The sequence below is a fragment of the Mucor mucedo genome, assembly GCF_025094135.1.
Source record: "Mucor mucedo strain NRRL 3635 chromosome Unknown EV154scaffold_191, whole genome shotgun sequence".
In the NCBI taxonomy this organism is placed as follows: domain Eukaryota; kingdom Fungi; phylum Mucoromycota; class Mucoromycetes; order Mucorales; family Mucoraceae; genus Mucor; species Mucor mucedo.
The window spans coordinates 5,239-76,464 of record NW_026252475.1 but is presented as its reverse complement, the minus strand read 5'-3'; the positions used below and the strand labels follow the sequence as shown (position 1 = coordinate 76,464).

General features: G+C 38.5%; 12 protein-coding genes across 12 annotated transcripts; 7 read left to right on the top strand and 5 right to left on the bottom strand.

The window, feature by feature from the left end:
• Positions 1-1,149: 1,149 nt before the first annotated feature.
• Positions 1,150-2,415, top strand: EV154DRAFT_473913 (uncharacterized protein; the record flags this gene model as incomplete). The annotated part of the gene is made up of 1 exon (XM_051597945.1): positions 1,150-2,415. One exon carries the CDS (start codon positions 1,150-1,152, stop codon positions 2,413-2,415), a length of 1,266 nt encoding a protein of 421 aa, XP_051451344.1.
• A 14,302-nt stretch (positions 2,416-16,717) lies between these two features.
• On the bottom strand, positions 16,718-18,274 carry EV154DRAFT_570543 (uncharacterized protein; the record flags this gene model as incomplete). The annotated part of the gene is made up of 1 exon (XM_051606202.1): positions 16,718-18,274. One exon carries the CDS (start codon positions 18,272-18,274, stop codon positions 16,718-16,720), a length of 1,557 nt encoding a protein of 518 aa, XP_051451343.1.
• Positions 18,275-26,880: 8,606 nt separating this feature from the next.
• EV154DRAFT_529336 (uncharacterized protein) lies at positions 26,881-28,452 on the top strand. The gene has a single exon (XM_051603658.1). It carries the CDS (start codon positions 27,116-27,118, stop codon positions 28,385-28,387), a length of 1,272 nt encoding a protein of 423 aa, XP_051451342.1. The 5' UTR covers positions 26,881-27,115; the 3' UTR covers positions 28,388-28,452.
• Positions 28,453-29,411: 959 nt separating this feature from the next.
• EV154DRAFT_580136 (uncharacterized protein) lies at positions 29,412-31,187 on the bottom strand (the record flags this gene model as incomplete). Its single annotated transcript, XM_051606608.1, has 2 exons — positions 29,412-29,707; positions 30,032-31,187. The coding sequence occupies 2 exons, from the start codon at positions 31,185-31,187 to the stop codon at positions 29,412-29,414; spliced, it is 1,452 nt and encodes a 483-aa protein (XP_051451341.1).
• Positions 31,188-37,341: 6,154 nt separating this feature from the next.
• EV154DRAFT_431389 (uncharacterized protein) lies at positions 37,342-37,764 on the bottom strand (the record flags this gene model as incomplete). The annotated part of the gene is made up of 1 exon (XM_051596606.1): positions 37,342-37,764. The coding sequence occupies one exon, from the start codon at positions 37,762-37,764 to the stop codon at positions 37,342-37,344; it is 423 nt and encodes a 140-aa protein (XP_051451340.1).
• Positions 37,765-38,561: 797 nt separating this feature from the next.
• EV154DRAFT_580130 (uncharacterized protein) lies at positions 38,562-39,767 on the top strand (the record flags this gene model as incomplete). Its single annotated transcript, XM_051606607.1, has 3 exons — positions 38,562-39,160; positions 39,212-39,371; positions 39,549-39,767. The coding sequence occupies 3 exons, from the start codon at positions 38,562-38,564 to the stop codon at positions 39,765-39,767; spliced, it is 978 nt and encodes a 325-aa protein (XP_051451339.1).
• A 4,263-nt stretch (positions 39,768-44,030) lies between these two features.
• Positions 44,031-44,800, bottom strand: EV154DRAFT_580126 (uncharacterized protein; the record flags this gene model as incomplete). The annotated part of the gene is made up of 2 exons (XM_051606606.1): positions 44,636-44,800; positions 44,031-44,429 (listed from the first exon to the last, which is right to left on the bottom strand). The coding sequence occupies exons 1-2, from the start codon at positions 44,747-44,749 to the stop codon at positions 44,031-44,033; spliced, it is 513 nt and encodes a 170-aa protein (XP_051451338.1). The 5' UTR covers positions 44,750-44,800.
• A 1,830-nt stretch (positions 44,801-46,630) lies between these two features.
• EV154DRAFT_529323 (uncharacterized protein) lies at positions 46,631-47,730 on the bottom strand (the record flags this gene model as incomplete). The annotated part of the gene is made up of 4 exons (XM_051603657.1): positions 46,631-46,652; positions 46,698-47,091; positions 47,125-47,424; positions 47,617-47,730. 3 exons carry the CDS (start codon positions 47,728-47,730, stop codon positions 46,777-46,779), a joined length of 729 nt encoding a protein of 242 aa, XP_051451337.1. The 3' UTR covers positions 46,631-46,652; positions 46,698-46,776.
• Positions 47,731-58,066: 10,336 nt separating this feature from the next.
• Positions 58,067-58,924, top strand: EV154DRAFT_570520 (uncharacterized protein; the record flags this gene model as incomplete). Its single annotated transcript, XM_051606201.1, has 2 exons — positions 58,067-58,355; positions 58,437-58,924. The coding sequence occupies 2 exons, from the start codon at positions 58,067-58,069 to the stop codon at positions 58,922-58,924; spliced, it is 777 nt and encodes a 258-aa protein (XP_051451336.1).
• A 2,031-nt stretch (positions 58,925-60,955) lies between these two features.
• Positions 60,956-61,681, top strand: EV154DRAFT_431394 (uncharacterized protein; the record flags this gene model as incomplete). The annotated part of the gene is made up of 1 exon (XM_051596607.1): positions 60,956-61,681. A coding segment is annotated over one exon (726 nt), but the record flags the coding sequence as incomplete, so codon positions are not given.
• Positions 61,682-66,679: 4,998 nt separating this feature from the next.
• Positions 66,680-68,006, top strand: EV154DRAFT_487571 (uncharacterized protein; the record flags this gene model as incomplete). The annotated part of the gene is made up of 5 exons (XM_051598991.1): positions 66,680-66,764; positions 66,839-67,231; positions 67,547-67,649; positions 67,683-67,692; positions 67,992-68,006. 5 exons carry the CDS (start codon positions 66,680-66,682, stop codon positions 68,004-68,006), a joined length of 606 nt encoding a protein of 201 aa, XP_051451334.1.
• Positions 68,007-69,818: 1,812 nt separating this feature from the next.
• On the top strand, positions 69,819-70,899 carry EV154DRAFT_529296 (uncharacterized protein). Its single transcript, XM_051603656.1, has 2 exons — positions 69,819-70,339; positions 70,391-70,899. Exons 1-2 carry the CDS (start codon positions 69,826-69,828, stop codon positions 70,480-70,482), a joined length of 606 nt encoding a protein of 201 aa, XP_051451333.1. The 5' UTR covers positions 69,819-69,825; the 3' UTR covers positions 70,483-70,899.
• The last annotated feature ends 327 nt before the right edge of the window (positions 70,900-71,226 follow it).

Below are 71,226 nucleotides of genomic sequence, written 5' to 3'. Positions count from 1 at the left end.
ATTTGGTGGTCAAATTTTAGATCCTAAATACGAAGAAAAAAAATTGTCATATGCGTGTCTTACAAAGTCATAAGTAAGAAGCGCTGATCGTCGTGCAGTTCGTCCTGACTATTTATTTTATATGGACAAAAAAAAATTGTTGTTGAATTTAGTTGGTGGGGTATCAACAATGATGCGCAAGAATAATTCCGGGAACAATTCTTTAAAGACCAATCAAGTACTGCAAGATGATGTGATTGCTTACAGTATAAAGAAGGATGAAGCATTCAATGTTTTTAGTCGTGTTAGAAGTTCGCCTGCTTATTAGAAAACTGAGAAGTGTCATGTGATAGCCATGATACGTCAGTTAGGTATCCAAACACTTTTTATCACATTATCAGCTGCTGAAACCAAATGGCTCGAATTGATTGTCATCCTGAAAAAACTCATTGACAAACAAGAAATAACAGAGGAAGAAGCCAGTAACCTCTCAAGTGACGAAATCGCTAGACTTATCCAATCTGATGCTCCCATTTGTGCTCGCTATTTTGACCAAAGATTTAGACATCTCAAATCAACTTGGCAGCCGCCCCATGGCTCATTTGAAAATCGGTCTGTCAAGGATTATTACTACCGGATTGAATTTCAGCATCGTGGTAGCCCACATGTTTATATGCTAGCCTGGATTTCAGATGCTCCTGTATTTGATGGAGAAAACGAACCGCTTGTAAAAGATTTTATCGATGAAATAATTTTCTGCAGCTTAACCCCCGTCGAGGAAAAGTATCCGGGTCTTAAGGAAATTGTTAAAGCACGACAGACACATAAACACACTCTTACTTGTTTTAAGAAATCCTTGAAACGAATTGGAAAAAAACTATGTCGATTTAATATACCATTCTTTCCGATGAAAGAAACTAAGATATTAAAAAGAATTTTTACAAAAGGTATTTGCATCCAGACTCTTGTTTCAACGATATCTCGGTGAATTCTATACATCCATCAGAAATTTTTATTGCATTCGATTCCTCTCTATCGGTTCTATCTTTTTTATTTATTACGCTCCCCTCCATCTCAGCGTTTATCGCGACATTTAACCAATCCGGCAAAGATTTCAACATTCTCAATTCTCAATCTCCAATTTTAATTTTCTTTCTGGATTATTAAACAATGCCAGAAAATCTTCACAATTCCTGGGCAACAATCGTGTCCCGTGGTAATTCCAAGAAAGTTGTTCGTCCTTTATCTGTCCCTAAAAATGGGGACTCTCAATTCAAGTTACAAAGTAAGGTCATCTACCAAAGTGAAGACCTTGAAGGCCTCATCAGAATGCAGAAGGCTACCGAAATAGTGAAACAGGCCCTGACACCTGACTCCGCTCTTTTCTCCATTCCTGCTTCGTTAATCCAACATCGTACCGAAGCATATAAGCTTATTGAAACGCAATGTGGTCCTGTCCATGGTTTCCGCCCAATCAGTAATTATGGTTCCAGCTTAGATGGTGATCATTTGATTGAAGCCAAATTTGTTGATGACTCAAGTTTTGACAAGGCAATTTCTTCTGGTGTTACAATCAAGAACACCGATATCAAAGGAACCCATTCAAATGATAGCGAAGTGAAGAAGCTTGCCCACGTGAAGATATCACTTTTATATATTCCTGATAAGGAGGATTTTCTTGAAAAGTTAATGAGGTCTCTTCTTGTTTACGGAGAAGTCTTGCAAGTCAAGGAGTACACTTGTGGTGGATATTTCGAAGGCGAATTATCACTGATACTCGATACGACTACCGGTTATTGTGATGATGATAATGGAGAGTATGCCAATGAGCCGCTGTCGAATAATTTATATTTGTTCGAATGGGATTGTTTTGCTTCGGCATCATTCAAAGGTGCCCCTATCGTTTGTCATTGGTGTCACCACGCCGGTCACATACGCTCCAAATGTCCGGAATTGGCAAAAACCAAGTGCTTCGCTTGTCAAGGTTATGGTCATACCGCGAAATTTTGTAAAAAGAAAACGTTTCAGCCAGTGCAAGTCCATACTCCTAAGGAGGAATCTAATATCGAGCTGCCTACGATTGTTGAACAGGTTATCTCCGATTCTGATACAGACCTGTCAGATGCGTACCAGCCTTCGAAGATTGCTGAAAGTGGTCCTTCAACGTCTAAGTACGCCACAACAATAGAAACGGTGTCCATGGAAATTGAAGAAGACGAGGGTACATTACCGGTGACAGTTCCGACTTCCCATTTGGCTGGTAAAATGTTTGATGGTGGAAGAAAAATGCTAGGACAGAAGCGTTCCATTTTGGGTAAACAGAAGGCTATCAAGCAAAACTCCAAAGGTCCTGCTCCTAAGTTAGTTGTCCAGACGCAACATGCTCTTAAAGGTCACAAAATGTTTACGAAGACAAAGGTTGCTAAACCGAAATAGTTTAGCTTTCCCTTTTTTACTTCTATATCTAACTTGCTAAATAAACTCACTGTTAATACAAAAAAAAAAAAAAAAAAAAAAAAAAAAAGAAACTAAGATATTAAATCCTTTGCCCGAATTAGCCGACTCTGCCACTGATGGTGCAAGGAAAGACGAAAACTTTGCAAAGCATTAGGCCATGACATAAAAACGTATCTCGCAGAAAACTCAGAATCGTTAACAAATATGAACAGTACTCTATCCTTTGATGATTTCTTGATGTTATTCGAAATTGATTATGATCAATATCTTCTGGCAATTAGATCTACTTTAATTTGTACCAAAGTCATGCTAAAATGGAATTTGAATGAAATTACAATTAACAACTACAATCCTATGATTCTTCACATGCACCAGGGAAATATAGATATACAATTTATTCTTGACCCTTATGCATGCTGTATGTATATTGTGGACTATATAAATAAATCCAACAAAGAAATTACAAAAATTCTCGAGATAGTTTTAGCAGAAACTGTACAAAAACCTGGTCCATTGAAAAACGTCCTGCAATCATTGACATCAAAATATTACAACCTTTGTGAAGTTTCTTCACAAGAAGCATCGTACATTTTACTTCAACTTCGTATGAGTGAAACGAGCCGTGCAACTGTTTTTATTCCTACTGGAAAAGAAGAAACAAGATGTCGTATGCTAAAGTCGAAAGCTGATCTACAAAAACTTAATCCAGAGTCTCCAGATATCTTTTTGGCAAGCTTGCTAGAGCACTATCGACACAGACCTGAATCTTTAATGGATTACAATCTCGCACAGTTCGCCGCTTATTTTACATTTTTAAAAAAAAAACCGAAAAAAACGAAAAAGCATACTATGATTGAAGAAGATTCCCAAAATGAGGGTCAAGATGATGATGATGACGGCGATGCAGCTCAAGAGTTGGGGGAGAACTATGACTGGATAGAGTTAGAAAAGGAAATGGGATATGTCAAAAGAAGAAGGTCATGCAGAATAATCAGATTTTACAAACCGGACTCGTTAAAAGACAAATATAAATTTGGTCACCATATGCTTATGTTATATCATCCCTGGAAAACTCAAAAAGATGATCTAGATGATATTGATATTCTGTCTTTGTATACTGAAAAATTTGATGCTCTACTAGTTAGTCACGCCGAGTTTAGTTTATTGGACGAGGACGCTTTAGAAAAAATTTGCTCAAGCTGCAATGAATCAAGATCATGAAGATGAAGAAGAAGGTGAAGATAATCAAGATTCTGAATATGTCAACAGCGGTAATGCAGATGACTTTAGAATGTATTCGCTTCCAGGAGATATCGCAGTTGATATCAATGATGAAATCAATGGATACCAAGAGACTGAAGCTGATAGCTGAGGCGTACCTGACCAATCCTTTTCAGCTAATGCTGGTGCTTCGTCCAGAACATCGTCTACGCAAAATAATGGTGTAACAGCAGCACGATATATCAGACCTGACAGAATTGATAAGTTGGCATATAAATCGCTACTTTCTAAGTTAAACATGGAACAAAGAGACTTTTTAACACACGTCATGAACCATATTCGACACGAAAATTGTGATGAATCACCTCTTCGTCTTTTTGTCACCGGTGGAGCAGGAACAGGCAAAAGCCTTCTTATCAAAACAATTTTCTAATCATTGATAAGACACTATGACGTCGATCGTAGTAAAGACTTAACGAGTAATTCTGTTATCTTGACCGCATTCACTTGAAAAGCAGCTTTTAGCATATATGGACAGACATTACATACGACATTTCATTTTCCAAAAACCAATCTGATATTCATAAATTATCTTCTGATATCTCCAATACAGTGACCGCAGCATTAGCAGAACTAAAATTTGTTATCATTAAGGAAGTTAGTCTCGTTAGTACCAGACATTTTCTTTGGATTGATAAACGTCTTCGTGATATATTCGGTCGCGACCAACCATTCGGTGGAAGACACATGCTTTTTTTCGGTGATTTCAACCAGCTACCTCCTGTACACGACTTTTCGTTTTATAAGGGATTTCCAAGTGATCCAATGAAACATTTGAAATTTCAAAATCTTTGGCACTCATTTAAAGTACATTACCTGACTCAAAGTATGAGACAAAAAGATGACGCTAAGTTTGCTATTGCTTTGAATAACATGGCTCTTGGTACTATGACTCCAGATGATATTAAACTCTTCTCGGATCGCACCTTCAAGTCAATTCCAGCTGAAGCTCTAGTAGAAGGAAAAGAAATTATTAGGTTGTATTCGATAAACGAAGAGGTTTATCAATGCAACGAGTGATAAATCGATGATAATTTAGAAAAAATGACAAGTCAGATTAACCAGATTGCAAAAATTAACTGAACTTTTATTAACATAAAATTTAGGGGTCCTTTATATACATATTGAATTCGACCTCCTTCTTAGACAAGGCTAGATGGCAGGCAAGATTATGACTCACACGCCATATCTTGAAAATAAGTAATCCAATGAGAATCATATAATAGAATAAAGAGTGGTACACGTTTCTGTAATAGGTCTGTAGTGTCACTTGACGCGTACATTTAAAAGTCATCAAAGTACATTCAAAAATTTATCGTGTTTGTACTTTTAAACCTCGCTTGTCATTGGCCTCCGCTAATCTGATTAGTACAATATATTAATAATGTCTTTTTAGAATAACTGTATAATAAATGTATACTTTTGTACTTGTATTTAGCTTGATGAATATCGTGCTAGTTTGTTAAGTCAATTGTGAATATTTAATATGCAACATTAAAAGAAGTGTTTATAAAATTATCGTAATGGCTAAAAATATGCTGTGTAGATCAAGTATACATGAATATATAAAGCTCGATCACAACAACGAGGCAATTCTAAGCGGTATGACTTCTGCAGTGTACGAATCAAAATGCTACGATAAAGTCACATTAGAAAAATCATCTGCTGCTGTGAAGGACTCATTGCTAGAGAAATTAAAAGGATTATCTCATAACAGGACAGCTGGTTTACCATATTTGATAAATTTGAGGATCGGTGCTTGCTACATGATTACAATTCACATTGATACATCTGATGCATTAGTTAACGGTACCTCAAGAATTTTAAAGCAAGTTGATTTTGGAACGTCGGCATCAAGTGTAGAAAAACCACTTCGTATCTGGCTTTCAATGGAAGATGAAATATCTAGAAAATACAAAAGAAAAAGGTAAAAACAAACTCAGTCATGCCTCCAGATTGGGTTCCAATCGACTACACCAATGGTACGTTTTCTGTGAAAGTTAAACGTGGTTCTCCTGTTATCAGGGTGCAAAAAACACACTTTGCAGTGGTTGTTGCTGAGGCATTAACAGTTCACAAAAGCAAGGGCGGTATATATCCTAATGTCTTACTGGATCTCAGTAAAACAAAATCACAAAAATTAGAAAGATCCAAAAGAGGACATTGCCATTGAATTAAAAAGATTAGAAACAGTTAAGTTAAAGCCTAAATTCTATGACCAACGCTTACCTTGTACAGCAATGAAGATCATATCTCACAACGTTCAGAGTTTAAATGCACATGTTGCTCATATTGTCAACAATCAAGTGTGTATATGACATCCGACGTTATTTTGTTATCAGAAACATGGACAACTGAAAATCAACAATTTGACATTCCCGGATTTACCGAAATTGCCACGGTAAATATGAACGAATCAACCTTCTCTCGAGCTTATGGCGGAATGTGTCTTATAAATGATAGATTAGATCAGTCCACACCATTCAGCAAAATACAGCTATTGAATGCATCCAGTGAAGGGAGTATATCTATAGCGGGATTTAGTTCTCCGACATTACTTGTTCTATCAGTTTACATATCCCCTAAATTCAAATTAGACGATGCTCTTTCAATTATAGAATCATGTATCACACACAATGAAAGAATAATATTATCTGGTGATTTTAATGTTAATTTTAATATCGAATCTTCATCAAGAACAAAATTATTACAACTTCTTGATAAATACAATATGCACACAGCCATGCCAGATGATATGAAATCTACAACAAATAATGGCACTTTCATCGATAACATATTTACTAATTTTACTGCTCAAGAAGGTGGTAGATACATATCGTTTACAAGCTACCATGATCCTCTTTATGTTACATTTTAACACTATGAAAAGTTCCGCTTATCAGCAATTATGCATTTATCAATTATTAAACACTTAAGTCTTATACGTAATACGTATGCTTATGTAATAAACAACTATGTCATAGGATTAGCTTAAAAGTGGTCACGTCGGATGGAAAAAATGCCCCCGCAAATGCTGATTAGGATTGTCCTTTCGGCGAGTCTTTTTTTTTTTTTTTGGTAAAATGAGTTCGTATACTTAAAAACGGCGTTTCGGTTTGAGTTATAGACAATTTTGTGTTTGTTAGAAAATGCATATGCACTTGTATCTGAATGATGATAACTGTACGATTAAGCTATAACTGCTTATTTTAGATGCAGTTACATTCGTCATTTGTTTTGCTAATTCAGTGCTTAATAACGTTGTGAGGCATGTGTTACTATCACTGTATGGTTAAGCTATGTAAATAGTGTTTGCTAAAGAAGTTCTGTAGGATAGCACTTGCTTTTAATCTTTTTGAAATGAAGATGCAGTGTCCATTTCAGTATAAGTCTGAAGAGAGTAGGATATTATTTATGGAAATAACTGTTTATATCACGCCTAAAAAGTAAGCATAAAATAATCCAGATTGACGCTCATAACGGGCCTAAAAAATGAGCATAAAATAATCAAGATGGACGCTTAAACATATATTTTGTATTTCTCGTCAGGATTCGTTGTGTGACTGCAAGATTTTTAATTCATTGGAACATTCAAGTCGTATTTATCAATGTCGTTAGGAGAGAAACAAGGTGACGTAGCTAAAGGAAGAAAAAAAAGAGCTGGAACTGGCCTCATCCCCCATGTCTTAAACGCCTTAGGATTGTCATTGAACATAAAAACGTGTGATACCGGACGATCTGCGCTATTTCTCAAGAGATACAAGAATTGCGTGCTTCAATTCCATTAAACAGCTCAAATAGATTAGAAATTAAACGTAGAAAAGGACCGAAAGAAAAAAGGGAATTAATAATCAAAGAGAGGAAAACAAAGGAGAGAAATTGAAATTAGAGAAGAAAAAAACAGATGAGAAAATAGAGGAAAAAAAAGATATGAAAAAAAGAGATATAAAAAAAAGGGATGAAAAAAAAAGGGATGAAAAAAAAAAGATGAAAATAAAAAGAGATGAAAAAAAAAGAGAAAAAAAAAGAGATGAAAAAAAGGATAAAAAAAGAGAAAAAAAAAGAATGAAAAAAAAAGAGAAAAAAAAAGACATAAAAAAAGAGATGAAAAAAAAAAAAAAAAAAAAGGGAAAAGAAAAAGAAAGGAAAAAAGTAGATTCTAATTTATTTGAATGAGCAAAAAAAAAAAAAAAGAAGAAAAAAGAAAGCTTAATTCTTTAAAGATGAGCTGAATAGCGACAATACAAATGAGTAAAAAAGATATACATTTATTAGGCCCAACTGTCTGTGCAGAAACAAGAATGAATGAGAAATTAAAATTAGGGTAAACAATAAGAAAAGGCATCGGTTGTTAAGCACAAATGATGTCAATGATGATCTATTTGTCCGTGCACGCAACAAGCGACTGCTGTCTTCAATTAATTTGATTCTTTCTCTTTTCTTTAAAAAAGGGTGAGTCACATCCCTTGTTGGTGTTATAACGTTTAAACTATTACCTTTGTCATGATCCATATAATTATCTACAAAGGTTTTGCTAAAAAAACGCGTCTGCATACCCAAAGCCGTATGCTTTAACAAAAAAAAAAAGGAAAGATTTCGAAAGGTCAAAAACTCCGAAGATGGAAGTAACAGCGCGTGCACGCCCAGTTTTGTCTTTTTCCCTTTTCTGTTTTATTTAAAATTAACACTATAATGAGTACTACTATGCAAAACTTACGCCGTTGCACCTGCAGTCGTTGTAAAACGGGTGTTAATGGGTTCAAATTAGTCAACCGAAAGACACTTGTTAATCATGAAGAAGCCGATGAGAGAGCATCCTTCTTAATGGAACGCATGCAACGTAAGACATGACTAGGATCTACTTAAACACTTACTGATCTTTATTTTTTCACGTTATTAGAAATCAACGAGAGTAATTGCAGCCTTTTTTTTTTATGAATAATGGAGCGATCTTATTTACAAATTATTATTTTTATTAGACGCTGCTACAGAAACAGCTGATGTACCTGAACATGCTGGAAACAATGCTGACGAGGAAAGTGACGATGAAGATGTACTCGACGAAATTTTGGATGAGGAGGAGGAGGATGAAGAAGAAGCTCCTGCAGAAGGTAACCTCAGCAGTACGAGTAGTAATTTAATAACTAACCTTTTATAAAAAGATCCCTTTGCTCGTTTTGGCAACAATGAGTATCTTCCCACCGAGCCTTTGGCATTCGTTTTGTTTTTGACCTTGTTTTTGCTCAACGGTAAGCACTTGACTGAAGAAGCTTGCGAGATCTTGATGATCATGTTCAATATTGCTTTGGAGATCACCCACCACCGCTACCGCTTTCCCGTACGCGCTAAAACTTTTGTAGCCTGGTGTCAGCTCGCATCAAGAGTACATCATGGTATGAAGGAATACGTTAGCTGTACCATTTGCCATGCTGTTCACCCATTCGAAACTGCCTGTGAGAAAATTGCTTTGCTTGGAAAGACCTGTTCATCAGTAGAGCCTTTTCCTCGATCCACTCGATGCGGTAACGATCTCTTTTTGGCCAATGCAAAAAACGAGTTGAAGCCCAAGAGATCATTCTTCTACAATTCGATTATCACCACTTTGAAGACTTTTTTTTTGCGTGAGGATTTTGTTGATGATGTCAAGCAATGGCAATCAAGAGAGGTTATTCCTGGTGTCATGTCCGACGTGTATGATGGAAGTATTTGGAGAGAGTTTAAGATGGATCCTGCGGATGAAGTACCTTATGTTCAACAATCCGACTTTAACTTGATGTTGACGATCAATGTGGATTGGTTCCAGCTGTACACAAACAGTGTGTACAGTTGTGGTGGAATTTACCTTACAATTCAAAACTTACCAAGGGAAATTAGAAACTTGAGAAAGAATGTGTTGCTTTGTGCTTTGTTGCCTGGTCCTGGAGAACCCAAGGACGTTCCAAATGAATCACTATTTGCGTCTTCTTGTGGATGAGTTGCTCTTGTTGGCAGGATGGTGTACAAATGCAGACAAAATATCATGGAATTGTCACCGTCAAAGCGGCCCTTACCATGGTAGCCTGTGACTTGCCTGCTGCAAGAAAGGTGATTGGAATGACATCCCATAACTCGATTAATGCGTGTGATCAATGCACGCATTTATTCAAATCTATTCCTGGACATCCCCACCAAAGAATTTTGCATCTGACCCTAGAGATGGTACTTTGATTATTCGTGATGCGGCTAGTCATCGGTTAAACGCTGATATCTGGAAGAACACTGCGACTGCAAGTGGACGTACAGAATTGGAGCAGAAAAATGGTGTAAGATATAGTGAGCTACTTCGCCTTTCATACTTCGATCCCATTGAATTTGTTGTGTTCGATATCTGCCACAACACTTTCATGGGTACGGCCAAAAGAATGATGCGTGTGATCTGAGAGAGGCAGATCAACATTGTCAATGATAGAACGGAGCCATTGATCAGCAAAGCACATTTGAAAGAAATGTCAAATGCCTGTTTGGAGAAACTTGGTTTACCTTTTGGCTATGACGGTCAATCACTTTGTAGAAAGATGAAGATCGGTGAAGTTGGCTTTGGACATGTAAAAAGCGAAGAATTCAAAGCTTGGGTTTTGGCCATGTCTCCATATTTGTTATCAATGAGACTCCCTAAACAGTACTATGATAATTGGATGGATTTCGTTGCTGCGAATGTGTACCTGTCGAGTCCGGTGATTTCTTTGGAACAGGTTGACAAGATGCATGCGCACATGATGACATTTTTGGATGATTTTGTTGATACTTACAAAGATCCTACATTGTTCGTTTCCAATATGCATTACCAAATTCTTTGAAGACGGCATTGACAAAATGGGGTCCAGGTCCTTCGTCGTGGATCTTTAACTTCGAACGTTACAATTGCGATTTCAAATCATTGAAGACAAACCGAAATGGGCCAGTCGAGAAAACGTACATGAAGAAGTATTTGCATGCCATTCACAGTGAAGATTACTTCAAAGGCTTGAACTCTTCCTTGGTACTGGGACCAAGACACCAAGTACAGGTCGAAGGATTGTTGGCGGGTGGTAACATCCATGGGTACGACAAGGTAAATGAAGGTCTTGAAGGGGAATACCGTAATTCAAAATTACATTTCTCTCTTTCTTGCTTCCTTGAGCTCAATCACGGCTACAAGATTGCGAATGGGTATGAGGAGCTACCACGAACCGCTTTGAAAGACATGAAGCTTAAACGCCCATGTAATATGGACTCGGTGATGTTTACACATCTTTTGCGTTACTACGTTGATTTGTATTACGTATGGTTTGATCCTTTTGCCGCTACCAGCAGGATCACCACAATTCATCACTCTGAATCTTTTTGGTGCTGTGTTCAAGTCGATGGAATCAGCTTGTGCCAATGCACGTGGATCTTACATCCGTGCATTTTATCGTCTGACAGATCACGAGGATATAGTCAGGGAAAAGGAGACTAGTGGTGAGCGTACGGCACGCCACTATGAATCTATTTCAGATTCTGGCGTGCTCAGACCTGCTCAAGTGGTCATGTTCTTTCGCCATTCCGTAGATGTAATGCAGAGTACTAGGAAAATAGCCAGTGGAACACACACTTTTGCCTTTGTTAGGTACAGTATAAACGTGAAACCATTTCTTCTTCACGCGTCTAACTTTTTTTTTAAGGTGGTTCAAGGAATCAGCGGTGCAGTTGGGTTCTTATAACCATCACAACATGCATGTTGTTGCCAATGAGTTTGAAGAGATGTCACGCATGTCCATATTGCCTGTTCATCTTATTCATTCACCCATTGTAGTCAAGATTAGTCACCTCGACAACATCAATGTAGTAACGAACATGGCTCAGAGGTTATTTTTTTAAATGGTAAAACGTTCTTTTTTTTTTCTCTCAGTATTATCTGGTTTTTTTTTATGGTTTTTAGGATCTATTTTTATGCAGATGAAATGGCCCATCTGGGCAAGCGTGCACGCTGTACTATAGTCAAGGGAGACTCGACTACTCTTGAGGTACGAGGTAATGAAATACCTCGAGATGAACCGGCAGGAGCATCCAAAAAGGCATAAACCTGTTCCAACTATTGGAATAAATGTTGTAAGTAAATTAGCATTGGCTTTGATGTTTAATTTATTAACTTGCCTTGGTAGATCTCCAAGAGGGACAGAGCTTTACCAACGACGTGGCCAATCCGTGCGCATTAACGGCGTCGTTTTCTCCTCTGACATATATTCCGGATGCACCACAGCGTGACAATCGCCAGACGAGATATGGAGGCGGTCCTCAATCATATGTTGAAAACGTTCAAAGTTTCTTAAACGTCTTCTCATTTTCTAATTCGAAGGTACATTTTAATATTTTGTGTGTTTTTGATTCTTATACTATACTTACAGTGGCCATTCTTGACCCCATGTTAGAAACAACAGCAGATTGTTGTACTTCTGCTGCTGTTTGAGTCTCATTGCGACGGACTCGTCTTCTCACATTCTCCTGGTGCGTTCTGATACGCCTGGCCAGAACAGAGGCTTGATTCTCTCCAAGCTGGTGAGTATCCGGAAGACCATACGTGCGGATTTCTTCCAGACGAAATTGGTTCAAGATATGGTTGTAAATATCGATATTTGTTCCCTCCAACAAAGTTGAATTAACATCGCAAGCAGGAAGAGTTACTTCCCTACATGCACGCCTGTAGAAAGCTCGAATCAGGGCCTACAGATGGTAATATTAAAATGATGTACTGATATGTTTTTAATAGATAGATAGGTATAATTCTTACACTCTGTTGAGGATCAGTTCCTATTCTTTCACCACCAACACGTCGATTTCCTCGCTCATATGCATCCATACGACTCTCGAGCACAGCAATGTGTTCGTTATTACCAGTACGTCTTCTAGCAGGGGCAATAAAGGCAGGTGCTGCAGGTTGAGCGGATTGCACCACGGGGGTACTGTTTGGGCTGTAAGTAATGTTATTTGTTGTGCTACTTGCCATATTATTTTGTAAAGAAGGGTGAAGAACAATATTATTACTGTTTGGATCTACGCTTATAATTAGACCCTTTTTTGCACACAATAAACTTGTCACAGTCAAAAAAAAAATGTAATTCCATCTCTTTCTTTCACTTTCTTTTTCTTTTCCTTTTTTTGTAAAAAAAAAAAAAAAAAAAAAAAAAATTCTGTAAGTACTATTCTTTTATTTTATAAGAGTTAACATGTCAGCCAACATTACTCTTGTATAGTGTTCAATTAAAAGAGGTAACCAGCCCAGGCCTACATATGACCCTATAGTAAGAACCTTAAAAAATGCCACGCCTCTCATTCGAAATTAATCGTCCTCCTGCCTTTTTTTTCTATGACAGCTCTTGTTTCCTCTACATTGGCATAACGCATTGTCTCCTTTCTCTTGGCTTTAATCCCCTTCGTTGGCTCTCTCTTAACAACATAACAGGCTTTCTTTTTACTTGCATCATTACTCGAGCATCCGTTTTTTTTTAAAAAAAAAAACTGATAAGATAAGGTCTCCTTCTGAAACGTGTCGAAGACTGACAATCATCTTTCATAGATGCCTACAAGACTCTAGTTACTACTGGCTTTTTGGCACGGCTGCCTTACGTACGGTTGCCTAATGCACCACGACAATAAGAGGTAACGTCAACATGAGAATGGGTAAAAATAAAAACCTAATTATGAACACAGGTTTCAGGCTGCCAAGACTTTATCTATAATGATTCCAACAATGCTCTTCCTTTTGCAACTTGATATCGGTAAATTATATATACCATGCTTTTTGACTATCATATTAATTGTTTGTTATTAGATTCCTACTTTTTACTAGTGCCATCTTAATCTTCGTCTACTTAATGACCGTAAAACTGCTTCTTATGACTTCTTTTTGACTTTCTTCAGGGTAAGATCTACACTATACTGTCTCGCTCAGCTAACTTATTGTCTTAAAAATAGATTTCCAAGCTATGCCCAAACTTCAAGCCCCCTTTTGCATTCTGCTCAAATATCATCGTTGTCAAAAACTATATACGCACTGGCTGACAAGAATAGTAAACGTACGCTCGCCTTAGGACTCCTCGTTTTTCAGTCGTCTTGCTAATTCTCTGTCTCGTTGTCTCGCTGTCTTGCTGTCTTGCTGTTTCGCTGTTTCGCTGTCTCACTGTGTAACTGTGTCACTGTCGCACTGAGCAAATAGCTCTCTTTATTAACCATAACTACAAAACGCTGCTTTCTACTTGTTTATTTTATTTGACGTGAACCCCATGGTTATAAAACGATATACTCTTTTACTTCCCTTGATGACTATAGGACCCCAAACAAGTACACGGTAAGGTAAGTTTTAAAATTTGGAATGTGTAAATAGATCTAGTGTGTATACGTGTTTTTTTTACAAAATAAAATTTTTTTCATCCCACAAATCCTATTATTAAGCCCATTTGAATACATCTTTTTCTGTAATTTAATCCAATGATTGTAAAGCATATCTGAACAGATGCTATAATGAATCCAGTAATAAAAAGGAATTAATCATCATCTTGATTATTAAAGCCAATGATGTACGATCATATGTAAGATATGACGAATACTAAGCCAGTAATACCAAAGCTATATTATGAATCATCAAAAAAGCAGCCAGTATCATGTCCCCATCTATAAAATTTAGTCCAATGAAACCATGCTATATATCCAGGTATTAAGATAATTAATCCATAAGGACGGTACAGTCTTTAAGATAATTAATGCAAAAGGATGGTACATTCTTTAAGATAATTAACGCAAAATGATGGTACAGTCTTTAGGATTATTATGCAAAAGGATGGTACAGGTACTACCATAATTAACCAGTCATAACAGTAGTTCCAGGTTTTTGTTTATTTAACGTAGTCCGGGTATGATCCATCAATTTGAATATTTAACCAGTCATAACTGGTCTTAACTGTATGTAAAAAACTACGAGTGACGTGATAATCACGTGTACCTATTCTTATTGGCCAGAAGTAGTACTCTTTAAAGTACAAGTAGAAAATAAAGTATGAGATAAAATATACTATTTTATTTAAAATAGGGTGGGGATATTTATACTAGGTGCTCTCAAGGTAAAATTCGGAATGGTGATCGAGCCTTTTTTGGGAGTGTACCCCATTTCTTAAATTAGACAATAAAATAAAATTCAATGATCAGGTGATGACGTGACAGCTTTTCACTTTCGAATCTACTAGAGGACCAACGTGATTTTATTGAATCAAAAAAAATAAAAAACAAAAAATTTCCTTTTCGCTTATCTTAATTTTTTTAAAGTACCTATTTAACATGAACCCAATGGACTAAACTTTCTTCGACATGATGCAAGAACAAGTTTCGATGGAAGATGACGCCGAACATTTCGAAGACGAAGATCAATATTTCGATGCCTTGGTGGACGAAATTAGTGCAATGGACGAAGAGTACGATTTGGAAGAGCAAATGCTTGAACAAGAGGTAGCCATTGCCGAAGAGCGCGTTGTTGCAGACTTCGCCCGCACCCAAGGCAACCATGATGTTTTTTCCTTGTTTCAACATTGGATCAGGGAAACAATTTTACATGAAACCGCTCTTGTCAACTATGACAAATTTTATTATATTTTTATAAGCAGCCCTTGGATGATGACCAGAGAAGTCCACAGAAGGGTTGTTCGAACCGAGCGTATGGACACGTATGAAACTTACTGGACAATCAAGCACCCTAACCTGTCAGATGATCGTAACAGCCGCCACAGTTATAGAGCCCATGATCGCGTTAACAAGCGTACCTTTGAGTGGCTCGTCAATCGTTTAAGTAGATGCTCTACTTATCTCGGATCGATTTTGCGAGGTGGATACTCTGTGGAAGTCCAAGTTGCGTGTGTGCTTTGGAGATTTGCCAACACTCATTTTGGTTATCGCATTGCTGAAACCCATCTTGGAGTAACTGCCGGATCGTTCAATAATTTCACAAACAGATTTATTGATGGCATGTTGGAGATTACTCCCGAAATTATAATGTGGCCTATCGACGACAGAGATAGAGCTTTAAACAATGCTCGTGAGTTTTCAGAACTTGGTGGACCTGATGCCACGAGACTTTCTGGTGTACTAGGTGCGATTGATGGCAAGCTGGTCGTCATTCAAAAGCCGGCAACTAATGGAAATGCATATGTCGATAGAAAGAGCCACGCATCTATGAACGTAGTGGCCATATGCGATGCCCGTACTCGGTTTATGTACGTAAAAACTGGGCATTCCGGTAGGTTCGTATGGAAGAATAAAAAAATGATATAGCAGCTTACCGTTTGTTATCATATTAAGGCAGAAAACATGATGCCCGAGTGTTTACTAGCAGTGTGATCTATCATAAACTTTTGTTTGATGCGACCAGATGGTGTCCCGCAAACACTTATATTTTGGGAGGTAAACTCATTAATCATACCATAGTGTACAAATTATTAATGATGTGGCCTAGATTCTGCTTACCCTTTGCTGCCAAACCTCATTGTTCCATTTCATGGCCGACGTGAAAACACTGCAGAAGAAAAGATTTTCAATGAAATCTTTTGTAGTGCTCGCATAAAAATAGAACATGCATTTGGTGGACTCACATCCCGGTGGAGAGTCCTTTGGAAGCATTTGTATATGCTTAGTGTTGATAGAATGGCCAAAACTATCACATCTTGCTGTGATTTACACAACATTTGCATAAATCAAAATGACCTTGAAGAGGCAGTGTTGGATGGAGGATTAGATTTCGAGGGTTTTGTGGAGTCAGATCGCCGAAACCAGTATGAAAACGAGGTGAATTTTGAACCCCCTCTTCCTTTTGATGGTACCAGCGCTATCATCGACGCAGCCGGGATACGCCGTCTTAAGGCAATGTCTATCATAAGAAGAAACAATATCATGAGGGGAACAGATAGACTTGCATAGTTTTCAAAAGGTTTTAATGAATTAAAAATTTTATTTTATTTAATTAATTATTGTTGTCAGTAGAAGATGAACCATTAAGATTGGTATCACTTTCATCTCTTCGAATGGCTGCGAATCTATTCAGGATAATCTCCACATCAGACATGCGTCTACGTCTATGCTCTTCCATGTCATCCTCTCGTCTACTTCTTGCTTCTTCGAACATAACGTATCTCTCTCTGGTCTCTTGTCGCCGTCTTGCTTGGATATTTTCTAATGCAATTTGTCGATTACGACTGATACGTTGCAACATGTTATCAACATCGAGAAGTCTTTGTTCTCGATCTTCTTTTTGCAATGCTGCCATGCGATCCATCATCTCTACACCCAGTTGGCGGGCACGTGGCATATGTTCGTCTGACAACTGACGAGCAGCTTCAATAGGATCAGGAGTTGATGAAGACTGCTCACCAGAAGTTCGACTATTTCTCGATGTACGGGTAGATCTTGGGGGAGGTGGTGCAGATGAAGGTGGCAGAGGAGGTGGTGCGGATGTACAGTATATGGAGGTGGAGGTGGTGCGGATGTACAGTATATGGAGGTGGAGGTGCGGATGATGGTGGAGGAGGTGTTGCGCCTGTCGATGTTGGTGGTGCTGCGGATGCTGATGTGGGTGTTGGTGTTGGTGTTGTTGGTTTGGTTGTTGGTGTTGAGGTTGGTGTGGGTGTGGGTGTGGGTGTGTTGCTGTTGCTGGTGTTGGTGTTGGTGTTGGTGCTGGTGCTGTTGTTGGTGGGGGAGGTGCGGATACTGATTCAAAAAATGATGGCACTGCAGGTCCTTCGTTGTTGGTAGAATCTCTAGTAGGATATCGGTCAGCAAATGCTTTCTGAATTACAAGTTGATCAACTTCTGTAGGTCCCAAGTATATTGTTTCAGGGCCATCAGATCCAATAGCATTCATCAAATTTACGTCGTTAAATCGTCTGTAAGACGGAAAACCACTCTCTTGCGTGTTAATGCTTTCGTAAATCACTTCAGGCTGGATGCTTGGATCATCCTGAGTAATCTTAGCAATTTCCTCGTAGTACGGCATGTTTCGAACAGTTCCACCAACTCCGGTTTCTCTTGCTGAATTTCTTACTCTGTTAAAACGCTGCTTCATATCTGCCCACTTTCTTTGCATACTTGTTTCGCTGATGTTTGCCAAAAAAGCCCTGAGTACATCGGTGCTAGCATTCTCAGCTAACTTTTCCTTCAGCAAAGCAGCCCAATGTACCCAGATAAGCTGCTTTAAGGCAGTATTGCTTCTTCTCAGCAAGTAGCTGTAGGTACCAGCCATAATTTCAAGGAGGATACAAATAGCGACATCAGGCCATACATTGTAGGACCGCGAAGATGGTTGTTCAGGCTCATCGTTATCATCGACATTGGCGTTACTGTCAGCTTCAGTGTTACCGTTGTTAACAGGAGTGGTGTTTTGCTGAACGGTAGGATCGACAACAAACACAAAGGTGCCAGCGCGTCTGCCACGTTCACGTCTGCCTCCACGTCCATTTCCACGACCGCGTCCAGGTCCATGTACGTTGTTGGGGGCGTTGTTATTAGCTTCGGTATTGTTCATAGTAGGGTAAGTGACAAAATGTACTTGACAAATTAAAAGGAAAAAAAAATAAAAATAAAAACCACTGGATTTAAAGACGTTTGTTATTTTATCATTTCCTTTTCAAGTAAACAGTTTTGAAAAGAAGATTACTTTGATCATGTTTTTATTTGATTCGTTATATGTGTATGTCTTATTTTGCCCAAATTTAGCTCTACATTTCAGACACTTTTTTTACTATTTTTGTATAATAAATGGGCTATTTATTTTCGGTTTCCGATCTTGAGAGCACCTATAGTTTAATGATCGGGAGTTATACGAAATTCTTTTCAAAAATGTATTGAATGTCGAAATTGAAGGCGAGATCAAAGAGATGCAAGAAAGCGTATTAATTCAAAAAGATGGAGCAGAAGGAGACGAATCGAATGCACAAATAATTTGAACGGATTGACAAAGATTTGATAACGGATGGATGCGAATAAGATTTTGGATGGAAATACCTTTTGTAAATTTTTTTTTTTTGTATTAACTGTAAGTTTATTAGATATATAAAGTAATTATAAAATTAACCCGAAGGCGTCACTAATCTATCACTACGACCCAAAGGGGATTGAGTTTCTAGAGTATCAGCAATAACTACTGAGTGATCTTGTTGAAACATGTTAGAGCATCCCCAGCAGTGGCGCTTAAAAAAACGGTTACATAAAAGTGCGGTTAAATAAAAGTTTTAAATCAACCCCAGCAGTTGACAAAAAAAAGTAAAAACTGACTTTAAAAGCTTAACTGTATGTGCCTGAAAAAAAAAACAAAAAAAAAGTTTACTTTCTACTCATCTTAAAGACTTTTTAACATGGAGAATTAGGCAGCCCTCGCAATAACAATTATCAAAAAGCGTAGAATAGACACTGCTGTTCAGTTAATTAAAATTGAAGTGTTTAGACGAAATGAAGAGAAAGTCAAAGACAGGTGGCTCTGTCAAGGGACGTAAAGTCATTAGTAGAGATTGTTACAAATCGATTACTTCTGATTTGATAAAAAAAAATATAAAGTATATAAAAAAACAATAGTACGATAGGTACGATTATAAGTCCTTGTTACTTTATTTGACTGAAGTTTTAACTATGAAATAATGGGGTCTATTTATACTCTTTTGAAAGCTGACTGTTATTAGAATTGCTAGTCCATAAATTTATCTTGACTGTTGAATTCTACATGAATTCAAGGGTACGCTTGTCGCCGACAGATTGCTTCAATGATTTCTAATAATATTTTCTATCGGCTCTTCCATTGTATTCAATGTGTCAGAGTTCCAAATTTGGACAATTTATATAAATTTGGATTACCGATGATTTTTATTGTATGTGCGTTTAGCACATGTCCTCCCTCTAGATTCAACGTTAGTTGATCGATGATAGGTATGCTTCCTATTTCAGCATTTTTCCATAGTATGTCCTCATCCTAGCTACATGATTTTTTTTTTTTTTTTTTTTTTTTGTATGCATATTTTTGTGACTTGTTCCTGTGGGTATATCTATTTACATATATATTTTTTTTTTTTAAAAATTTATCTATCTCGATTGCTACGTCTTTTCTTAGCGGGAAGTTCTTTATGTATTGTCTCCTTATTAGATCTTGTATTTCTTTTGTTATCAGTTATAATCTTTGTATGCTTTTCTTGTCGTTTGCTAACTTTCTCTGAGCGTTGAACTAACTCATTCTTTCTTTCTTGTTCTAGTCTTTCAAGCTCACGTACTTTTACCCAATATTTGCGGATCGTGTCTGGCGATGAGAATGCTGATGCTTGTAACCATGAGTTCTCTCGCTCTCCGTAACCTTTCCACTTTACTAAATATTCGCGATTGCCTTCTTTGTCTTCTCTGTGATCACGAATCTCGTCAACTTCGAATAACTCGTCTTCTATTCCTGACTCGTCAATATTTACAATTTTCAACTCTGACGGAACATAATCACGATGTAACAACTCGTTCATTTCATCCTTCAATACATAAGTGCCACCCATTGTCTTTCGTACAACTGTAAATGGTCCCTCGTATAGCGGTGATAACTTGGTTGCTCTATTTGGTAACTTTACCATAACGGTTGTGTCGTTAGGAATGTCAATGAGGTAATGCTTTTTGTTAAACTTCTTACTTTGTTCCTCAACTATTTTTCGTGTTCTTTCTTCAATAGCGGGAAATACAACCGATGCCATTATTTCAGCTCGTTTGATCAAATCCTCTTCTGTCGCCAATTTTCTTGGGATTGTTCTGGACGGATCAGTGTAATCTTTGGGAGTTGTCAACTGTCTCGCATACATCAATGAAAATGGGCTACTAGCGGTTCGATTACGTATTTTATAATTGCAGCATAATTGTGCGATGGGTAACATTTCATCCCATTTATTCGTGTCATTGCCTAATAATTTGCGGAGTGTGGAAACGATCACCTTTACGGCATTTTCTGCTGCACCATTTCCCCTTGGATGATATGGTGTCGAAAAACGATGTTCAATACCTAATGCATTTGTGATCGAGTTCATCAAAGCATTCGAGAAATCGCGGCCGTTGTCTGTTACCCACATAAGATTTATTGGTATGCCATAGTCTCCTAGTACATTCATTATCGCCTTTGCCACTGTGTTACTTTGTTTATTTTTCAGTGGTCTTGCAATTATGTACTTGGTGCATAAGTCGACCATTACCAGGATATATGTTATTATTCTCTGTAACGGAAAATGGACCTGCTAAATCAAGAGCTAAGAATGTAAATGGATCTGCACTGACCACAGGTCTCAATGGATGATAACCTTTCTTTGCGATGTTGTTTCGTGCACAATCGATGCATGTTTGTACGTATTCTTTACTGTCTTTAAATATACCATTCCAGTGTATACCTTGAGCATGTAATTGTTGTACCATACTCTCTGATCCAAAGTGTCCCATTGCATGAGTTTCACTTAATAATTTACTTCTTTCATTTATGGGTGGAGCTATGTATTCAGTTGTTGTTTCTTTGTATTCTTTACTGTTTAGTCTTACAGCTAATACGTTCAAATTTTCATCTTTACTGTATATTTCTTTTTTATGAATGAATTGATCTTTTGCAATCTTTTGATTGATCTTATCAGTCGGTAGTCTTCTTTGCAAGATCATACGTTCTAACTTCATAATTTTCTTCTCTTCATCCTCCCTCAAAATTTGATCCTCGACTTCTGGGGGGGTATAAGCGACTTAATATATCAGGAAATGTGTTGGAAAATCCTGGGATATACTCGACTCGATATTTGAATTCACTGAGAATGTCCATGTAATTTTGCAGCGTTCGGCATAAGTGCGTAGCTGTGTTCATGAATACCAGACTTCTGTGATCAGTTAATACAACGATGTCAGGGTGTCCCCAGAGAATGGACCTGTATTTCTGAAAGGCATATACAATTGCATATGTTTCCTTTCGATTTACGGACCATGCCATTTCATGTTTGCCAAACGTTTTACTGGCAAATGTAATGTATAGAGATCTGCCGAGCTCATCGCGTTGCGAGATTAATACTCCATACGCATAATGTAATGCATCAGTTTCTATATATATACGCTTGGTCATGTCGATGGTGTGCAAAATCGTACTGGATGTAAGCCATGTTTTCAGCGATTTCAATGCCTCGTCTTGTTGTGTAGTCCATATAAATGGCTTATTCTTTTCACTACAGTTCCGGAGTGCGTTGATTGAATAGGATATTCTTCCCATTAAGGGAACGAACTCTCTCAGATGTGATACAATGCCCATAATATGTCTAACGTCACGACTATTTCTGGGTGTTTTCCAGTCGTCAATATTGCACAATCGCCTCGTATCAATTTTTTTGATTCCGGGGCCAACAATAAATCCTAACAAATATATCGAAGTTTGAAGAAACGAGCACTTGTCAAAGTTGATGCGAAGATTAACCGAGGTTAATTTCTCAATTACAGCCTTAACAATTTCCGCGTGATCTTCTGGCGCCGAATATATGCACAGATCATCGATGTAATTTCGTACGCCTTCCATCCCTTGGAAAAGTTGCGCAATTACTCGTGAGTATTGTTGTGATATGAATGATAATCCAAAGCAGCATCCTTTCCATCTGTAAGTCTTATTTTTGAATGTAAAGCTTAAGATTTCTTGTGATTCACTGTCAACTGGAAATGAAAAATACGCATTCTTTAAATCAATTTTCGTGTATACTCTTCCCGGTGCACTTACTTCGGCAAACATTTGTTCCATATCCGGGATCACATATTTGTCCGTTTTAGAGTCATCAATATTGGAATTGATTCTTCGAAGGTCCATACACACTCTTATTTTGGTTAATTGCCCAGTTTGGTCATCCTTTTTTCCTACAGCTAACAATGGTGTATTATACTTTGAGCTAGGCATGCTTTCGTATACTATCCCCTCATTTACCCATTCATTAATCTGTCTTTGTATTTCTGGTATTTGATGGTACACTAACGGATACTGCTTGATATACATGTTATCTGTTTGTGTTTTTAGAGGGATGCGAATGAGTGCCTCAGGCATCGTGCAAAACGATCCTTTCGGTATGTTTTTGTTTGCCTCGGTGGCCCCATGTATTCCTTCTAAAAATATCTTTCGCTCCTTGTCCGTACCATAATTAGCATTTTCCGGATCATATTTGTTCTGCGTGTCAAAGTTTACATTCCGAAATTGTGCTTCTGTTCTTTCCTCATCGGGGTAACAGTAGGCAACTCCCGACAATGATATCCGTAATTTACTTAAGATATCGAGACCTAATAATACATCAAATTGGGATTCCATTACACTGCTGAACTCTACTACTTCAAAAGCAAAATCGAAATTTAAATCATTAATATAACGAACTCTTAAAGGTTCTGTTATTCCAATTCGTTTTACTTTAATATTTTTCTTATTATTGTCAAGTGAAAGATAATTAAGAGACCCATTTATTTTGGAAATTTTTATTTCTTTATTGAATTTACTGTCTAAAATTGATTTATTTATGCATGAGATATCCGATCCCGTGTCTATTCTTGCTATTACTTTTTGCTCTCTAATAATGATAGGAGTCAATGTCAATTTTAATGGATTTCTTTCTTTCCTTTGCATGTTATACTTACATTCATACGCATCTGTGTCCATAGCCTCTTTGATGTTTGAGGTCTTTGGCTCTTGATCATCTTCATCGTCCTCCCGACGAAGAACCAAAACAGTACGATTCTTTTTTTGTTCATAATACTCCTTGCAAGTATGCCCATGTTGCCATTCCTTCTTGCAGTACCTGCACGGTTGCCCCTTCATCACGTTACCAGTAGCCTTGAATGGACTGTTCTTGCTCCCCAAAAACTTGCTCTTCTTTAAATCTTGACTACGGCACTCTTCAGCAGTGTGATTGGCCTTATCACCTCCATGTTTAAGACATCCTTGACTTTTCTTCGCCCCGTATTGTTGCCATTCTTGGGAGGCACTGCCACGTCTTCGCTTCACTGGTGCATTTACCTTGCTTGTTACCAAACGAGCACTCTCTCCAACCGGTTCATACCCAAAGATCTCACGACCGATGTCACAAATTTTATCTACCGTGAACACATAATTTTCATCCACCTGCTTCTTTGCTTCCATAGCTGCAAAAATTAATGGCTTGCACGGATCGCATAGTCTTGCTCGGAATAAAAGTACCACAATTTTATTGTCCTTGTTAATCCCTGCAGCGGCAGCAAAATTCGTAAATTGGTTGGCGAATTGAAAGATGGATTGAGATGGTTTCATGTACAAGTCGAAGAGCTTCAGACTGTTAGTGTCTTTTGACTGAAAGTCCCCAAATTTTCTACAAATAATTTCCTTCGCTTCCGTCCAAGATGCACACGTCAGAATGGTTTGCTTTCCCCAGGTTATGAAGTCAAATGGAATCGCCGCCAAAATATATGTTCTCCATTCGTCCTCTACTTTTCTTGATAGGATCCTTAGCGTTGTTTCAAACTCATGTACAAAGTGTTCTACTGAGCTGAATGTTTCTTTGGTTGGAAAGTGTACTTTGGTCCAATGTGATAGTTGTAATTTTGGAATGTCAGATGCCCGGATCGCTTGGTTGCTGTGAGCCCACTTAGAGTCCTTGCTTCCCTTTGCCTTCTCAACTGGTTCCATGCTTGATTCCAATACCTCGATCCTCTTCGTGATTTTATCCAACTTCTCTTCATAGATATTAATTTCCTTTTCAATGACCGAAGTTTGTGGTGTCACATCCATAAGATTCATCATTCTTGACCGATACTCCTCCTGATTTTTCTTGTAATTTTTTAATCGTTCTTCAGTACTAACCTCCTTCACTTTTTCGAGTTTTCCATGAGTGTTGTAGATGTTTACTTCTTTTACTGCCGACGTAATCTTCGCTACATCGTGTCGTTCCCCGTTGGATACATTACTTGCTCCTTCCAGTGGTACTGTTTCCTCACATTCCTTCATAATAGTGTCATTATCGATCACCATTGGATGGTCTTCTTGTTGAGCCATTTCGAATCTTGATTATAGGATAATCGTAAAAAATGTTACAAATCGATTACTTCTGATTTGATAAAAAAAAATATAAAGTATATAAAAAAAACAAGGGTACGATAGGTACGATTATAAGTCCTTGTTACTTTATTTGACTGAAGTTTTAACTATGAAATAATGGGGTCTATTTATACTCTTTTGAAAGCTGACTGTTATTAGAATTGCTAGTCCATAAATTTATCTTGACTGTTGAATTCTACATGAATTCAAGGGTACGCTTGTCGCCGACAGATTGCTTCAATGATTTCTAATAATATTTTCTATCGGCTCTTCCATTGTATTCAATGTGTCAGAGTTCCAAATTTGGACAATTTATATAAATTTGGATTACCGATGATTTTTATTGTATGTGCGTTTAGCACAGAGATAGTGAGGCAGGCTATCAGCATCTTATGAACGATTACTTTGCCGAGAGACCAGTTTACGGTGAAAAAGAGTTTTGTCGTCGATTCCGAATGCGTAAAGGCATTTTTATTAGAATTGTGGAGGCTGTCACCGAGCATGATCCATACTTCCAAAGAAAGCCAAATGCTGCTGGAAAATTGGGTCTTTATCCTTTGCAGAAAGCTACTGCTGCTCTCCGACATATCTGTTACGGTTTTAGTGCTGATGCAGTAGATGCGTACTTGAGATTGGGCGGAAGTATTACAATGGAGAGCCTCAAGAAATTCTGTGCTGCAGTCGTTGATGTTTTCGGTAAGGAATATCTGAGAAAGCCCAACGAGGAAGATACGGAAAGATTGTTGTAGCAGAACAAGAAACGTGGACTCCCTGGTATGCTGCAATCAAGTGATTGCATGCACTGGGCATAGAAAACCTGCCCAACAGCATATCATGGGCAATATACAGGCAAAGACAAGAAGCCAACAATCATTCTTGAGGATGTGGCATCTTACGATTTGTGGATCTGGCATGCCAATTTTGGTTTGCCTGACTCGCTCAATGATATCAATGTTGTCAACAAATCGGATATCTTCGATAGGTATACGGAAGGAAGCGGTCCCGATGTCAAGTTTAACATTGGTGACGAAGAGTTCAATTGGGGGTATTATCTCCGTGACGGGACATACCCCAATCATGCGAACATTGTGAAGACGTATTCCGTCCCTAGACCTGGGGCCGAAGCTGTAAGTCTTGTTTCTCCTAGCAATACTTAGTATTTGGGTTATTAATCGACTCTTCCTATTAAATAGATCTTTGCCAAGGCACAAGAAGCATGTCGAAAGGATGTGGAGAGAGCTTTTGGTGTGTTGAGGCTCGATTTGCCATTATTAGTAATCCTGCAAGACTATGAAAAAATGGTGATCTTGATACGATCATGAAAGCATGTATCATCATACACAGCATGATTGTTGAGGATGAGCGCGACGAAAGCGATATGGGATCGTACAGATGCCATAAAACGCGTTCTGCCAATCCTGCTGAGGCTGCTAACATTTCTCGTGATGGTTCACATTATAGCTTCAGTAGCTTTTTGGAACGTCATGGTCATATCATCGACTCATCTGAGCACTTCAGATTGAAAGCTGCCCTGGTCTCCCATCTTTGGCACATAAAAGGATTTGGAAGCCCCTCAAACTAGAATGAAAAATCACATTATAAAATTAAATAAAATCGATTAAAAAGAAAAACAAAAGATTTATTGTTCTCTGGCAAGTCTTGCCTTTCTTGATCGTTCTCGAGATCTTTCTAAGGCTTCCTCACGATTAAGCTTGTAATAAAGCAATGCCGTCTCGTCACCCTCAAAATCCTTCAAGTTAATCCTGAACAAGGCGTCATCTCTTTCTCGTTCACTTTTCTCGCGATCTTCTTCCACCTGACGAAGTTGGATCTCATGGGCTTGATCCATCTTTTCAAGGACCTTTTTAAAGTCCTCGTCTCCTTCGGATTGCATCTTGTCCAATCCATCCAAAAGCCCCTTGTACTTCGTGTTCAAATCGGCATCCTTCTTGCTCTTTTTACGTCCAATAGGACGCACTGCAACCGATTCGTCACTCATGACATTCTCATCGTCATCAACCGCTGCCGGCATACCAGCATCAGTATCAGCATGACTAAAGCTTTCTTTCGCTTAAAGAATTTTTACAAAAGGTATTTCCATCCAAAATCTTGTTCGCATCCATCCGTTATCAAATCTTTGTCTATCCGTTCAAATTTTTTGTGCATTCGATTCGTCTCCTTCTGCTCCATCTTTTTGAATTAATACGCTTTCGTGCATCTCTTTGATCTCGTCTTCAATTTCGACATTCAACACATTTGTGAAAAGATTTTCGTATAACTGCCGATCATTAAACTATGTCAATTTCACCAGAATCTACCTGGGCAGATATTGCAGCTGTTTGTAACGCCAAGAAGGTTCTTCGTCCCATACATGTCTCGGATGAGACTGATTCTGAATACAAGCGTGCAAGTACCATTATTTACGAAGATGATTGTCTAGAGGCTCTCATCTTGACACAGCAAGCGATGTCCATCGTACAGCAAAAGTTGACTGATGGATCTGTTTTGTTTTCTTTCCCCGCTAAGGTATTCAAGCATCGTTTCGAGGCTTACGAGGCCATTGAATCCCAATGTGGTCCTCTACACGGCGTTAGACCCATTAGTTATTATGGGGTTCCTTCTGACAGTAACATGTTGTTGGAGGTTAAGTTTATGGATGATGGTAGCACTATGAAGGCTATCACCAGTGGTGTCTCTGTTCAAGACAAGATTTTTAAAGGTTTTCGAACGAATTTTTCCGTTCAAAATACTCTCGTACACGTCAAGTTCTCGTTTTTATATATCCCAGATCAAGAAAACTTTCTGGAAGATTTGTTAGCATCTTTAGTGTATTACGGACAAGTATTACAAATCACGGAGTATTCCTGTGGTGGTTTCTTTGAGGGTCAGATGTCCGTCATTCTGAACACGGCGGTAGGCTACACGGATGAAGATGATGAATATCACGCAAGTGTACCTTTGTCAAACAACTTGTATCTATCGGAATGGGACTGTTTTGCTTCTGCAACCTTTAAAGGTGCTCCTTCTGTGTGTCATTGGTGCCATGTTGCTGGTCATATTCGTTCCAAATGCCCGGAATTAGCGAAGACCAAATGTTTTGTATGTCATAGTCATGGTCACACAGCCAAGTTTTGTAAGAGGGGAAAACGTTCCGTTGTTAGGCAGCCTGTTTTGGCTGAAGTATCCCAAGATATTGACTTGGATTCAACTGATTGTCTTGATGCCAATATTGTGTCCGACTCAGACACCGATATTTCTGATGTATCTACATCGCCCAAGATTGTTTCCCGTGGTTCCGAGGCTTCCAAGTTTGCAACTACTGTTGCTAGTGTGTCTGGAGATGTGGACCATGTAATGGATACCACCACTCTTCCTCCTTCAAACGCAGAATTGGTTGGTAGAACTGGTGGGACCGATAAAGGTCTTAGTCCCCAACGTTCTGCTTTAGGTAAACATCCTGCCTCTAAACAGAGCGTGAAAGGGACGTTTCCCAAATTGGTGACTCGAACACCCCCTACTCTAAAAGGTCATAATTTGTTTACGAAGACCAAGGTTGTTAAAAAATAACCATTTTAATTTCCCCTTTCGTTTTACGTATAATTCACTTACTGCTAAATAAACTTACTGTTCATACAAAAAAAAAAAAAAAAAAAAAAAAAAAAAAAAAAAGTATCAGCATGACTACGTGGAGCTGAAGAGGGAGCCACTTTACTCTTCACAACCTTTTGCTTCTTCGCCTAAATTTTGCGGTGTCTGCACTTCAACTCACTTTTCCACTTAAGGGCACCATTAAGCTCCTGAAAGCACGGGAAGTATATGAATCGAACCTGGTACTTTCGCTCAAAAAGCTCGAAGCTATCACCCACCTATTTATAAAAATGTTTGCTCTAGATTCTAATATTTTTAAAACAAATCTAATCATAATTCTTACCTCGTCAGCGGCAACTTTACCACTTGCCTTACGTCGTTCAATTGCAGCGACAACACCACAAAACTCGCTGACCAAAGCAGAAACAACTCTCCAGTGGTCTTTCAAACTTTTTTCCGTTCTTTCTGGCCAGGCTTGGTCGCCGGCAGCCTTAAAGTCGGAAAGAACACACTTCCAAAAAGCAGATGATTTAACCGAATTTCCTTCGAGGTCTTTCCGAGACGGCCACCCAAGACTTACACATCTGGACGTCTTGAGCAGTCGTCCAAGCATGACGCTGCTTAGGCGCAATGGAAAGAACTTCGCTTTGCCCCTCGACATCACTCTCATCGCTGTCTTTGTCACAGGAGAAGTCCATGACGTTGGTGTTTTCATCGTCATTGACCAACTGTTCATCGTCAACATTGAGGTTGTCAAGAAGCATGTCCAAGTTAGCTTGGACGTTGTCAGAGTCGTACATATTGTTCACTTCTTTGAGGTAATTTTTTTAAAAAGGTGTAATTTTTTGATTGTCAAAGACAAGTTTTTTTATACTTTAAAAAATCTGTTACTTTAGCGAAATTTTAAAGTTTTTTTAAATTTCGGTTAGATAAAACAACTTTAAGCCCACTGCTGGGGTTGAAAAAACTACTATTTTGGGCTTATATAAGCGAAAAACTTATTTTAAGCGCCACTGCTGGGGATGTTCTTAAGAGCAGCTTGTGAGTTCCACAGATCACCATCAATCACACAACGCCAATGGTATTTCCAAAGTGTTGCTAGTCCAGAGCCAAGACTAAGAAGCATATCCGACGATAGAGGCTTTTGGTTTTGACCGCAGAGAGATACAAAACCGGACCAAATATCAAATTCAGTTTGGAATGTGTCACCAATGTTAGGAAGAGGGATCGCGTTACACCAGTACTGCCACTTATCGAAACAGCCCACCACAAAATGGAACAAGTCTTCGGAAAAAGAGACTATTTTGTAAAAATTTTTTAAGCGAAAGAAAGCCCCCTGAGGAAGCATGACATTGGGCAAAAAGCCAGTCGCAGCAAACCAACCTTCAAGGGGAAACAAGGCCCGAATAGTGGCTTCAATATATTTTTTTTTTTTTTTTGTATTAACAGTGAGTTTATTTAGCAATGAAAAAATTATAGAAATCGAAAGGGAAAATTAAAAAAATTATTTTTTAACAACCTTTGTCTTCGTGAACAAATTATGACCTTTTAAATTGGATGGTGTGCGAACCACCAATTTGGGAAGCGGACCTTTAACGCCTGATTTCGGGACAGAATGCTTACCTAAAACCGAGCGCTTGGCACCAGCAACTTTTATAGCGCCACTAGTAACTTCGACCATCGGACCAGCCGTCGAAGAAGCAGGAGTGGTAGTATTCACGTAATTGTCAACCTCCATGGATACACTCGCAACAGTGGTTGCAAACTTAGAAGCTGCAGAGCCACTTGGTTCAAACTTGGGGGACGTAGACACGTCAGAAATATCTGTGTCCGAGTCAGACAGGACTTGAGCGTGGAGGCTCTCAACGGTGGGGGAGGGAAGATCAGTTGAGATCTCATCCATAACAGGCAGTTCTGTAACACCAAGATTTTTCTTCTTACAAAACTTGGCGGTATGTCCACTACCATGACACGAGAAACATTTGGTGTTAGCCAAATCCGGGCATTTGGACCGTGCGTGTCCAGCCAAACGACACCAGTGACAAACCGTTGGTGCACCTTTAAATGTTGCCGAAGCAAAACAGTCCCATTCCTCCAAGTACAAATTATTTGTAAGTGGCTCATTCTTGACCTTGTCACCAGAAGCATCAATATAGCCAGCCGAGATATCAAGGATAACCGACAGCTCACCTTCAAAGTACCCACCGCAAGTGTACTCTTTCACCTGGTACACTTCACCATAATAACGCAGAGATCTTTTGAGGTCCGCCAGAAACGTATCCTTGTCCGGAATTCGCAAAAGAGTCATCTTGACATGCACAAGTGTATTGTTGCCACTAGGAACAGAAGGAGAGCCTTTAAACAACAAGTTCTTGTAACTAACACCGTGAGTGATTGCCTTTGTAGTGCTTGTTGGCATTACAAACTTAACTTCAACCATGAATTCACCAGCAGAGCGAGTACCATAATTGCTAATAGGACGAAATCCCTGGACAGCACCACATTGATCTTCAATGAGTTCATAAGCTTCTGTCCGATGCTTAAAAAGTGAAGCGGGGAACGAAAACAAAACAGAACCAGGCGTCAGTGCTTGCTTGACAATAGAAGCAGCTTGGCGTACCATAATCTGGTAATCAAGTTCAGGATGATGGAAAAGGGTGTTACTTTTCAACTTGAATTGAGAATCAGTCTCGCCAGAGACAGGAAGTGGACGCAGGACTTTCTTGGAGGCACCGCGAGAAGCCACAGTTGACCAGGAAACATGATCTTGAGTTGACATTGTTAAATAATCCAGAGGAAAAATTAAGAATGTCGATTTTAAATGTGCAAATACGAGAGAATGTTTTCACAAATGTCTTAAATGTCGAAATTGAAGGCGAGATCGAGGAGATTGGTGAAAGCGTAGTAATTAAAAAGATAGAGCTGATTGAGACGCGCCGAATACAACAAAAATTTGAACGGATTGAACGATTTTTGATGACGGATGGATGGGATAAAGATTTGGATGCAAATACCTTTTTTAAAAATTCTTTAAGCGAAAGAAAGCCCCTTTGTGGCTTCAATATATTATTTATCTCTTTACTCATAAATAGACGATGTCCGTCTCCTCAAAAAACGGTATCCTTAAAAACACGTTGTCCGTAAGAAAAAAACGGTGTCCCGGAAAATATTTTACAGCGAAAAAAAAAAAAAAAAAAAAAAAACCCCGGCCCGGAAAAAAAACGATTTCCGTATAATTACTCAACAATGGCGGAGATTCGGAATTTAAGGCATTTAAAAACCCGAACGTTTTATTTATAATAATATTTGTTACAATTTAAAGTAATTCAAATCAAAATATCCAATTATTCTAATTCTTATAATTAAATAATTACGTTTTTGTTACAATTATAGTACATGTTGTTTGTAATGCACATATCCCGGTATAGCCAATTAAAATTTTCGGTGGTGCGCTTGTAGTAATGGGCTTTTTAGTCAATAATATTACCGGAAGAGAGTTTAAGCTTAACTTAGCTCATCCAATCGCGATTTTATCAGTCAGTCGGTAGTGAACCCTCCTCGTCCTGTCAAATTACTAAGTTATGCTGATGACTTGGAGGTGTTTTTAACTGGTCCAGGTGAATGGCCGATCTTGAAATCTTTATTGGATTGCTACGGTCTAGCTTCTAATGCCAAAGTAAATCTTAGTAAAACGGTGTTGGTGTCTCTCTCCGGTGTTGGTCATGCTGAATGGGTCGACATTGCTCAATCTGAAGGTCTCGAATGGCATGATTCTAGTTCTGTTGGTGCGGTGCGATATCTTGGTTACCCTCTATACCATACCTCAACACAGCTCGATGCGTTTCTGGATGAAGTTCGGCTTAAAATACTGCGACACTCGAATATCTTACGTCAGCGCAATCTTTCTCTGCGTGGATCAGGTCTTGTTGCCAATTCTCTGCTTTTAAGTCGACTCTGGCACATTTTGCGTGTGGTGTCTGTACCAACTAAGTGGCTCGATTCTGTCCAAGCTCTGGTTCGTGGATATTTACTTTCTTTTTGGCCCCGGCCCTCGATGTCTACTATGTATATCCCGCGAAAATTCGGTGGTGTTAGCTTGGTTGATGTGCATCTGCAACAGCTAGCTTTGCAACACATCTACATTCAACGGTTGATCTCCGGCCCGAAGGCAACTGATTTTGTTTCTCCTTGGTTGGTTCGTGGTATCCAGTTATATACCGGTCACGCCTCAATTTTACCCTGGTTCTTATATCCGACTAAATTTCAAAATTCACTGAAACGGATAGTCCCTCTGGCTCAACTAGGCAAAATTCTACAGAAGCTTCCTCCACTGTCCCTGTCCAACACATGGTCTGCTCGATGGTTTCTAGATCTGCCTCTGCAATGTGTTGTAACTGTTGGCGATGCAGTTAATACTTGGTCTCCGACACTGGTGCCTTCTTCTGTGCCCCTTCGGTATTTGGTCTCCGATATCTTTTCTTGGAATCAGTCTACCGATAACTTGCAAAATACACGAGTCGTCAATGCTAGCAAGGTGAAAGAGGTTCGACGAGCTTTGTATCCATCCGATGGCTGGTTTGCTGCAACTGGTTTTCTTCCAACAGCTTTGCATAATCAATCAAACCGCGATGTTCTGCTCCCAGCATGGCTGCCAGCGCTTTATCATTGGACTATCCCCCAAGGCCGTGGTAACATGGTTACTGTTTCTGGTATACGTCCAGGTGATCTTCGTTGGTTTTGGCATCCAGATCGTACGAATTTTGAGATTCGCGCCGTCATACCTAAAGTGGTTCCAACCCGGTTTCTACTTCGGCCTTCCTTATGGCGGCTCTTTTGGTCCTTAGATATGACGAGTAAGGCTTTCACTCCCTGGTGGCGGCTACTTCAGGATTGTATAGGATACAGGGCTAAGCTACACCGGTGGTCTCCTACTAAGTATCCGTGTGCCAGCTGCCCTATATGTTTAGTCTCTCCTTCCGAAGACTTGTTCCATTTTGTGGTAGGATGTTTCGATAAGTGGCAGTACTGGTGTAACGTGATCTCTCTTCTAAACATTGGTGACACTTTCGAGACTGAATTTGATATTTGGTCCGGCTTTGTAACTCTCTGCGGTCAAAACCAAAAGCCTCTATCGTCGGATATGCTTGTTATTCTTGGCTCTGGATTAGCAACACTTTGGAAATACCATTGGCGCTGTGTGATCGATGGTGATCTGTGGAACTCACAGGCTGCTCTTAACATGTTTCAACAAGATCACTCAGTACTTATTGCTGATACTTTAGAAGCTCAATCCCCTTTAGTTCGTAGTGATAGTCTAGTGACGCCTTCTGGCTAATTCTATAATTTCTTTATATATCTAATAAACTTACAGTTAATACAAAAAAAAAAAAAAAAAAAATCATCCAGAAAGGCTCGCCTTATAATGAGGGCGTTGGATTTATAGATGGAACTTTGAATGCTGTGTGTAGACCTGGTGAAAATCAAGGTAGTGTATACAACGGTCATGTGGGAGAGCACGGGTTGAAATACCATGCAATTGTAACTCCTGACGGTATCAATGTTGCCTTGTGTGGACCATTTGCTGGGGCGATTCATGACATGAACATGTTGGATAGCTCAGATATCATTAGCGAATTGGATGAAATCTTGGACTGTGACGATATTGGCGATAAATTCTACGCTCTGTATGGTGATCCCGCATATCGGCCATCATCTTGCCTTATTAGACCTTTTTTGACTGGTTTGGCTCTAACAGATATTCAACGTACAACAAACGAAATGATGTCCTCAGTCAGGGAATGTGTGGAGTGGGAGTTTGGGCATGTCGCAACTCTGTTTGCTTTCGTCAGATATAGACCAGGACAAAAGGTTTTTCTAAGTCGCGTTGGAATGTTCTATGTTGTTTCAACTCTTTTGAAAAATATACATACCTGTAATAATAATGGAAATCAAACCAGCTTTTACTTCGGACTATGACCTCCTACGTTACAACAATATATCGACAGTATAACTAATATTTAATAAATTTATTTTGAGTCGTTTTGTTTAAATTGATACATTTTTTGAGGTATTTGTTGTGGTGGTTTTGGGGGGTAAGGATAGACAACCTGCGGAGGGTATTGCTGAACGTTGACTTAAGATGATATTGCTTTATTTACAGATGCCAACAAGTTATCTTCAAAGATCTTTTGATTTATCTTGATGTCATCTGCAAATTTCTTTTGGCTTGCCTCTACAGCCGCAATTGTCTCCTCTTTGCCTTTGTTGATCAAACTTTTAACATCGCTCAAAAAAGCACGCTGGTATTGTATCTGCTTTTCCGATTCAGCCAAAGCAAAAGCATACTCATTCTTTCGTGCTTCCTCTACTGCACGCTTTCTATCAAAATGTTCTTGTTGTGTGGGACGTTCCATCTTGTTTTTATCGTCTTCGATCACATACATCTCCTCTCTTGCCTCTGGCTGCTGAGATATCTGTGGGTGCTTTTCTTTAATATCACGTTGAGTTGCCTTTATTTTGTTGTTCACTCCTTTTAACGATTGAGAGCATAGCTCTGCCTGGGTTTCTCTTTTTTTATGTGGACAGAGCTGGCCTAAGGATCTTCTTCATCCTTGTTCGTCTCGACTTCAGTCATCTTAAGTTTAATCGATGGAAATCATTAAAACCTTGTAGTATATCAAATTTTTAAATTAATTACCTCATCATCTATTGAGCTCAGTCGATTCTCGAGAGTCGTTTCAGAATTATTTGTACCACTGGCAAGTCGATCCGCATTTTTCTTTTCTATTATTTCTTTTCTTGCTTTCTTCAAATAGTTTCTTAATGAAGTCAAACGAAGAGACCTCAAATGAGGGTCTACTTTGTTGACTTCTTGGAGAACTAAATCCCATGCTACTGTTACATTGTTTTTTTTCTTGTCAAAAGGACGATGAGATATGCTGGCCTCAACGGCTGCCAATTTTCTACTTTCTGACCATTGACCACGTTTCTCAGTAGACTTCGACCCAGTCAATTTACCGTCTTGAATAAAGTTGATGTTGTTGTCATTGTTGCTATCATTATTGCTGTTTATATTGTTGTCTTTGTTACTGTTGCTACTGCTGTAGCCGGAATCGTTAAGTTCTGTGCTTTGTTGGGACATGTTTTATGTTTATTAAATGATAAAAGTAAGAAAAGACAACTAAAATCATGAAATCATAGACTCATAATAATGCAAAAATCGTTGCTAAAATAATGTAATATTAACAGTTACAATTGGCTTATTTCAAAGACAGATTAGCGAAAGCGTTTTCACTAATAGTGTCAAAATTGATGAAAACTTACACTATGTTGTGCAACATCGGATTTCAAAATCGTGAAATTTACTTATTAGTACAGTGAAAATTAATCCCCTAAAGTCTCTATTTTTTGGAAGATACGATTCCATTGTAAGGGCTTTCTTTCGCTTAAACAATTTTTACAAAAGAGGCTTTCTTTCGCTTAAAGAATTTTTACAAAAGGTATTTGCATCCAAAAACTTGTTTCGACGATATCTCGGGGAATTCTATTTATCCATCCAATGTTTATTTTGCATTCGACGCGTCTTTGCAAGCTTTATCTTTTCCAATTATTAGGCTTTCACCAATCTCTTCGATCTCGCCTTCAATTTCGACATTAGGTCCTCTCAAGTTGAATTTTTTTAATTTGAGATTAATTTTTTTTATATATAAGGAATGATAATGACCAAATTGATAAAAACAAATAAATTCCCAATTCGTCAAATTTACAAAAAGGGACAAAAAATAAAAAATGAAATTAGGATCGATTTGATCCTAAATTGAAAAATAGAAGCTCAAAAAGGAAGTGATAAAATGACAAAATGACAAAATGAAATAAAAATCATGCAAAGCGAATTTTTATTTTGAATTTATTTTATCCTTTCATTTTTCTATCTTCTTTGATACAACTTACTTTATAAGTAACAATTTTTCGACTACTGTTACGGATATAACTTTCTTTTTTTTTTTTTTTTTTTTTGTATGAACAGTAAGTTTATTTAGCAATAAGTGAATTATACGTAAAACGAAAGGGGAAATTGAAATGGTTATTTTTTAACAACCATAGTCTTCGTAAACAAATTATGACTTTTTAGAGTAGGGGGTGTTCGAGCCACCATTTTGGGAAACGTCCCTTTCACTTTCGATTTAGAGGCAGGATGTTTACCTAAAGCAGAACGTTGGGGACTAAGACCTTTTTCGGGCCCACCAGTTCTACCAACCAGATCTGCGTTCGAAGAAGGCAGAGTGGTGGTATCCAGTACATGGTCCACCTCTCCAGACACACTATGAACAGTAGTTGCAAACTTGGAAGCCTCGGAACCACGGGAAACAATCTTGGGCGATATAGATACATCAGAAATATCAGTGTCTGAGTCGGACAAAATATTGGCATCAAGACAATCAGTTGAATCCAAGTCAATATCTTGGGATACTGCAGCCAAAACAGGCTGCCTAACTACGGAACGTTTTCCCCTCTTACAAAACTTGGCCGTGTGACCATGACTATGACATACAAAACATTTGGTCTTCGCTAATTCCGGCCATTTGGAACGAATATGACCAGCAACATGGCACCAATGACACACAGAAGGAGCACCTTTAAAGGTCGCAGTAGCAAAACAGTCCCATTCGGATAGATACAAGTTGTTTGACAAAGGTACACTGGCGTGATATTCATCATCTTCATCCGTGTAGCCTACCACCGTGTTCAGAATGACGGACATCTGACCCTCAAAGTAACCACCACAGGAATACTCCTTGGTTTGTAATACTTGTCCATAATACGCTAGAGATGATATCAAATCTTCCAGAAAGTTTTCTTGGTCTGGGATATATAAAATCGAGAACTTGACGTGTACGAAATTATGGTTGTCAGAAAAATTCGTTCGAAAACGTTTAAAAAATCTTGTCCTTAACAGAGACACCACTGGTGATAGCCTTCATAGTGCTACCATGATCCAGAAAGTTAACCTCCAACAACATGGTACTGTCAGAAGGAACCCCATTATAACTGATGGGTCTAACGCCGTGTAAAGGACCACATTGGGATTTAATGGCGTGGTAAGCCTCGAAACGATGCTTGAATACGGTAGCGGAGAAAGAAAACAAAACAGATCCATCAGTCAACTTTTGTTTTACGATGGACGTCGCTTGTTGTGTTAAGATGAGAGCCTCTAGACATTCATCTTCGTAAATAATGGTACTTGCACGCTTGTATTCAGAATCAGTCTCATCCGAGACAGGTATGGGACGAAGAACCTTCTTGGCGTTACCAACAGCTGCAATATCTGCCCAGGTAGAATCTGGTGAAAGTGACATTGTTTAATGATCGGGAGTTATACGAAAATCTTTTCACAAATGTGTTGAATGTCGAAATTGAAGACGAGATCAAAGAGATGCAAGAAAGCGTATTAATTCAAAAAGATGGACCAGAAGGAGACGAGTCGAATGCACAAAAAATTTGAGCGGATAGACAAAGATTTTATAACGGATAGATGCGAACAAGATTTTGGATGGAAATCGTGTACCCTGTTACGGATATAACCAACGAAATGGAAAGCAACAGCAATAACAGCGGTAATAATCAAATTAACAACAACACCAATACCATCGGCAACACCACCAGAGATAGTCATACCATCGACGACAATATTGCTATGAATGAGTCCAGAAGCGTTACCTCCTCTAGAGGTACAGGTGGTAGTAGAGGCACTAGAGGTACGAGAGGTACCAGAGCTAGAGGTAATAGAGGTAGAGAAGGAAGATCTAGAGGTAATAGAGGTAGAGAAGGAAGATCTAGAGGACCTAGTACAGCCACAGGAGCAAACAACTGGGTCTCTGTCAACTTCGATGGACAAACAGCTATTGAAAGTCAGATACCAGATAACACTAATATAATTGAACAACGAGCTAGTGATCCCGTTAATCAAGTATCTACAAATGTTCCCATTTCCCTGCCACCTGTCAATACGTCAGACAATGCAATTGTCGAAGAGCCCACTGAAGGTGGAACTACAAGTCGCAGTTATTTGGTATGGCCGAAGAAGGCCAAGGATATCTTGCTGTAAATTACCACGGAGACGCACGTTGTTCTAGTTGAAAGAAGTGATACAAACATGAAGAAACTTATTTGGAAGTATTCTACAATTTTGATGAAAAAGAAACTATTGGAGAGTAACCCCACCGATGCCGAAAAACGTTTTGCAGAGAAAGGTACATCAGAGCAGATGCAAACACAATGGGCTGGAATGAGAAGAAGATATACAGCACGACGTGACGATACTCGTGTTACTGGAAATGGGGGTGAATCACCTGAAGATGAAGAGTACTATGCTGCTGTGGGTGCCATTACAAGAGATGATCCCAGTATCAATCCTCAGATTTTGTTCGAAACAGTTAACATGGAGAAGACTGGTATTCATATATATGATATTGATCAAGATGAAGATCTTCAACGAGTAGTGGAATCAAATCAATCTGCAGTTGAAACTGGTCGCCATAATAGAAACAATGGTGTACAAAATCTTCTGGGTTTAGGTAGAATTTTGTATATGGATGACACAGAAGCTAAAAGAGAGGTGATCAACAAAGCCAGGCGAGAACGCTATCCAAGCGCATCTCTTAACACTCCTCTTTCCAGGTTAGCAAGAGAATGCTCTTTCTTTGTCGAAGATATTACCAACGAGCATAGCCATTCGTCTGACTCAGATGCAGAGTGAAGCAACACTCCTCCCCCTTCATCATCTCCAATCACATCTGATGCTAGTATTCGTACGTCTGCCAATTCCAATCCTGTCACGCCAAACCCGTCATTATCTAACCCTTCCACATCCAATCGTTCCTCCCCCATCGTTCCTCATCCAATCGTCCCTCCTCCAATCGTCCCTCCTCCAACCGTCCCTCCTCCAATCGTTCCTCATCCAATCGTTCTAACCCTCGCGCCACTTTCATTCATTCTGACTCAAGCAACAACGCCCCTTCTTTGACCACCAATAATGTTGCCAATAATTCTACCTTTGATCCAATTGAAAGAATTCAACAAATTGCCAATAATGCTCAGTCTTCCAATCGTGAATTTATGCAAACAATAATGACATTGAGAGTCCAAGGGCGTGAATAAAAGACAAATCGATCGTGATGCTTTTTTGACGAGACTGGAAGAGAGTAGAAGAGCTACCATGAATGAAATAGCTGAAAGAAGACGAGAATTGATGCGCGAGAGACATGCCTTGTATGAAGACTCGGCTGAAAAAAGAAGAAAGCATTTGGAAGAAACGTTTGAAAAGTATCACTTGTTAACAAATATTCGTTCTAACAACTAAAACAATTAGATTTTTTTTTCTTTTCATAATAAAACCATTCTCGTAAAATATTTTTCTTGACTGAGCATCTACCGTTGACAAATGTTATCTTGCTTTCTAACTAAAACTTGCCACAAAATAATACGATGAATTGTAAGTTTTAGTATGATAATAAATAAGAAAAAAAAAACCGTGCATAAATAAGAAATAACGTACATAAAAAAAACAAATTTATGCATCTTCATCTGAATGTAAAAAATCAGCTTCGTCTTCTTCTTGATCGGAGGTCGTCAAAACATTGGCTTGTTCGACTTGACTTAACGATTCCAAAAGAGTGTTACGGTGAGCTATAGCTAGTCTTTTAAGATCACGTAAAGCAGTAGTGGTCATCCTCGTAGGTCGTAAGGTAGAAGCTGATGGATGAGCGGGTACTACATTATTCGGGAGAGGTGTAGGAATTTGAAGAGATATTTCAACATCATCTCTTGTACGTATTGTCGTTGCACTGATAAACCCAGCATATTCCAAATTACCAGCTTCAAAAGATTCTTCAATGTCACACTGGTCAATACACACATTGTGCAAAACACAACAAGCCAGAATTGGTTTTGCTATTCCCTTGATGTTAAGCATGTAAAGATGTTTCCATAAAAATCTCCATCTAGGTGTCAAGGCCCCAAATGCATGCTCGATTTTAATTCTTGAGCTAGAAAGAACTGCATTAAAATCCTTGTATTCTTGTAAAGAATTGTCGATGGTTGAAAAGGGTGTGACCAAGTTTGGGAGAAGAGGGTAAGCTGAATCTACAAGGTGGTTTTACAATTGAGATATTTATCAGTGAAAACGTATGATATATGACTAACGTATACACACCTCCCAAAATAAAAGTATTTTCAGGACACCATCGAGCATCGTCTGTCAGCATTTTATGGTATAGAACACTGCTTGTAAAAACCCTGGCATCATGGTTTCGTCCTTTATATGTATTGGTTAAAGCTGTAGGCAAAAACAAATACACTGAACGTCTATTCAAGACATATACTTACCGCAATGCCCTGTTTTTGCATACAGTAACAGCTGAGTTCTTCTAGTCTATTTTAATCTCTAATAAAAATATACTTTTATCTTATTACTTTTCTATGCAATATCTTGTCAGATACCACATTCTGGCCGTTCCCAAGCAAATCTTTTTTCACGTTTTGAGAATAAAAGTATTTCGCTCAAAATAGTAATTTAAACTTTAAAAAAAAATTTACCAGCCAAAATTTATGGGGGGTTAGGCGATTTACAAATTAGTAATTTATACCCCTCTAGGGGGGGTATAAATTACAAAAAAGTAAAAACAAGTATGACATGACGTAAGCATTTGATATTGAAATACTAAGATGACCCGACTACTTCAATATATAGGAATCCACAGTCGCTTATTCTTCCTTTTATTTTTCTTATAAAACTTCATTTTTTTATTTACCTTCCCTAACAATGTTCAGCGTTTTTTTATTTGGTGACACTCCTAGTTCTCAAGGAAGACGTGGTCTTTCATGGTCATCTTTAGAAACAATCCTGCTTATCAAATGCTATGCCATTTACTTACGGATTCTTGAAAGTTCCGGAAGCGACTTCGTGACTGGAGAAGCTTACCGTCATTTGAAAAACAAAGTATGATGAAAAAGCTCAACGTGCCAATGTTCCGCCTCGCGAATTAGAGCCTATCAAGAGTAAATGGAAGAGTCTTGTTGAGAATTACAAGAATAAATTCACCAGACGAGCAACTACTGGAGAATCTGGCTTCGCCCTTGATGAGATATATGACAAGTTGGATGAATTACTAAAAGATTATCCTACAATTAGACCACCCCGTATTTACTCCTCTCAAACGAGACGTTTTACGGATAATACAGCTGCACCACCTGTACCTGTTCCCAGTGCCGAAGCAAACCCTTTGCCCTCCTCTTCCTCTTCCCATCCAGCATCGTCAACTTTTGAGCATGTTCGACCTTCTATGTCCGAGAACCTAGAACCTCCTACTAGTAGAAGAAGAACTGTTCCACGTCAATCGTCTCCCCCTCGTCAAACATCACCTTTATATCAACCACCATCACCCTCCTTTCATCGCCAACCACCACCTTCATTTCAACAATAATCACCCTCTCCTACCACCCAGCAAGAACCAACACCTCGGCCGCGCCCAGTGCAAACACCTCGTCCACGCCAAGAGCCGACACCTAGACCTCGTCAAAAGTCAGCGGCTAGACCTCGCCAACCACCAAACCAACCAGTACCTCCTCGCTCACGACAGGTAAACTTAACCCCGGAACAGTTAGGTTGGGAAGCAGTTCAAAATCGTGTAAACGATAGAGCGCTTGACCGTCATGAAAGAATGTTAAGGGAATACATGATAACGCATATTGCTAGCAACAAGGCCAATGCTAATTATATGATAGCTGAATTGCGGGAGAGCAATGCCATATACGGAAGATCAGAAGCTCAGTTGAGTGATTTATTAGCTTTGTTAGCTCATCAAATGCGTAATAATCAATAAATAATTGTTAGTAAATATTTTTCTTTATTGCGAAAACCATCTGTTGAATTGCTGTCTTCTGGATTGTCCTGTAGCTAAAGATCCACCATTGTTACCCTGTCTATCGTTTTTGTTACTATTACCACTTTCCTCAACAACATCATCATCATCATTTACTTCATCCGGAGGGAAGTCAGGATCATTGATATTTATACAGAAGTTATGAAGGATACATGCTGCAGTAATCAATTGGCATATATCCTTTGTTTCGCTGATATAAACATGCTTACTGATAAATCTTCAACGTGCTGCAAGTCTCCTAAATGCTTTCTCAATTGTCATTCTGGCCGAAGAGTGTACCTTGTTGAATATTCTTTTCCAAATAGCTTCGGCAGATTCGACTCGAACTTCCGTTGTTGGGTGAGGAACAATGACGTTGGGACATATAGGGTATCCAAATCTACATATGCGACAATAAAAATTGATAAGTATAAATGTAATCCACTAATAAGATAACCAATTACCAGCAAGAATATATCCATTAGATAGAAAATATCTATTTGGATAATATAAGAATTCAGTATAAACCTCACTCCATCGAAACGTTGTAGCATCGTGAGTACAGCCTATCTAATTATCAGACCACACACTATAAAATTGTTCCGAAATAGCTTTATTGTACCTGAATCTCCAACACGTATGTACGTAAAACGCCCTATATCGTGGCAGATAGCCGTCAATTTTATAGCGAAACTTCCCTTTCTACCTCTCCACTGTTTCTTGTGATGCTTTCTAGCTTCGATCACAACATTTTTACCATCCAAGGCACCTATGACGTTAGGCAAACGACGGATAGCTCCAGGTCTATTACCATGTGGCCACTCGAAGCCATTTTGGATAGCATTGACTCTGTCACATTCCAAGGGCAAGCTGAACAAATCGACATAAACATCTTCAACAGCTGTTAAAAATCGTCTAAAAAAATCATGTAACTTCCATGTGACACACCCCAAGCCATGTGATAAGTTCTATATTCAAGATGACAGTTGGTCAAGCGTCATATAGCACAGGATACTTGTACGTAAACTGGCAAAGCGTTGTGTTCTCTTAGAACAAAAGCAGGGCGGTTGCTCAGATCATTAACAAGCCTTTCAAAGAACGTGCGATCCATTCTGTACATGGCTCGAAAACTGGTACGTGGGGTATTGTCGTAAAGTAAATGTGGATGGGCTATTGTCCAATGATGGCAGTTGGTACAGGTTAGGCCCTCCGCAGATGTCTCCGTAGAGGTGGTCTGTCTACCAATAATGAGAAAGGGCAAAGCCTCGAAGAAAGAAGGAATGTCGAAAAAATATGTGGAATGATAGAGATAACCCTCTTGGTTTATGTTGTCTCGTAACTGACTTTGCTGCCAAAACATCGAAACTATTTGTTGCTGTCGTGTTTTTATATCTTTCATTTGTTTGCATAAGGTCAAAATGGCGATCAAGGTATTTGTTTGCGTAGGTGTAAGCATTATAAAATTTGTATTTCAGCAAAAGCAAAAAAAAATGAAATAAAAAAAATGTAACGGAAAGTCAAAAGGAAACTGAGGATAGTAAACTTAAAGTTTCCAAAATGATGTCATACCCTAGTACATATATAGGGGGGACCAAACTTTATTACAAATTGAGCGATTCGCTTTTGAAAATAAAGTTTGCTTGGGAACGGCCTATCAGTTGCAGCAATGCCTCGTTTTCTCAAAATGGTATTGATATTAGAACTCAATTTGGTAAACAGAACTTTTCAATCATGGCACAGGACCAAGTCAGGACCCATGGCAGCTCGTCTATCAAATTTTCAGGAACAGATTTCGTCAAAGAACTATAGGAAATATATTCCCATCCTTCAAGCTTTTGACCGTAATATACTTTTGGAAATGACAGGAAATCACTATCCTTGTCTTTAACAATAGAGATCGGAATTCCCCCTTTACCGGGAGCGATAAGAATGGTAATATCGTTATCACTGATTAAAATTGATTCGGATGTTCCAGCATTCAAGGGATCATTGTCATCCTCACTACGATCCTCTGTGTTACTTGTATCATCGATTGTGTCAGCTTCATTGTTATTACTGCCAATAGCCGTTCCCAAACAAACTTTATTTTCAAAAGCAAATCGCTCAATTGGTAATAAAGTTTGGTCCCCCCTATATATATCCTAGCGTATGACATCATTTTGGATATATTCAAGTTTACTCTCCTCAGTTTCCCTTTAAATTTCCGTTACATTTTTTTTATTTCCTTTGTTTTGCTTTTGCTTCAATATAAATTTTATAATGCTTACACCTACGCAAACAAATACCTTCATCGCCATTTTGACCTTACGCAAACAAATGAAGAATATAAGAACAGGACAGCAACAAATAGTTTCGATGTTTTGGCAGGAAAGTCAGTTACGAGACAACATAAACCAAGAGGGTTATCTCTATCACTCGACATATTTTTTTGACATTCCTTCTTTCTTCGAGGCTTTGCCCTTTCTCATTATTGGTAGACACACCACCCCGACGGAGACATCTGTAGAGGGCGTAACCTTTACCAACTGCCATTACTGGACAAAAACCCATCCACATTTACTTGACGAGAATAGCCCACGTACCAGTTTTTGAGCCATGTACAAAATGGATCGCACGTTCTTTCAAAGGATTGTTAATGATCTGAGCAACCGCCCTGCTTTTGATCTAAAAGCACACAACGCTTTGCCAGTTTACGTACAAGTATCCTGTACTATATGGCGCTTGACCAACTGTCCTCTTGGATATAGAACTTATCAAATGGCTTGGGGTGTTTCACATGGAAGTTACATGAATTTTTTTAGACGGTTTTTAACAGCTGTTGAAGATGTTTATGTGGATTTGATCAGCTGGCCCTTGGAAAGTGACAGAGTCAATGCTATCCAAAATGGCTTCGAGTGGCCACATGGTAATAGACCTGGAGCTATCCGTCGTTTGCCTAACGTCATAGGTGCCTTGGATGGTAAAAATGTTGTGATCGAAGCTAGAAAGCATCACAAGAAACAGTGGAGAGGTAGAAAGGGAAGTTTCGCTATGAAATTGACGGCTATCTCCGACGATATAGGGCGTTTTACGTACATACGTGTTGGAGATTCAGGTACAATAAAACTATTTAGGAACAATTTTATGGTGTGTGGTCTGATAATTAGATAGGCCGTACTCAGGATGCTGCAGCGTTTCAATGAACTGAGGTTTATACTGAATTCTTAAATAATCCAAATAGATATTTTTTATCTAATGGATATATTCTTGCTGGTAAGTGGTTATCTTATTAGTGGATTACGTTTATACTTATCAATGTTTTTTGTCGCATATGTAGATTCGGCATACCCTCTATGTCCGAATATCATTGTTCCTTACCCAAAAACGGAAGTTACAGTCGAATCTGCCGAAGCTATATTTTTAGAAGAGAATGCGAGTAGAATAATAGAGATAAAAGAGATTCTTTAAATAAGATAGAGGTTTAGTAAAAAAAGGTCTTTAGAGTTGCGAGTTAAGTGAGCACCACAACTAGTTTAGTCAGAAGCTGAACTGAATATAAATGAGAATACGTACAGCCTTATATGCTCATAAAATGAAAGATACAATGATAATATATAACCAAGGGATCAATAAGAATGATAATAGAGCTGAATAATATATAAAACTAATAGGTCAAAGTACTGAAATATGAGTAAGATAGTAGATGAGGATTTGTATTGAAAGAGAGGTCTTATGGATGACTATTTATAGTTAGTGATGGATATATAATCCAGTCACTGAAATTAAAGAAATTAAATAAATTTATGAAGAAGAATGAGATAACTGCGCCTAGTACGAGGTCACAGATCTATGGATAAGAAAAAGATTGAAAGAGGTAGTTTTGATAGGTGCAAGTCCGAAAAGGCGTTATGCACTTTGGTAGGTGATTAAAGGAGAAAATAAATTGAAAGTACGCTCTATTTGTCGCGTAACATTTCCCGGGGTGGGTAACATTATGCCCACATAATAGAAATAATAGTAAGTGTAGGGAAAAATAAGATTTATTAAAAAAAGGGGAAAAAGTTATAAATTCGCATGTATAAAGGAACAACAGAGGCAAGAAAAAGAGGAAGAACGAAAAAGAGAAAAGGGAAAAGGAAAAAGAGAAAAAGAGAAAAAGAGAAAAGAGAAAAAGAGAAAAAGAGAAAAAGAGAAAAAAGAGAAAAAGGAGAAAAAGAGAAAAAGAGAAAAAGAGAAAAAGAGAAAAAGAGAAAAAGAGAAAAAGAGAAAAAGAGAAAAAGAGAAAAAGAGAAAAAGAGAAAAGAGAAAAAGAGAAAAGAGAAAAAGAGAAAAAGAGAAAAAGAGAACAAGAGAAAAAGAGAAAAGGAAAAAAAGAAAAAGAGGAAAAGAGAAAGAAAAAAAATGGGAAAAACCACAAGGGGAAAAAAAAGTAACAATAGAATTTGACAGTTTATACTCATGACGGAGTCCTCATTTATCGTAAATGGGATTGAATAGGGCCGACGTCCACGTGTCAGCTCGAGACAGCCGTTTAGCTAAACGATGAGATAATGAGGGAGTATCTTTGGTGAGTTCTTGAATAGTACGGAATCGAGAGTAGATATAAATATCTCGTTCACTAGTAGTCGTAGGCTTGTTTCTGGATTTATGTAAATAACAAAGAGCTGGCTTGATAACACCGTGCATCCAGCATTCGTCTGCTCTTCGCGTTCTTTCCGTTGCCTTTACCTCTAAACTTACTAATCGTGCTAATTCTTCCTTCAGGTTGGTGACTATAGCTTGAATCTCATCATACCCAGAATTACCAGAGTTATTTACCTTCTTAGCTTGGCCCTTGATTCGCAATCTTTGGTTCCGACAATTATCAACGTTAATCTTGTTATTTCGGTAAATAGAGATAGGTTTAGGAGTACTTGTGGCAACGGCTGGTTCTGATGAGGTCTTCTTGATTACCGTCCATGGTGGTTTAGACGTGGAGGCTACCTTCATTACACTTTTGTCCATGACAATGACTTCGTCAAAATCCGGGTCGAATCGATTATCCATAATCAAAGAGTTTAGGATAATTGGAGCAGGATGTGAAGTGGGGAGAGGAAACAGGAGTCGGTAATTGATCACCTTTATATAGATAATTTTTTTTCTTTTCTGGTTATATAAAGTTTTTTTTCTTTTTCTTTCTTGGATAAATTTTTAAATTTATTTCAATTTGGTGAAAAGCAGGTCCCAACTAGCGGAGGGTAGATGATGGATCTTCATCCGATTGCCGTGCACTCTTCGTAATTTGAGGTCCGTTGTTAATGAAATTTTAACCAAACGAGGCTTTTTCAAACCAAACCTCCGTTTCGGTAAAAATTTGACCTTCGCTGCGCTTTGAAAAAGCCTCGTGCTGCCCCAGGCCTGTTTTTGAAATAACAAACTTAACATATATTAATTAATCATAAAGCCCATGCACCATTATAGCTTAAGCTACACTGCCTATTAATAGTTTGACACTGGAGAAAACTTTGATGTTTCTCAATACATGTTTAAATATTTGGAAAAAGATTATATCCCTATACCCAGGCTAAAACTTTGATCTATCTAAAGTAATATTTGTTTATGTATCTGATTAACTATTTTATGCGCAATGTTTTTGCTTCATAGTGAACGGTTTGTAATGAAAGACTTAATGGTCCAAAATATTAATTTCAAAGGTGACCCCTTCATCGACTTAAAACAAACAATTTTTCAGTTCTTCTCGAATAATGATATATTGTCCGTGAAAAAGTGTTCATAGCCTGTTTCTATAACCTCAATAATACAATTTTTAATGCTATTGGTTGTTATACTGGGGTGAAGGGTAGCCTCGACTCCCAAACCCCCATAGTTATATTTTTTTTGAATGACTTTTCCGTAAAAGCACTTTTTATATTATGACTCTCTACAAAATAGTCATTTTTTATTTAAGCTCTTTTTTTCAGTTTAATGCTTAATGTTATCGGTCGTATTCTTAGGAGGAGGGGCTTTCCCAGCCTCTAATTTTGTACCTCTGCTACAAAATATTAAGACGTAAAAAAAAATTACGCTTTAAAAACATACGACTGTAAAAAATAATCACGCTGTGAAAAAATATTACGCTCTAGGATATTGTGTTATAAAACAATAAAGGAATATTGTTTTTTAGAAGTTAACAATTTAATGCTTAATCCTATGGGCCGTAATCTTGGGAGGAGGGGTTCCCCCTCCCCCCAATTATTTTTTATCACTGCTTACAAATTACACTGCCAAAAAAAAAATACTGTTTTATAAGATATCAGCTCTTTCATGCTAATACTATGGGCCGTATTCTTGCGTGGAGGGGTTCCCCCTCCCCCCAAACCCCCCTCCCCTTTTGCGGGGGAATCCCCCGCACCCCCCAATTTTTTTTTACCACTGCTAAAAATTATGCTGTCAAAAAAAAAAAAAAAAAAAAAACAAATACTATGTTATAAGATATTACCTCTTTCATGCTGATACTATGGGCCGTATTCTTGCGTGGAGGGGTTCCCCCTAACCCCAAACCCCCCGCACCCCCAATTTTTTTTTACCACTGCTAAAAATTACGCTGTCAAAAAAAAAAAAGAAAAACAAATACTATGTTATAAGATATTAGCTCTTTCATGCTAATACTATGGGCCGTGTTCTTGGGAGGAGGGGTTCCCCGTCCCCCCAATTTTTTTTTACCACTGCTAAAAATTACACTGTCAAAAAAAAACGAGAACAAATACTATTTTATAAGATATTAGCTCTTTCATGCTAATAATATGGGCCGTATTCTTGGGGGGAGGGGTTCCCCCTCCCCTCTTGCGAGGGAAGCCACCGCACCCCCATTAAAAATTCTAACCTTTGTAACTGTTGTGACTGAAAATTAGCTCGCCTTTTGACTGCGTAGTTACGATTCCTATTATTTTTATATAATAATAAATCGACAAGACTTATTTTTGTATTCTCTTTGTTTTTTTATGAATTTTTTTCTGTAAAACTATTCTCTCTTAAAGTCTACTTTTATTACAGAACCGACCATCACGGCAATTGGTAACCAAACCCGTGCTGTTTTTGGTGAGGCCGAATAGCTTGAACCAGCTCAGCCAATTTGATCTGTCTCTGAGGAACCTTCAGCTCGTACTCACAATCCTTCTGTTGGCCCTTCGTTGGCTGGATCATCAATGATTCCTCGCTCTTTGTCTGTCAAGCCTACCAGGTGACAACGATATGTCTTCTCTTCCTCTGGTTCCTGAAGATCGTCCTAGAACTCGTCGTAGTTCGATGTCATTAAACAGGGAGGTTCCGGAAATCCTTGGCACGAATGCCTTCAGCGATTATGATGATGTGGACACTGTTCGTGGTAATGCTGGTTTCCGTGGTTTCGTGGAAGCTCCAGTAGTACTCGTGCTCTTGGTGGTCGTGCTGCTTCTGGTGGTCGTAGTTCTCGTGGTGCTCGTGGGAATGTTGGGTCGTCCAGACCGCAACCTGAAATGCCGTCAGTTGATCGTATTCGTGTAGATCCTGATCACGCTATGAGAAACAAGAGAATGAAGAGGGATTTCTCTGCAGAGTACCGTTAAGCCCAGTTGGGAAGGGATGAAGTGCTGAGAGAGAACAGCCAGAGGGAGCTCGACTTGGGTATGATGGAGCTGTTGGTAAAGAGTTTTCGGACTACTGCATTTAGATCGACGTTTTTGACGGAAATCACCCAAAATATTGCTGCATTCCGACAATTTTTGAGGGAACCTCTCCAAGATGTTCGAGGTAATGAAGTAGCCTTTGAATTAAGAGGTGAGAGTGAAGTTGAACCCGCCTTTGATGGTAGCGATGATTTCTCTGATAATGGGTCTGAAGTAGTGTTCGGAATGAAGATCGAAACTCTCGAGCGAGCTTCGATCATGTTCCAGTCGAAGCTCGCTCGGATGCGTTTTTTTGGAGCTCGAGCTCGCTCGAAGTTTCTTAAGCTCGGCTCGGTCGCAAATACGATAGCTCGAACTCGCTCGCCCTTTTATTACACAAAGTGCGCGTCAAAGTGATTTTAATTACAGAAAGTTATGATAATAAAATTGTTATTTATTGAAATAGAAGTTGGAAAAAGAAAAAAAAAACTTTTTTTCCACCAGCCTTAACACCAAATTCGGATACTTAAATTAAACTATTACTGCATCTATAATTATAATACATTTGGATTTGTGAAAATGAAATTTAAATTAATTCTGCTACGTCATGTTACTATGGTTGCTGTAAAAAAATGGCTTAGTTGGGTATAGTGTGCAACACTGTATCATTTTCTATGGTAAATGTGTTTGTTGGTTGTACAATTTTTAAATAAAAGTCCAAAGCATTCTAATTGGAATTATTAGAGCATAAATAAAAAAAAATGGTAAAGGGAAGAAAAGATTAAAATCAAGGGGAAATGCCATCTGTAGTCTTTCAAGGACCTTAACTTTAAAGTGACTACTATCGACATTTTAGCCGAGCGAGCATCGATCGAGGCTCCCTCGAACCCAAAAAAGTGGCGCAAGCTCGAGTACAAAAACTCGGTTCGAGCTTCGTTCGAACTGGCGCAAGATCGGTGCAAGCTCGAAAAGTTCGAACACTAGTCTGAAGTAGTTAGACGTTAGTTTTTTTCTTTATTTAGAATAAAACCTTTTTTTGAAACTAATATTTACCTGATTATATCAGTAATGGCGTTCTACAATACCTCATTCATTACAGTAATAAATTTGCTCATAACTTCCAAACTATAATGCATTTTTAATCGATCTAATCTCTTTATTTTTTATTTCGTGCGAAATGTACAGTGTAATCTGCCAATACTACATCCACGACCGAATCCCTCCATCTATTCTTTGTACGACCAGAAATGCGTTTGATGTTGTCGAATGATTGAAGCAGCAATACATCCTTTCTTAACTGACCTACATGTACCTCTTCAAAAAAATTGCCAGCAAAAGTGTCGTTTTCAGTAATCAAGAAATTGTGCAAAAGAGCACAGACCGACTCCATCTTGTTCATCTTTATCACGTCCTCGTTCCAATTTATCTGGATAGGAATGTTCTTCAAAATCTTCCATTTACCTTTCAGTACACCGATCGTGTTTTCGACGGCAACTCTCGCAGAAGAATGTAACTTGTTGAAATCTTCGCACTTCTTTGATTTCAGTACCTGAGGTCTCCTGAAAGGGGCACGAACGAATGGAAGTAGAGCATATCCGGAATCACTCAGAAGATACTCATGGTTTGAACCATTAGGACATGTGAAATAAAGGTGGTCTTTATTTGCCATAAAGCTGGCATTCTCTACACATGTGGCGTCACTCACAGAACCTACATGTCCTACTTGCAATCCAAATATGATCATGCTTTCGTCGCATACGACTTGACAATTCAAAGAGTAAAACCCTTTCGGTTCTAATACGTTTCTGTATGCTTCGTTGGCTTCTGCGCAAGACGAAAATGAGTACCATCAATATACCCAATGCAATTTCGAAAAAAGCGGTACTTCTGGATTGCTGCGACCGACAATTCTCTTTGCTCCTTGTTGGGCCAACGCATCAAATGTCCCAGGTTGTCATTGATGGTTACACAACAAGTTATGTTATATCCTTATTTATAAGTCCGGAATTAGATCCGATTACACAACTAATATATCATTTTAAAGCTCGCTATCTGGTGGTTACGATAAAAGTTATTTAAAGTTTGCATCTAACATATTGCATTCACAATATATGCTTCAAAACAGGGTGTACTTTTGGCTTAAATCCAAAGTTTATTTTTTAAAAAAAGTTTAAGTATAAAAAATTTCTTTGTTGTCGAAAAATGTTGGATACACCGTTTGGTTTCAATTAGTCGAATTTGAACGATTATTGGGTCTAAATATTTTAAAGTTTATTATGTATGTATGAAAAATGGTCTAATTATTGAGTTGGAAAAAAAAAGAATAACGGCAAGTATAAAAATTATAGCAAGCATTAGAGAAAAAAAAAATTGGATTAAATTTGATTGGCATTACTGATCTAATGATCTATCTGCGATTGACACGACTGTTTCGACCACGCGTACGAGCTGTAGTATTTAAGCTACGAAGACGGCCTCTTCCACGACCACTACCACGAGCACGAGCGCGGCGAACAATGGGACTTGGTACAGGTGAATTAGAAGGTGAAGGCAAAATAGGTTCATCTACTGCAGCTGCTTCATTTGCTGAAAGAGATGGTGAGCGTAATCCATGCAATAATTCTGGGCTTAGTGAACCATGAACAATGTTGGGTGACGACATATTGTCGACCACAGCCGGGGATGGTAATCTCCAATTAAAATTACCAAATGATTCTTCATTTACTTCTGCGTTTATTCCATCGTAATCCTTATCACTGTTCATCAACGAATCTTCATCAGAGCTCACGTCGTTTTGCACCAAGTCGACTTCACCAAGGAGAGCGCGCCCACGGTTTACTCTTGCCAAATGGTTCGCTTCATCCACCTGGATGTTTCTAGCACGTCTATTGAATCTAGCCAAGTAACGAGCTTCACGAATAGCTGCTCTAGTGCGCATTAACTCTTGCACCTCAGGTGGGTTTCCATCTGTACCACGAGTGCAAATGCACGGCTCATGGACCTCGCCTTCAAATTTACCGGACGGTATGGTAAGATTCATTGCTATCTCGCGCAAACACCGCTCCAAACTAGCCATGACATCGGTCTTGTTTTTTTGACGCCAGAGAAATTCCATTACTTTTGCAGGCAAGTCCGTGGGATTGTAGTACTGGCTTTGAATTTTAGCCTTCAAGTCCTTCCAACAGCCTTCAATTAAGTTCGTATTGATACGCTCTCGAACATTGTTTCCTAGAACCTGATTATATGTGGCGTGATCAATCGAGTGATTTACAACTTGATGTTGACTACAAAAAATAGTCACCCGTAACATATTGTTCTTCGTTAACATAAGTATCGTTTTGGTAAGCATTTTGACTATCTTCAGAATGCAAGCTACTATAGGCGGCCCAGCCATCGGAACGAATCACCGAGCCACGACGACAATACTTATACAAAATTGGCAGTAAGGTGTACTGCGTTCTATTCGGCACCGTGAAAAGTAGGCATTGACCTCTTTTGTACTTATTAGGCTCGGAAGTGGAGATAGCTTCGGCAATACCAAAAAGCCAGCTGCCATCGACGCGTCTACCTCGATTATACTTGGGTTCACCAAACTTGCTTTCATCAATTTGAAGATGATGGCAGCCAGGGGAATCACCAAGAAGAGCAGTAGGCTGACCGCTCTCGTCTTCTTGTAAGACATGTCTGCGGTAATCACTTGAGATCAGGACAGCACAGTCTCTTGAAATACTTGTGAGCGCACCCTGGGAAATTGCTCGAGCAGAAAGAATATCGACGTGCACTGGAACACGGAAGTAATCACGAATAACACCTAATTGAATATGTAACTCCACTTTTCTGCAGTAGAAGTAGGATCCCATTGCGCATGTTTTCTTGTAGTAATCGTGGACGACTGAACGGGGACAGTAGAAGTATATTTGGTCCTTGGCGTCAGTACGAATGAAAGGAATCATATCCTTGTCACATAACGGATAATATTTGCACCTCATTTCAGAGTTGAACGCACCAATCTGTCTTAAATATCTAAATAGTTTGGTAAAGCTATTAGTTGATTTATTTAATAAAACATTTTCTGTAAAGTACTTATTGCATGGCATTTTCGTTATTTGACTCTTCTACAACTTGCAAATTTCTATCGCCTGCAGTTGGAACTCTGGAACGATAAGCTCTTCTGGTAACACGCGAAGGCATTGCAGCATCATCAACATTGTTGGAACGAGTATTTCTTGTGGTACGTGGCATATTTATTGTTCGAAAGAGCAACGAATAATACTTTGCTGTTTGTAAAACGTTATTGCATGCGTGTTGTTGAGATCAAACATGTATGTCGAAGAATTGATGTAAATTGTTTAAAATGAAGAGAAATGTCGTACATTTAAGCGTCGTATAGGTTCGGCAAAGAGGAATATAGTTGGAGAAGATGGAGCGAAAGCAATTTAGTAACTTATTTTAAATGTGGATCTCAAAATTCAACATTAGGTGCTCCCAAGATCGGGAACCGAAAATAAATAGCCCATTTTTTGTACAAAAATAGTGAAAAAAGTGTCTGAAATGTAGAGCTAAGGGCCCTCGCAAGCACATCAAACTATTTTTTAAAGATCCCGATTAAGGACATTAATTTTTTTTTTTTTTTTTTTTTTTTTTTGTGAAAGGTTACAGTTTTTCCAAATAGAATCTTTTAAAATTTTAATAATATATATGGACGATTAATAACAACATTGAATATTTTCAGTGCTAAAAAATCCGAATTGTCCAAACGAAGAATTAAAATCTGCAGGCCCCAAAAACCTTCTATCAGATTATTTAATGTCCAAATCCGAATACTGAAATCACGAATGTTGTTTTATTTTTCAATAAGAGCCTTTTATTTTTATCGATTTACTTTTTTTTTACCATCTCCATTTTATTTTACAGATATGAGTTTCCAAAATTATTCAAGTGCTGACTTCATCAATGGCCAACGCCCAAACCCTCCTGTGGTAAGAGGCCGACCCAGAGTAAACCCTCCGTCTGCTGCACAGATTCCCACTGACGTACCTGTTCCATCCTCTCAACCTGTACCTACCCCTTCTTCTGTACCTGCACCATCTTCCGAACATGTTCCTTTGCTGGTCCTGTTCCTTCTGCTGGTCCTGTTCCTTCTGCTGGTCCTGTTCCTTCTGCTGGTCCTGTTCCTGCTACCGAGCAAGCTCCTCCTCCTGCTGCTGAGCCAGTTTCTGCTGCCGATTCCGTACCAGAGCCTAACACCAACCTTAACTGGGATTCACCAAGCACACATGTATTGATTGAAATTTTTCCTGCGTATCTTGTTGAAGCGGGTGTGACTAGCTCAAATGAGGCAAAGGCAGCTTTAATCCAAAAGACAGAAAAAGCCTTCAATGACAACGCAGCCGTCAATGGCCGAAGAGACATCTGTGCCATGACCACTAAATGGCATGCACTTCATGCTAAGTATCGAAGCAGACGAGACGATGCTAATTCTACTGGTAGTGCACCGCTTCAACACTGGGAGTTTCATGATTTGATGGAGCAGGCAACAATACAAATGCCAACTACAAACCCGCCTGTTACATACAGCTCCCATTCCAGAGAAACTGTGGACAACCGTGGTGATTATGCCACCAGAAGACGTGGTCATTCAGAAGTCGATAATGATAATGAAGAGGATGAGGATGAGGATGAGGATGTCGTTCCTCAGGTAAATGCAAGACGTCCACGTAATGTAAGTGTGTCAATGTGGTTTATGGCAAACCATATGGAGCAAATGGAAGCTCAAAGCCGGGCTGAGAGAGCAGCTGATCGTGCTCGTATGATCGAAGAAAGGAATACCGATCGTGCACGTATGGCTGCTGAACGAGAGGCAGATATTGTTCGTATGGCTGAAGAAGATGCATACCGACGAAATCAACTGGATCATAACAACGATTACAGACGACAAAATACTGAGTTGTTAAGAGAGGCTACTTTGTCCATGTCCCGAATGGTAGATTTGTTTGCTGCTTCAATTGCTCAAAACAACAATGCCACTCGTGCTCCCACCCCTACCACTACCACCAGCAACAACAATCCCCCTTCTCCCAATCCTTCTACAGATAATATCATTTAAATAAAATTGAATAAAACAAAAAGTTTTCTATACTTATCTATTTCTATTTCTAAGTCTAGTTCTTCTTCTACTTCTACTTCTAGTTGCTCTTCTACCCCCTCTAGCCGCCCCACGTCTACTTCTACGTCTCATCAATTCCTCAAAAATGGTAATCCTTCTGCTACTACCGCCTACATCAGGTGCGTCTTCATCTTCAGGAACAGCTGCACTATGATCTTGAAGGTGAACAGTGTCGGTAAACCCGGTATCACCAAGGTCGATACACATATTGTGTAAAATACAACATCCGGTAATCACCTCGTTGATCTTCAACTGGTCCAACATGTAAATGTACTTGCCAGTAAATCTCCAACGAGCCACCAACACACCAAAGGCTCTTTCGATCGCCATTCTTGTAGATGAATGTACACGATTGAATGTACGCTTGCGACTGTCTAACACGCATTGACTCTCAGGAAATGGTGTGATCAAGTTGGGTCCCAAAGGATAGGCAGAGTCACCGATCATGAACGTGTTGTCAGGAAAGTGAATGTCTGGGTGGCGAAGAATTTCACTCGCTATATCACTTGATCGGAAAGCAGCAGCATCATGCGTTCTTCCTGAAGTAAATATTGTTGTGTTAGCTTTTATATTGTTTCATCGTAGATCATTTTACTACAATACCTGAGTCACCCACTTTGATATACGTGAATCGTAATGCAGAATCACAGACGGCAGTAAGCTTCACGGAATAGTTGTTCTTTCTATCCCTGAACATAGCACCCACGGTTGGAGGGGAAGGTTGGTGAATGATAAAGTTCTTACCATCCACAGCACCAATCACACCATTCAATCTATCCCCAGTGCTACTCCCAAAACCGACAGCGATCGCATTGGCTCTGATAGGGTCTGATGGCCATGTCAATAAATGACCAAGTTGATCCTTAATTGCTTTGAGTGTTCTTGTGGTGAAGTTGTTATAACTACCTGATGAAACACCCAAAAGCATATACGCTTGACGATATCCGATATGGCAATTAGCCAACCGAAATAAAGCCGTTGCGACTTGGATATAAATCGGAATAGTATTGGGAGCAACAAGATTGAATTCTTCGTGTGCCGAAAGCTCGTTCACCAAATGCTCAAAAGCACGCTTACCCATACGGTAGTTGGCGCGATAGCTACTGACCTGGTTTTCGTCATTGTCATTGAGGAATGGGTGTTCCAATCTCCAAAAGTGGTATCGACGCGATTCACGTCTACCATCAGCACTAATTACTGTTCTTGTTCTTTCTACATGTTCGCCCATCATGAAAATGGGGAGATTGTTAATAGAAACTCCATATTGATTGCGGTAGTTGCTGGCAATAAAATCATATTGGAGACGTTCTGCTTGGTAAAGTTCTCTACTGGAATGAAGAGTCGTCATATTTTCTACGAGGCGTTGTCCAGTAGAATTAAGAATTTCCATTCTATCTTCTTCGAGAGATTCAGATTCTTCGTTGATTCGAACTATAAGGAGCTGCAACTGAGACACGATAAACGCAATTTGTTGTGGGGTCATCATTCTGAAACTGTAATTTTTATCTTTTTAAAATAATAAAAAAATCGGTTAAACTGAAATTTTGTCTTTAAAAAATAAAGGAACAGATATTTTAGTAATCTGCAAAAACTTTATTATTAATCATTCAAATTGGGTCATTTAAAAAGCAACGTCATGGATTTCAGAAAAAGATTTCTTTTGGAAGTCTGAAGTAACCTTTCACAAAAAAAAAAAAAAAAAAAAAAAAAAAAAAAAAAAAAAAAAATTTAATGTCCTTAATCGGGATCTTTAAAAAATAGTTTGATGTGCTTGCGAGGGCCCTAAATTTGGGCAAAATAATACATATACATATAAGGAATCAAATAAAAACATGATCAAAGTGATCTTGTTTTCAAAACTGTTTACTTGAAAAGGAAATGATAAAATAACAAACGTCTTTAAATTTAGTGTTTTTATTTTTATTTTTCTTTCCTTTTAATTTGTCAAATACATTTTATGACTTACCTTACCATGAACAATACCGAAGCTAATAACAACGCCCCCAACAACGTACGTGGTCCTGGACGCGGTCGTGGAAATGAACATGGAGGCAGACGTAGACGTGGCAGACGCGCTGGCAACTTTGTCTTTGTTGTCGATCCTACCGTTCAGCAGAACACCACTCCTGTTAACAACGGTAACACCGAAGCTGGCAGTAACGCTAATGTCGATGATGACGATGAGCCTGAACAACTATCTTCACGGTCCTACAATGTATGGCCTAATGTTGCTATTTGTATCCTCCTTGAAATTATGGATGGTACCTACAGCTACTTGCTGAGAAGAAGCGATACTGCCTTAAAGCAGCCTATCTGGGTACATTCGGCTGCTTAGCTGAAAGAAACGATGGCTGAAAATGCTAGCACCGATGTACTCAGGGCTTTTTTGGCAGACATCAGCGAAACAAGTATGCAAAGAAAGTGGGCAGATATGAAGCAGAGTTTTACGAGAGTAAGAAATGCAGCAAGAGAAACCGGAGTTGGTGGAACTGTTCCAAACATGCCTTATTACGAAGAAATTGCTAAGATTACTCAGGATAATTCAAGCATCCAGCCTGAAGTGATCTACGAAAGCATCAACATGGAAGAGAGTATCAGTCGTACTCGACAAATTGCATTGGAAGATATACAAGCAAGACGGCGACAAGAGACCAGAGAGAGATACCGTATGTTCGAAGAAGTAAGAAGTAGACGAGAGGCTGACATGGAAGAGCATAGACGTAGACGTATGTCTGATATGGAGACTATCCTGAATAGATTCGCAGTCATTCGAAGAGGTGATAGTGATACCAATCTTAATGGTTCATCTTCTACTGACAATAATCATTAGTATAAAATGAAATTTTTAATTCATTAAAACCCTTTGAAAACTATGTAAGTCTATCTGTTCCCCTCATGATATTGTTTCTTCTTAAGATAGACATTGCCTTAAGACGGCGCATTCCTGCTGCGTCGATGGTAGCGCTGGTACCATCAAAAGGAAGAGGGGGTTCAAAATTCACCTCGTTTTCATACTGGTTTCGGCGATCTGCCTCCACAAATCCCTCGAAATCTAATCCTCCATCCAACACTGCCTCTTCAATGTCGTTTTGATTTATACAAATATTGTCTAGATCACAGCAAGATATAATATTTTTGGCCATTCTATCAACACTAACCATATACAAATGCTTCCAAAGGAATCTCCACCGGGATGTGAGTCCACCAAATGCATGTTCTATTTTTATGCGAGAACTAGAAAGATTTCATTAAAAATCTTTTCTTCCGCAGTGCTTTCCCGTCGGCCATGAAATGGAACAATGAGGTTTGGCAGCAAAGGGTAAGCCGAATCTAGGTCACATCATTAATAGCTTGTACACTATGGTATGATTAATGAGTTTACCTCCCAAAATATAAGTGTTTGCGGGACACCACCTGGCCGCATCAAACAAAAGTTTATGATAGATCACAATGCTAGTAAACACTCGGGCATCATGGTTTCTGCCTTAATATAATAACAAACGGTAAGCTGCTATATCATTTTTTTTCCTTCCATACGAACTTACCGAAATGCCCATTTTTTACGTAAATAAACCGAGTACGGGCATCGCATATGGCCATTAAGTTCATAGATGCGTGGCTCTTTCTATCGACATATGCATTTCCGTTAGTTGGTGACTTTTGAATGACGACCAGCTTGCTATCAATCGCACCTAGTACACCAGAACGTTTTGTGTCATCAGGTCCACCAAGTTCTGAAAACTCACGATCATTGCTTAAAGCCCTATCTCTGTCGTCGATAGGCCACGTTATAATTTCGGGAGTAATCTCCAACATGGCATCAATAAGTCTGTTTGTGAAATTATTGAGCGATCCAGCAGCTACTCCAAGATGAGTTTCAGCAATGCGATAACCAAAATGGGTGTTGACAAATCTCCAAAGCACACACGCAACTTGGACTTCAACAGAGTATCCACCGCGCAAAATCGATCCGAGATAAGCGGAACGTCTATTAAACGATTGACGAGCCACTCAAAGGTACTCTTGTTAACACGATAATGTGCTCTATAACTGTGGCGGCTGTTACGATCATCTAACAGGTTAGGGTGCTTGATTGTCCAGTAAGTTTCATACGTGTCCATACGCTCGGTTCTAACAACCCTTCTGTGGACTTCTCTGGTCATCATCCAAGGGCTGCTTATAAAAATATAATAAAAAATGTCGTAGTTGACAAGAGCGGTTGCATGTAAAATTGTTTCCCTGATCCAAAGTTCAAACAAGGAAAAGACATCTTGGTTGCCTTGGGTGCGGGTAAAGTCTGCAATAATGCGCTCTTCGGCAATGGCTACCGCTTTTTCAAGCATTTGCTCTTCCAAATCGCACTCTTCGTCCATTGCACTAATTTCGTCCACCAAGGCATCGAAATAGTGATCTTCGTCTTCGAAATGTTCAGCGTCATCTTCCATCAAAAGTTGTTCTTGCATCATGTCGAAGAAAGTTTCGTCAATTGGGTTCATGTTAAATAGGTACTTTAAAAAAATTAAGATAAGCGAAAAGGAAATATTTTATTTTTTATTTTCTTTGATTTAATAAAATCACGTTGGTCCTCTAGTAGATTCCTTTCGCTTAAAGAATTTTTACAAAAGGTATTTGCATCCAAATCTTTATCCCATCCATCCGTCATCAAAAATCGTTCAATCCGTTCAAATTTTTGTTGTATTCGGCGCGTCTCAATCAGCTCTATCTTTTTCAATTACTACGCTTTCACCAATCTCTTCGATCTCGCCTTCAATTTCGACATTTAAGACATTTGTGAAAACATTCTCTCGTATTTGCACATTTAAAATCGACATTCTTAATTTTTCCTCTGGATTATATAACAATGTCAACTCAAGATCATGTTTCCTGGTCAACTGTGGCTTCTCGCGGTGCCTCCAAGAAAGTCCTGCGTCCACTTCCTGTCTCTGGCGAGACTGATTCTCAATTCAAGTTGAAAAGTAACACCCTTTTCCATCATCCTGAACTTGATTACCAGATTATGGTACGCCAAGCTGCTTCTATTGTCAAGCAAGCACTGACGCCTGGTTCTGTTTTGTTTTCGTTCCCCGCTTCACTTTTTAAACATCGGACAGAAGCTTATGAACTCATTGAAGATCAATGTGGTGCTGTCCAGGGATTTCGTCCTATTAGCAATTATGGTACTCGCTCTGCTGGTGAATTCATGGTTGAAGTTAAGTTTGTAATGCCAACAAGCACTACAAAGGCAATCACTCACGGTGTTAGTTACAAGAACTTGTTGTTTAAAGGCTCTCCTTCTGTTCCTAGGGGCAACAATACACTTGTGCATGTCAAGATGACTCTTTTGCGAATTCCGGACAAGGATACGTTTCTGGCGGATCTCAAAAGATCTCTGCGCTATTACGGTGAAGTGTACCAGGTGAAAGAGTACACTTGCGGTGGGTACTTTGAAGGTGAGCTGTCGGTTATCCTTGATATCTCGGCTGGCTATATTGATGCTTCTGGTGACAAGGTCAAGAATGAGCCACTCACAAATAATTTGTACTTGGAGGAATGGGACTGTTTTGCTTCGGCAACATTTAAAGGTGCACCCACTGTTTGTCACTGGTGTCGTTTGGCTGGACACGCAAGGTCCAAATGCCCGGATTTGGCTAAAACCAAATGTTTCTCGTGTCATGGTAGTGGACATACCGCCAAGTTTTGTAAGAGGAAAAATCTTGGTGTTACAGAACTACCTGTTATGGATGAGATCTCAACTGATCTTCCCTCCCCCACCGTTGAGAGCCTCCACGCTCAAGTCCTGTCTGACTCGGACACAGATATTTCTGACGTGTCTACGTCCCCCAAGTTTGAACCAAGTGGCTCTGCAGCTTCTAAGTTTGCAACAACTGTTGCTAGTGTATCCATGGAGGTTGACAATCACATGAATACTACCACTCCTGCTTCTTCGACGGCTGGTCCGATGGTCGGAGTTACTAGTGGCGTTATAAAAGTTGCTGGTGCCAAGCGCTCGGTTTTAGGTAAGCATTCTGTCCCGAAATCAGGCGTTAAAGGTCCGCTTCCCAAATTGGTGGTTCGCACACCATCCAGTTTAAAAGGTCATAATTTGTTCACGAAGACAAAGGTTGTTAAAAAATAAGTTTTTTAATTTTCCCTTTTGATTTCTATAATTTTTTCATTGCTAAATAAACTCACTGTTAATACAAAAAAAAAAAAAAAAAAAAAAAGTCCTCTAGTAGATTCGAAAGTGAAAAGCTGTCACGTCATCACCTGATCATTGAATTTTATTTTATTGTCTAATTTAAGAAATGGGGTACACTCCCAGAAAAGGCTCGATCATCATTCCGAATTTTACCTTGAGAGCACCTATTATTATAAAAAAAACTTACATGAAACAAAAGAAAAAGTTTTTATTTCAGGGCCCCTGTGCCTTTTTAAAATCGAAAGAACAGTCAGAGATATTTATTTTTGTCTATTTTCCGTTCCTGGACAGATACAAAGAACTTTGTTCCATGTAGTCCGTACCATTTTTCTGTCTCTATCTACACGAGCGGGTAACGAATCTTTTCCCAGTTTAAAAGTCCGCCAGTTTTGGTCAGTTCTGAATTTCCACAAAACAGCCTGTGCTGAACTGGATGGAAGCGAATCGTATAAGAACTGCTTTAAAACGCCGACAAAACCTAGTAAAAGAATCATTCATGCTTATAGATTTACTACCAGCTACGAAAGTGGTGGACATACGATATCGAAATGCCCGGTAATCTAACTTTAAAGCAGATGTAGAACAATTTGATCAATAGAATTGGTAAAGCGTCCATTTCGAACTTTCAATAAGTGCTTACTTTATATCAATTAATTCAATTTGGGGTGTTCTCAAGCAAAAAAAATTTGTGAGCCCCTCTTTTTGTAAAAACTTGGAACCCCGCAAATTAGGTATAGCGTATGACATCAGGGCAGATTTTCGTCAGATTACTATCCTCCTGTAACTTTTTTTCTTTTTATTATTTTTTTCCCATAAATTTATTATTATCTTTGCCAAAATGTCTACTTTCGAAGAATCACTCAATGAGTTTACAACTGTTTACGAAGAATCAATGACGCTCATTAACATGAATGTAACCGCAATTCAGTGGTATATGGAACAACGTCAGTTGGAGATCAGCTTGCTTCACGAAGCTCTTCTTTTTTATTTTTCTTCAGTTTTTGATGTACCTTCCTTTTTTCATGCCTTACCTTTCCTACTTACTAACACACGTTCAATTCGAGTTCGTCCAAACAACAATGGGCTGTTTTCCAACTATCACTACTGGACAATCGCGCACCCTTTTCTCGCTGACGATGACAATCCACGCACTAGTTTTCGAGCAATGTATCGCATGAATCTTAGCAGCTTCGAAAGACTTGTCAACGGCCCCAGTCAGCATCCAGCATTTGATCTGTTAGCCCACAACAGCATCCCCGCATACATCCAGATTTCATGTGCTATATGGCACTTAGCCAACTGTCATATTGGTTACAGAACTAGTAACATGGCTTTTGGTGTATCGCATGGTAGTTATATCAACTTTTTCCGAAGATTTTTGGTTGCAATCGAAGGGGTATACGGAGATCTGATCAACTGGCCCATGGATCAGCAAAGGGTTGAGGAAATTCAAGCGGGTTTTGAATGGCCTCATGGTCAAGAAGAAGGGGTTATGCGTCGTTTTCTCAAAGCAATAGGAGCACTCGACGGTAAAAATGTTGTTATTGAGTGTCCTAGAGATCACCCAGAACATTGGCGTGATCGAAAGGGTAACTTTCCGATGAAACTGACAGCAATCTGTGACAACAAATGCCGTTTCACGTACATCCGTGTCGGTGACTCTGGTAATAGCGAAATATCTATAGCATGTTGATTGCCTTACTGATATGTATTTATAGGTCGCACCCACGATGCAGGTGCTTTCAAGTGGACTGAAGTGTACACCCAGTTTTTACGACAGCCGGCAACATTTATTCCTTTGGACGGTTACATTCTTGCAGGTTATTTATACACTGACTATAAAGTTAACATATAATTTACTTACACACCCTCTGTAGATTCTGCATATGCTCTCTGTCGTAATGTAATTGTTTGATATCCTTTGAGTGAAGTATCAGGCAATTCTGACGAGGCCGTCGCCAAACACAAATTCAACAAGGTCCACTCTTCAGCAAGAATGACCATCGAAAGGGCTTTTGGAATACTCTCAGCTAGATGGAGGTTCATAAAAAAACACGTCTACATGAAGAAGATTAAAGATATATGCCAAGTCATTACTGCGGCTTGTATCTTACACAATTTCTGTATCAACATTGGGGATCCAGATTTTGAAATTGACGAGGAAATCGAGATGGATGAAGATGAAGAGGGGAATGGCGAAACAGCTCGAGAGTCTGTTCGTACAAGAAGAGATTAGTTGAACCGATGGTTTCAACCTAGACAATAAAGAGGTACCAAATGTAATTTAACATATGTATTAAAAAAAAAGAATATCTTTATTGATTGGGTCTTTGTTGATGTATACGATTATGCAACTCGTTTAATCTATCACCGTTTCGTTCCAAAGCAGCTGTAGCTCGGTTTAAAGAAGCAATGATTGCTTCTCCCATAGGATCTCTTCTTCCTAATCGTGAATTCATATACTCTCTGAACTCTCGAAATGTTCCATTACGAAGCTCGTGCTCTCTATCAACAATGCGATTAAGCATAGCTTCAGTATCAGAGGTCGTGGTAGATGGTGTAGAGCCTACGTTTAATCTGGGACGACGAGGTGGCGCAGAAGAAGGATTGGTAGGTTGAGGGGCGGGAGAAGGATTGGGTGGTGAGGTCGTAGAAGGATTGACAGGAGGAGGAGGAGTACTGGAGACGTGGTCTGGAGGGGGTGTTTCCACTCTTCTGCGAGAAGAAGGTGGTTGCGATTCCTGAGGAGGATCAGGACGTTCATGTTCTGCAATAGGTACAGACGAAGATTCAGCTGGAGCTGTAGATGATCCTTGATTTCCACCATTAGTATTGTCAACGAACTGTCTGGAATGGGATGAGTACGTGTGTGGTGGCAAGATGGTGGGAAATTTCGTCAAGATCTCTTACAGCTTATCATAGACAACATCAGGTTCGAAACCTGATTCACCTGTTGATTGGCGTCTAGCAAACTCTTCCTTGAAATCTTTCACCATACGCTTCCATTTTTTTTTTTTGCTCCTCTGATGGTCGACTTCTCAAATTCTGAAGGCGAGCCAGTTGATTATGTTCAATCGACATCTCCGTGTATTTCTCCCCCTTTTCGTGATCACTTTTGGTTTTTTTAAGAGAACTCAAATGCTTATTATAAATTTGAATTAACAAGCATTCTTCAGCTACACTCCAATTTGGACCTCTTGTTCTGTCGTCCTCAATAGGAGCACTGGAGGTGGAAGCAGTTGAACTGGAAGGGGCGTTGAAGTTGATGGTACCGAACATTGTTTATAAAGGTAAAGTTAATATTATTTGCTAATTTTTAATATCAAAAAAATAAAGAAAAGAAAACAACAAAGTAAAAATTATTATGATCATACTGTCAACTAGTGGGGCTATTTTAGTATTTTTTGAATGATGAAAGCATTACATCAAAGGGGTTCGTAAATCCATTTTCGTAATTAAACCACCCCCTGATGGTGGTTTATCTTTTAAAATTGTTAGCAAGAATTTTCGACGTTTTTTGGCTGAGGAGTATGAAAATATAAGGTTATAATTGCCTTAAGGAGGGGGTTCCAAATTTTTACAAAAAGAGGGGTTCACAAATTTTTTTTGCTTGAGAACACCCTTGGTAACCAAAAACCAGGGCCTTTTTTTTTTTGCTAAAGAACATGCGAGATAGTGTCATGAACCGCTTAGGTTTCAGTTGTATATTATCATGCAAAATGTCTCAGATCATTATTGAAACCTAACTAGCCCATTGTCCCTGTTCCACCTGTTCCACCTGTTCCCTGTTCTATGTCTCCTGTCACACATGTCACTGTCAAACATCACTATTGTATCCTGTCTAACGTCTCTGTTCCAAATAATGTATCTCCGTTATCCCTTGTCCTTGTCAAACCCATTTAACACCCGTTTCCTTTGTACCTCTGCCTTTGAACTCCTTTGTAAAACATTAATAATATCAGCCCATGTTATCCTCTGCATCTATCCCCGAAATTATCTGTATCTATGCCCGCTTCCCCAAAGATGTCCCAAACTCAATATGACTAATAATCTGTCTCTGTATATCTGATCCCCGAACCCTTGTTTACCCGACCTGTCAATTAATATAAATAACAGCATGTTTATTTATTCTTATTTCTGTATTCAAGATCTTATCTATTTTTCCTGTTTCTTTGAATAAACCTTTTTCTACATTCCTTTTATATATATGTTAATACTAATAGATATATAATTTCTCTTTGCCTTGTCCCTCACCTTAATAATCATTCTGTTCTGCTCTTGCCCCGCCCCGCTCCTGACAGATAGATACAAAATTTAATAATCCAAGTTTTCCAGTGTCTGTGGATATGACTAATTAATCAGGTAAAGAAATACAACTGGTTTAGTATGTCCTTAAAGAAACAACTTTTTGTTTCACTGCTTCGTGCCCAAAACTATACAAATTTAAGACTGATTGAAATACGTTGCCAAAGTAACGTATTTAGAATTAAAATACGTTGCGGATTATGTATGTTTTACTACTGACTTGTATGTGATAATATCCAGGGAATGTCATAATCATACGAAAACTCCACCGTACTCTTATTCTCATGAAACTATTACGATTCCACAATTATATCCGACCATATTATCAGTCTGAGCGTTTTCTAGACTACTTTTTAATGTACAGAAATACATTACAAAAATCAGTATTGAATCAACCGCCACACAGAATATGCGATGGCAATGAATTATGTTCTATGGTAGGATATTCTAACAGCTTTTTGAACACATACCACACAATTAATAAAGTAAACTGTTTAATGCCATCATCAGAATACAAGAATAATAAAGTTAATCGGTTTTCGCTACGTAGTTCCGTTAAAACTTGGCAAATTTTCGCAAAGAAAATCTATACATTTTCCTCACTTCCAGACAGACGTTTATTATGTATCAAACGTACGAACAATAATAAAACGATACGGATGAGTCTATTAGTTTTACTTCCTGATTTCTTGGACTGTTCTTTCCAATGTTTACTACCCAATAAAAAGCTGCATGTCGTTGTTAGAATACCATTTGTATGCTGACTTGTATAATAGCATATCAAACTAATTATTCAATTGAGCCTGCTCATGTTATTCTTCTTTAATAGACCCCATTAGCTCCTTCATACAACTGCTACATGAATAACGGATTACATCTTATTCTTATTGTGATACATTATTTCTTTATTATAGTTGTCAGTACTTTAATGTCTACCTTTTATGCCAGTTGAATTATACACTGCCACTATGAGCGGCTGTCAATTGCTATATCGTAATATTTGTTATACGACTGCCCTTTGTTATTGTATGGTCGATATCCCAGATATAATGTAACGTTTAAATTATAACTTAATCACTGAAAGAACGTTTAATGTAAGTTTACTTTGACAATTGCCACTACAATCTCCTCGCATATCTCTTATTTAAGAATGATTGCTTTTAGAAATGGCACGGCCTTAGTATGAATTTGTAATTACGGGCCAACCGATCACATAATTGTACGTGAATTCTGTTCTACTCTTTTTAACATGGAAAAACAACGACATCCAAATTATTAATTGATAGTACATAGGAATCAACTACGTTCTATTGATAGCAATGAATTTCATTTACTGAAGCTATTAGTTCTGAAATTTAACATTGTTTTTGTCTCGCGTATAACGTTTCTTTAGCTTTTTGATATCTAAAATAGATACATATCGTTACCTGCGTTTTTAAGCGTTTTCCACCTTTTTTTTAATTCGTTTATTTTTTGGATACTGTTACTGGCTTGTTTAAGTGTAAAAGCGGTAACGTGAAATAAAAAAAAAGAATAGAGATTAAGATAAAAGTTCTTAAAAAGTGAGCACCAGACTATAAGTTGTCAACTAAGACAAAATAAGATATAAAGATATAAGAGGGAGATGCTACGACGAATCAGTTATCTGTGTCTTCGAAGGAGTATAGTAAAATACAACTGTTAAGACTATTCAGTGCTGATTTATAAGAAGGGCATTCGTACAATTATAGTAGTTATATATATTCATAATGAAACCAGGCTTATATGAATAAGACTAAATCAGATTATAGTAAGGAACAAACTAAAGATTTTATTAAATAATTTTATGGTCCTTTTATAAGAAAAGGAACAAAAAGCAGTCAAAACAATATAGGGATCTGAAGTCTAAAGGACCAACAGAAGAAGAAAAAGGTGGTGTAACAATACATATCGCTACGTGGGTTCGTAAATGTTTTCATCATTTTTGTGTACTTTTGTTTTTTTTTATTTCTTATGAAACAACAAACCAGTTGTTATCTAGTCGATATTAACTACATTCGCTTTGTTAAGTTCAGGTATTAGTAGTTCATATTTTACTTTTTGTTTGGTTATAAATAAAAGTCTTGTTAATTGGTTTAACAGGAATACAATTAACGACATCGGTAGTGTCTCCTTTGATTAAAAATCATGTTACATAATTTTTAAATTGTAATGCAAAATATTAGAAAATGCTTTCACGCATTGCAGATTGAAAACGCACAGAAAACAGTCGTCCTGTATTTAATCTAAATAATATTGTGTAATGATATCATTGGTAGTCAATCATCGGCATCTTTAGTGTCTCGAAACGGTGAGATACTTCGATCAATAAGAAGTTAAATTATTTGAGACTAAAAGTAGATATCTTTTAATTAAGTGAAGAGAATTGAAATATATTTTATTTCGGAAGATCTGATCGGAGAGTCGATTAGAAGTAAACATTAATATATTGATCAGGTAATGGATGATATTTCAAGGTTTGTTTGTTATTAGATAGTATATGCTATAGGCTGCATATAAAGTGTCTATATATTAAGCAGTGGTAGAATATAAAAGTAAAATTGCTAATACTATGTGCAGACCTGAGAAGCGTCACTTTAATTACTGATATCAAGCCAGTGTTAAGTATCTTTAAAACTACCGCTACGATTTCTCTTCTAGGGTTACAATAACATCCTGCAATTTAAAACTATTATCTTGTTTCATTCCTTAACAAACTTTTAACTGTCTGTAATTTATGATTCGACTTTTTAATATTTCTTTTGGCATATATTGGAAAATAATATAATCCCGAAGATTTTAACAAAAACCGTAATGGTTTTGAGACATTACAATCATATTTTATATATTTCAGGTATGAACAGTTTGAAGAAGAAAGAACTTTATATTAAGTTAGCTAAAATAGAAATAAGAAATCTTGTTTAAACTGATGTCGTACCTTTTTCGGTCTCTTAATAATAATTAGATATGAAATACACACCTCACCCCACTAATTTAAAAAATTAAAGATCATTTTGATCTCCGTGCAAGCTTAATTTTGACGTCAAATTTTCATTTTACTGGTAAAATCACAAAAAAGCACAAAAAAAAGTACAAAAAAAAAAAAGTACAAAAAAAAAGTACAAACGTCATCAAAAATAATTTTTTATTTATTGGCGGGAGTGGCTTTAGACTTTGAATTCTTTCTTTTATTTCGTATTAAAAAAAAAATGTTGCTCGTCGCTAACCTTGATTCTGTCACTTACACTCGCATTCGTGCGGAAGCAGATAGACGTAAAGCAGAAGATATGGACTTATGGTTGGAATGCAGACAAGATGATCCAATGATTACCTTGGAAGAGGTGAAGGCACTTATCGGTCGATACCACAATCAGGACGTCACCTTGCCTGAAAGACCCCGTGGCATCAGCAAGTACAATGTCTACTGCCAGCAAGAAAAGGAAAAGCTTCTTGGTGGAGAATCTGGGTCAACTTATTTAACCCCCAAGATTCTGTCTGAGGGGTATCAGAAACTGTCAGATGCTGAGCATGCCGAACTCGAAGCAACCGTTATGACGATGGAAAAGAGAAACGAAATGGAAAACCTGATTAATACGGGTTTGTCGAGACGTGAAGTTTGGGAAACTTTAATGAGTTTTCTCAAAGCCTTGAACCGGTTTCACGGCACAGAATTTATAGGAATTTTTGGGAAAAAGAAAACCTGGAACCATGTTTGTTGTGGAGGTATGGCTTTACATAATTTCTTTATTAAAATACTAAACTGTTATAAACTAGTGAACGTTAGTGAAATGGACTTGGGACGATGGAAAAAAGAAGTGAGATTGTACGTCAATCCCAAGTCCCGTGGTAACGATATCCATATATAAAAGCAAAAATAGCAATTACTACTCTAATTTCCAAACTTATGTTTACCCACTCCCCATACTCGTGAACTATTGCACAGTCAAATAGTTTCTGGTGTGAAGGAATCCCTCAGGAACTCAATCAGTAAGATCATAACCAATACAAAATAATCCTTGCCTAATCCTATGATGTAGATCGCCAATGCGAAACCGTGTATGAAAAAATACCTTGGAAGCAATTGGTGAAGTTTGAGGACCTGGGGGCAACAGTTCTCACAAGCCAAAATATTGTAGTCGAGAACTGGCTGTTGCCGGATTTTGTCCATAAGAAATTTATGGTAAGGGACAATTTCAAAATGGTGGAGAACAGTTTAAACGATCTTAAGTTTAAACTCTCTCGCCATTACACTAGGGCAGATTCTATTGAAACCAACAATGATTGAATAAAAAAACATCTCCTTTCTTCTCTTTTCATTTGTTTTAATTTTCTAAAAAAAAAAAAGTAAACTCTTATGAATCATAGGATAAGTTATATCTCAAAGGTTGGATTCGTAAAAAAGGCTATTATTTTGATCAGGCAATTAACACTCATGTCAATACATTTTTTTTTGTAAGATCGTCTGCAAGGTATGGTAATTGTTTTTTAAGTATTAGTATGGCAATGTTCGTATCTGTTCTAATACTGTACGTATCAGATACATTTTTTTATCGTTAAAATAAAAACGAAGTCGAGTTAGAGTGGCTCTTCGGAATGGCAACGTCTACGGT

Coding starts and splice junctions, on each gene's coding strand:
- EV154DRAFT_529336 (XM_051603658.1), top strand. CDS start 27,116: ATGTCAATTTCACCAGAATCTACCTGGGCAGATATTGCAGCTGTTTGT.
- EV154DRAFT_529296 (XM_051603656.1), top strand. CDS start 69,826: ATGTTGCTCGTCGCTAACCTTGATTCTGTCACTTACACTCGCATTCGT. Junction 70,340..70,390: donor GAACCATGTTTGTTGTGGAG/GTATGGCTTTAC, acceptor GTTATAAACTAG/TGAACGTTAGTGAAATGGAC.